This window comes from Parasteatoda tepidariorum, chromosome X1 (assembly GCF_043381705.1).
Source record: "Parasteatoda tepidariorum isolate YZ-2023 chromosome X1, CAS_Ptep_4.0, whole genome shotgun sequence".
NCBI classification, from domain to species: Eukaryota; Metazoa; Arthropoda; class Arachnida; order Araneae; family Theridiidae; genus Parasteatoda; species Parasteatoda tepidariorum.
The window spans coordinates 42809243-42865118 of record NC_092214.1 but is presented as its reverse complement, the minus strand read 5'-3'; the positions used below and the strand labels follow the sequence as shown (position 1 = coordinate 42865118).

Sequence of the window (55876 nt, the reverse complement as noted above, 5' to 3'; positions counted from 1 at the left end):
TACAATATATTATATATATATATGTATATGTATATAAAGTGATGTTCATGAGTGCAAATTTTTGAAACTTAAAAAAAAAAATTATCGTTTGCATAAATTAATTATCATATTTAAGTTTAAGAGTCATTGAGGTTGCATCTAAGTGCGTGGAAACCCAATCGTTAGATCAAAAGTTCTTTTTAATGTTCTCTTTTTTATTTTGTTTACTGTACTAAATTTACAGGAAAATAAGAAAACTCTCTTAAGCACTTAAATATTCTTATTATATCACTTTTACTTAAGAAAGCATGCGAAATGTTTGATTTAAAGTGTTTATAAGTTTTAAAATGATACATGACATGTCTATTTTATTCCGAGTTTTTGAAAATATAGAAAAAATCAATACTTAAAGAATAATATTACGCATTGGAAATACAGTTCGTTCAATAGGAGTTGGCACTTGGGTCCGCCTTCATCACGTGGTATTTGACGATACTATTTCGCTATTTTTGGGACAAGGATGTGAAAAATCCCGAACAAGGTTGCTATATGTTGATCGTATGACAAAAATATTAATTTCACAATCTTTATGTGTATTTTTTTAACATTTAATATTTCATAAATTTGATGATATTTCTCTCTTTCGAGTGAATAGTTTGTCTTTTTTTAGATATTTTGCTGCAATATATTTAATTATCTAGAGTAACGAAAGGTATAACAGCAGAGGATAAACGAAGTAGGGGACTGAAAAAGAATTCGCTGTTTGTGTTGGGCACGCATTAAGGGTTGTCTCAATTTCAAGCGCGGAAACGTTTCTCCTCTTACTCCCACGCTGAAATGAACTCATCGTCCGAGGAGGGGGAGACAAATGCTAGCTCCTGGTGAACGAACTATAGTTCATTTAGAATAAACTTTAGTTTCATAATAGTAGTGTATTTTTAACATCAAGTTTAAAAATTGTAACTTATAAGGTAGTTTAAAAATCAGCGATTTCTTCATTTGACATTAACTAAATTAGTAACAAACCGACAGTCATGATAAAAGTGAATTTTAAATTAAATATTGACAAGAAAATTGATGGTGTCTTTTATGAATTCATTCTGTGATTTAATTCTTTAAGTCATTAAATTTATTTAATATACTTGTGACTTAATGCAAAACAACCAAAATCAATATTTGGTAAAAATGTTGAATATTTATAGGCTAAAAAAAGTTTTTAACATATAAAAGCAAAGGTTACCGAAATCAAAAATTTTTTTCCAGGTAATTAAAAAAACTTATAAAGCTTTTAAAATTTGAATAAATCTAGTCACATCATTATTTAGATGTACAGTTGCCTACAACATGTTACTTTTTTATGATTCCATGGTCTAACTAAAACATTTACTATCCTAACTCATACACACAAATAAATATTTAAAACATGTCGTTTAATAATCTTAAAAAAAAAAGAAAAAAAGTGCAACACTGTAAAATTTGTGTAAGCTGCTAAGAACTGTGAAGTCAGCTATTTATTTAATTATTTTTAATACACAGAGTAATTTCGTTTAAAATTAAATTTTGGGTTATATTTCAAATTATTTTTATAGGTAAAATTAATGTTTTCTAGATAAATGACTCTAACCATTATACAAATCTCTCATTGATTTTTCTCAGATTCTCTTTCTACAGAACAAAACACCACAGAACAGGAAAAAAAAAAAAACGTGAAACAGAACAAAACGTTCCACAGAACTTCGTACAGTGGATTATTACAAAAGTTTCCTTTTATTTATGTCATTATTTTTACGTATAATTTACATAATTTTGCAAAACTGATAATTAATGGAAGCTTAGTTGAAAAGTAAGGGAATTTTGTTTCAATTTTTGAAAAAGGGGTAATAACTTCATGTCTTATACGAGTTTATTTATCTTTAGAATTTCTTAAAATTATAATCTGTGTATTCAAGTAAACATACAGTATACTTTGTGCTTTGTTAAAGTAAAGTATAACAATGTAAATAAAGCATAAATAAAGGTACAGAAATGAACATACTATAGTGTTATATATTTTGAGTTTAGATACTAAGGAAGGTTCATAGAACACTTGCTACAATATATCCATTTTTGTACCATTGTATGAGCGTTATTCACGTTGCTTTACTTTACTCAGAAACCCATTTATTCTCTATATTTGGAGGAGACTTGTATTTTAAAAATAGCTAAACAAAAGAAAACAACAAAAATACTAACTCTAATCAAACAGCACATTTTATCTTTAGAATTTCTTTTAAGTATTATTCATTTATCCCATTGAATATATAGTATGCTTTGTGCTACCTATGAGTAAAACAAAACAACACGAATAAAGCACAAATAAAGGTATAGGAATGAACATTCTATAGTGTTATACATTTTGTGTTTAAATACTGAAGAAGGTTCTTGTTTCTAGAACAGGCATTACAATAATCTATCCATTTCTGTACTATTGTTTGCGCTTTATTCGCGTTGTTTTGCTTACCCAGAAGCCCATTTCTTCTCTATATTCGAAGGAGACTTGTATTTTAAAAATAGCTAAACAAAAGAAGGCAACAAAAGTAGGAACTCTAAACGAACAGTTCATTTTATCTTCAGAATTTTTTTAAATTATTATCCATTTATCCAAGTGAAGATATAGTATGCTTTGTGCTACGTATGAGTAAAACAAAACAACGCTAATAAAGCACAAATAAAAGTACAGAACAGCACATTCCATAACGTTGTACATTTTGTATACATACTGAGGAAGGTTCTTGTTTATAGAACAGACACTACAACAATATATCTATTTCTGTACTCTAGTTTATACTTTACACAGGAACCCTTTTACTCAAAAATTGAAACTCTCAAAAATTTGAAAGAAAAATTTGAAATTTGAATTTGATTTGTTTTTCAAATAAACGTCTAAGCAAAAGTAAAAAACAAAAATATGACTAAAGCAAAAAACAACGTGAATAAAGCAAAACTGAAAGTGCATAAATGGGCATACTATAGTTTCAGTTCTATAAACAAGAACCTTCCTCAGTGTCTAAAAGTCAAATGGACATTACATTTAACTTTTAGACACCAAGGAAGGCTCTTGTTTATAGAACTGAAACTATAGTATCTCCATTTATGTACTTTCATTTGTGTTTCATTCACGTTGTATTTTGCTTTAGCACACCTATCCCTTGTTGAACAAAAATATGTTTATTCATAACAATTAAAAAATTACTTACGTAAGGTCATGAGTAAATGCTGCCTCTATTTGCGCAATAAATCCTTTTTAAAAAATGATAGTAGTAAAAGTAAAACAAAAAACAAAATTTAAAAAAAATTACTATTAGAATAAAAAATGTGAAAGATACTAAACAAAACTTTTTCAATGTTCGCCAAATGGGAATCGAAAGAGAAATTGTTTACAGAGTTTCTGTGAGTGAATGAATGAATGAAAAACGTGGTTGATGTCAGTGGCCGATGAAATCTCGACAGAGACCTATTTCTGCATTCGCCCGCGGCATCCCGCTAAGTAAGTAGGTGACGGGAAAAAAGTACTCGCTCCCGCCTCTTTTACAGGTCGGTCCCCTCTCTTCATCCCGAGCTTCCAGACGAGCTCTCCTGCGATGAGAACTTACCTAATTTAGTTTATTGGATTAGATTAACCCTGACATATTACAGAATTTCATTTAGTTGAACTTCATTTAGGCTTTTTTCCCCTGTGAAATGATAATTACTTGAGGGTTTATTTGGCGCAAATGTAATGGTGTGCTGTAATTGAAAAAAAGCTCATCGAATCTTTTTTTTAGAAGAAAATTTTTTTTTTACTATAGAGATTTGCTAGAGAAGATCCTTGTTAAAATGCAATCTGTTTGTATGTCAGATATCAGTGTTACAAATATTTTTCAATAAAAGTAATTAAAATTCCATAACTTTCTGGTCTCAAAAACAGAAGAAAATAGAAGTGAAATACTTTCAGTTTTCCCCATAAATTGGCTATTTTTATTTACATACAAGTTAGACTCAGATAGCCTAAATACAATGCGCAAAATAAAAATGATATCATCTTGAATACCTTTTGTTCTACTGACTGCATTTTCTCGAACTAATTGAAAGAAGGAGTCATAATGGTTCAAAGCTGCAACCTCAAATATGCTAATTAATTATTGCTAGCCATTAATTATGCTACAGAATCAGACACAAAAATGTATTTTCTCCGAATAAAATTTTTATTTTTATTTTTTTAATTTTTTTTTTTATTTATTTATTTATTTATTTATTTCTTCAAATAACTATATAACCAACCATTTTTCAAATACCTAGTCGCAATCTGGAAAATATGATCCTGATAGCTTAGTCAGGAAGAGTGGTCGAAAGTTTTGGTCTCTTAATATTAAATTCATTTTTTACGTATTTCGTCATATCTCGGAAATTTTTTTTATCAAATCTAAATTTTTTCCACCGAATTATAAATTTAGTTCATCCTTGTCAAAAATATTTTTTCAAGAATCTTTACTTTTTCATTTAGTAAGGGGTAAAAAAATTTCGATTTATAAGGTATAAATTTTTTTTATATCATTTTAAAAAGTAATTTCAAGTGACCAAAGGCGAAATTTAAGAGAAATTGATTGAATATTTCTGGAAAAATTCTAAAATTAGGGTTTGTTTGAAATTTTATAGCTCAGGAACTATTCTCTGAAATTAACAATTGCTTCCGCTTAAATTTTGTATTTTGTATTATAGTTTAAAATGGTGTAAAAGTTTGTATACCTTACAGTTCAATATTTTTCCGAATCTTAATAGATAAAATAATAAAAAATTATTAGAAATTATTTTTGCAAGGAATTATATCTAGAAATGCGAATTTATAATTATGGACACAAGTTTTTGATTCGTTTTAAAACCTCCCGAGATATTGCTACATACGCAGAAAGTAATATTAAAGGCCCAAACTTTCGGCAGCTCTCATACCAAAACTATTGGGACCATATTTTAGAGATTGCGGTTCCCCCTTAACGCTTATATTGAACACCAAAAATCCAGACACGATGGAAAAAAGAGTGAATTTATTCTGAGAAAGTATGTCTTTGCGCCTGTTTCTGTTATTCAGTTAATAGTTAGCACTAATTAATTAGCATATTCAAGGTCACCCTTGTGAATCATTAAAATTGATACTTACAAAAGGAAAAAAATCGAGTAAAATGACCGTCAATGCCATTTCTGGTAAAAGAAAACCATAACTCTTGTTAATAAAACCTAAATACAAGTTATTTAAACATTCATTTGGTAATTTTTCCGTTCATATGGTAACTGTTTACCTAAAATTCTGGTTTTCAAAATTATAGTTTTTATTAGAAAACTTTTAGTGAAAAATACAAAACTGATAAGTAAATTAAACGAAATAAATGGTGGTTATGCCATGCTCTAAGGTATCATAATAAAATTAAAAAAATTTACCTCATTTGCCAAATTTTATCACATGTAATAAAACCATATTTTATGGCTAATTTTACCATAAAAGCATCCCCATAACCCTTCGGTAAAAATAAAAATTATCGAGCTTTTTGGAGTTCCCATCGAGCCAGAAACACGGCAAATTTTACCGCATTCTGGTAGTTTTGACCATTTTTTTTCATTGTAGTTTGTGAAAATACTATCATTGGAACAAACGTTATTCAAGGTGATATCTTTTTTTTTCTTTTTGCAAGCTTTGTNTTTTTTTTTTTTTTTTTTTTTTTTTGCACGTTGTATACACATCACTAACAAAATTACAGTCAGCAGTAATTTAACCCTTTCGCGCCGATTGTTACTAATGCATGCCGGCATAAAACGTTATCAGTCAGAGTAAAAAGATAAAATTGGTAACCAAACAAATTTTTTAGCTGTTTGTTTGTGGGCGGGGTAATAATAATTTGATATATTTAATTCACTTCCACTTAGTTCAAAATAAAAATTATATAGCTTCACTTTCATCTGAATTTTATTAGATATGTGATTAACATTGCTTAAAGTTAAAGCAAAATAAGTCCACCAAATTAGCAATGCTTACATTTAAGCTACCGCTTTTTACTCTTTTTCGTCCAGATTCTGATTTTGTATGAATGCTTTAATGATTCACTCGAGCTGAAGAGATTATTGATTAAATAAATTAGAATAATAGTACATTACAAAATACAAATACAAAATTACCCCTACAAAATAAATTTTTTTCAAAAATAAATGATTGATTTTTATATTATTTTCGGAGCATCGATCGAAAATATAACTTTATTTTACGTTAAGAGGTTTCCAACAATTACCTTTTAAGTATTTATGTTTTTCTTAATTACAATTATGTATTAAAATAATATTTAAATAAAATTTTGTTGATTTAGTTTATTTCGTTTTTTTTCCACAGAAATTTTCTCTTTCACTTTTAATATTCTCAGTAATTTGGGCGCCATTTAAGATTTTACTAACGCTATAAAATATAGTTATTACATAAGGGTTTAAAAAAGTATATTAATAAGGTCTATGTGTAATATTTCCCCCTTACAAAAAAGTAAAGCTATATATAAAGGCAGCAGTTTCATTTATTTATATTATTTCTATTAAAGATTAATTGACATTATTTGTTTGTTATCAGTAAATATTTTGAGAATTATCATAAACAGGGGTGAACGGCACTTTCAAATGATGATCAATATTGATCCATAAAAGGCGGTGCAGTCATCAAAATATATTGACAAAAAGTCTGTAAGGAGTTTTATTGTTTACTCAAACATCCGATGTCACGAAATGATAGGTTGTATTGCTCCTCCAGAGCATATGCTTGGAACATGATGTTTAAAAGAATGAAGGAAACTTAAAAAAGGCAAAATATCTATTTTATTTCTTAAAAAAATAATGCACACACGATGGTTAGAGTTAGTAATTTATTTTCTTACAAATTATATGCATTTTTACTTAAGAGCAAATTTTACAAATAGCTCCTACGCCAAATCACGACTGACATATTGTTTTTAAAAAAATAATTACACTGGGGAACAATTTTTTTTCTTGTTTTCTATTCTATGAGATTTTTCAGCAAATCATAGATACTGTGTTACATTTGTTACTGATTTCAAAAATGCAAACGGTTTCCTTTTCTAAACTACAGTTTTTTAAACTAATATTTTTAGCCCGTTTTTATCTAAATATACAAGCTTAAAAAAGTTATATATAACAGAAGGTCGCTTAAATGTTTGGACAATTTTTTATAGGAGCTAGGGCACATCATCAGGATTAAAATTTTTTGGACCCAAAGCACGGAAATATCATTATACGCATCTAAGGGTGCTACCCCCTATTATGAACTGTTTCTTCGTTTGCTTCTGAGCAGGTAATAATGGGAATCGCCCCTAGCCCCGTATGACGACATTTCCGTGCATGGGTTCCTATGACATTTTAAACAGATGATATGCCCTAAATCTCCTAAAAGTGTGTCGCAATATTTATGCGACCCCCTGCTATATAACATTTTTAAACTTTTTCATTATGACAAAAAAAAAGTCTGTAGCTTTAGAAGGAAAACTAATTTCAAATTTGATATCCCCACTCCCGAATTAGACAAGATCAAGTATTTTTATAAATCCAACAAAAAATTTGTTCCTCACTGTTATTTGCTTTTTGTGTAAAAACTGCTTAAAAATTACTTGATAGATTTTTTAATGTGTATTACTTTAGTTTATGAATTAAGTTCATAATTTTACTGAGTGTGATTTGTTTGTTTTCCAGTTCGCGCAAAGTAAGCCATATATATATTTTTTTATGTGTAAGTATATATATATATTTTTTTTTCTTCTTTTTTTCCCTACTGCGTAACTTAAAGCAAAACAGTTTTTTTAAAAAAAAAGACTAGAACAGTACTTAATCCGTTGTACTTACACTTGGCATAGGTCTTAATAATTTCTGAATTAAATTTTGCTGATAAGTATCATGAAAATTAGTCATGAATTGAATGCTGTTTGCCCTCAACATTTCCCTATATCTGTAAATTCTTGAATTAATAATTGTAGACAGGCATATATGATGCAGTTATATACTATTAATAAATTTATAAAACATTTAAAAAAATTAAGACTAAACAAAACAAAAACATTTAAAAAAATTAAGACTAAACAAAACAAAAACATTTAAAAAAATTAAACATTTCAAGCAAACTAAACATTTCAAACGAACTAAGCATTTCAAACAAACTAAAACATTTCAAAAATTAAAAAAGTTGCAGACAGACATCTATGATATAGTTATATACTATTACATTTCTAAATACATTTCTAAAACACTTCAAGAACTTTCACACGATTAACTTAAAACTTCTCTCAGTAACCAATAAAAATATGCAACAAAGTTCTAAGGAAGTTTCAGAATAGAAATACATTGCTTATCAGAAGTTACTTTTAACCTCTTAGATACAATTCATTTTCGTTAATAAAATAAATAACAGTTTATGATAATTTTTCGTGCTTTTCATTTTCATGATATCAGCGTTTTTTTTTTCAAAACAATAATATAACATGGGCAAAAATACCGATGTTTAAATGATAAATCTAGTATCACGAAAAATAACATGCTTTTCTTGTGAATTTATTTATTTTCCGAACTATCTTCTATAATGGGTTTTATTAAATAAATAAAACTGCAAATAAATTTAAACTATTTCTTCACATTATTTTAAAAACTATATTATTTTTCATTGTGAATCGAAGAGACAAGTGCGGAAATGAAATTTCACTTTGAAAGAGGAAATATGATTTATAATTAAATATGCTCAATAAGTAATAACTAGAGCATGCAAAATGCTTGAACTTGAGTTGTTAAGCTTTGATCTTATGCTTACTTTAAGGGGATTAATTTAACTCCTGTTTTCACTTCATTTTATGAATAAACTAATTTCATCAAAATACCGTTTAATATAACAAATTGAGAGACTGTTTTCTCGGAGGCAATAAATGCTTTTTTTTCCTGATGCATTACAAATATGTCTGGAAAAAATACACTGATTATAACCTTAATCTGTTTCTTTCAAGTAAACAGTTGTTATTTAGATAATACTTTGGCAAAATTCTGTAATTATTGTTTATTTTGTTTATATAATTGTTGAATATCCGCATAAAACGAATTCCTGTTTAATAGAAAAACTTAAACAAACTTGAAGTTTTCGCTCGCGAGGAAAAAAAAAATTATAGCAGATGCATTCATAACATTTCGTCAGCTAGTTTAATTAGATTTTTCTTGTTAATTTTTTTCCTATTTAGTGGTATAATAGGTGGACCGAGGAAAAAAGCGTGGTCAAAACTATCAGAATATAGTAAAATCTACCGTTTTTCGGGTTCTATGAGAACACCAAAAAGCTTGTTAATTTTTACCGAAGTGCTTTAGTGATAATTTTAGTAAAGAGAACAATAAAATATGGTTTTATAATATGTGATAAAGTTTGGTAAATATGGGGAAATTTGGGAATTTAATCATGATACCTTAGAGCATGGCATAATACCATTTATTCAGTTTATTTACTTTTCAGTTTTTTATTTTTTGCTGAATGTGTGGTAATACGAGTTATAATTTTGGAAACCAGAATTTTCGGTAAACCTTTACCATATCAATGAAAAATTTACCAAATGAATGGTTTAAATACAGTATATTTTGGTTTTATTAACCATAATTATGTTGTTTTTTTTTAAAAAAATAAAATAAATAAAAGCAGAAATGTCATTACCATAGGGTTAGTTAAGTTTACTAGAATTTTTTCTTCGTGTTCTGCTGGAAATTTCGGAGTGCCTTGTGCATAATTTGGTACAAATTTGTGGAACCATAGTTAAGTGTTAAGTTGAATCTTATTATAGAAACATTATATCCATATAATCTTAAAAATGAGAATTTCGCGATATTATGGTGTATTAGCGAAATAGGGTTTAATTTAATTCATTACTAAGTTAGCGAATTTGCAAAATTTGCTGATATATACCAAAAAGCTCGGTAATTTTCACTGAAGCGCTTGATAATAATTTTGGTAAAATTAGCAAAAATATATGGTTTTATAATATGAAATAAATTAGGGAAATGTGGTAAAATTTGTTAATTTTATCATGCTACTTTCGAGCATGGCATAAAAACCATTTATTCGGTTAAGTTTACTTTTCAAATTTTGTATTTGCTACTAGTATGGTGGTAATAAGAACTATAATTTTGAAAACTAGATTTTCCAGTAAATAGTTACCATATGGACGAAAAAATTACTGAATAAAGGGTTTGTATTTAGGTTTTATTAAATAGAATTATGATTTTTTTAATTTTACCAGAAATGTCATTACCATACAATACGATAATTTTGCCTGAGTTTTTTTTTCTCCGTGTAAAATTAACTAAATAAAGTTGTAAACTTATCACTAAAATTAATTTACTTATTTTTTTTAATTCTTTGATTAATATTTAACTGAAAGCTTCAATTTTGAATTATTTCATCACTTTATTACATTACTTACTCATAGAAGAGTTGACAGAACAAAACTGTATCTGATGGGGCACTATGCAATAATAGTCAAAAATACAGAATAACTGCATCAGAATACATCTTAATTTTTTAATTCCGGTAAATAGTTACCTTTGAACGATAAAATTAAAAAATGTGATTACTTTAACTAACTTTTGAAATGCTTAGGATATTAGTTAGATATAGTGCAGCATGAAAGCAGTATTAAACCTCAAAATATCATTAAGTCGTACAATACACTATGATTTTAAAAACCTTTTAATTTTTCTTTTTTAATCAAAAAATTTTTAGTTATGAGTTTTTGAGTTTAAGAAATGTATAAGTGTTTTAAATGCACTTTTAATTTAGAGTACTAAAAATTTAAATATGAATTAGTCATAAAAATGTTCAAAGATGCTTCCTCTCTTCTATATTTCATAATGTCCTTCATAAACATCTAAATTAAACTATTCGAATTTCTTTTCCACGTTAAAGCGTAAATACCATTTATAGCAAAAAACATTAAAATAGTCATAATTCGATTAAAAATAGATTCCAATCGCTTGAATAGGATTGATTTCAATTGATTGAATAGATTCCAATGTCAACAAAACAATAATAACTAAATCCAGAGAAAAAGAACTGACACCTTTTCTAAGCTCGTTTTTATGTTTCATCATTATAGAACAAGAGCAAGTTTTCTTTTTTCATTAAATGTTACACCTCATCCTTTTCACAAATCATTATTAATCCGTCATAAAATCAATGTAGCGAAGAAATAAATCTCCGTTATTTCAGGAACGAGATGAAGTATTATAGAATTTTTCTAACATATTTGGTGTTACACAATAAGCTATAAGCATCAAAAGACAAAGTTTATCCATCATAACAGAAACAATAACTACATAGATATTTACGTTAAGCTTGAAGGATTTTGTACGTTCCATTTAAGACAATACACAAGCTTTCTTCTAAATGTAAGTACAAACGCAGTGAAACGATTTCATTTATAGCGCAGTAATATATTCTATTTCAAACCTAACTATAAAATAGGAAATCAATTGATGTTATAAGAACAATGAAACAACTCTTTCCATACAACAAGTAGATTTGGTTATTTTGTCAATCCAAATAGAACTAATTAAGTAAAAGCAATTATGTTCGATTAAAGAAATAAGACTCCTTAGTTTTCATTTTTTTGTTGATTTTCGTCATTTTTGTATCACGGTTTTTGATAAATTTTTTGTTCCACCGCAACTCAAAATCGTATTTTTTTTATTTTGATTTATTTTATAAGAAGCAATAATAAAAATTACTAAAAGATATCCATTACTTATTTATTTATTTGTTTTTTATTTCTCAAAACAATTTCGATTATTTTTTGTTACAAATATATTTAAAAACTTTAATAAGTATTGATGCTAAAAATAGAGTTGTATGGTTTAAAACTTTTAAGTGCAAAAGCATTGATAGTAATAAAATTTGAAGTCACTCTAACAATACTAACATAGTTGAAATTGCTAGTAACTATAGCTCGTATGATTGTAAAAGTAAACTTGTCAATTGAACTAAATTTAAAAAAAATAAAGTATTGAATGCTAGGAAAAAACCTTTTAGAAAAGGAATCAAGTTGTTAATTTAATTAAAAGTTTAAATTAAATATAGACGTTCTTATTTCACAAACATTTTTACTATATTCGCGGCAAAGCTAACCTTTAAAAATTAGCAAGGCTATGAACAGCCTTTTGTATAAATTTCTTATGGTTTAGCCAAATAACATTTTGTAAGGCTAAATTTGGCTACTTTTTAAAATTAAAAATAACTCATGTTGAATATATTTAATTAGAGTCACAGATTATTAATAAATAATAGTCAAGTCAAGTTTCATGCATATTCTGGGGGTAAAGTTTATATGAAATTTGACAACATAAGCTATAATTACTAACTTTAGCTTAACCGTTCATTAAAGACTAGAATAAAAGTGTAATAATATGTTTCAGTAGTTCTCAGTATTGAAAAGTAGTATAATTTTATTTTATAACCGTTGTTGAACAGTCGACTCAATTCAGAGTTTACAACTATCAATGTTCAATTCCTCAACTCCGTAGCCTTGTAATTTTCAACCCGACCCAGGAGACAAGGAAACTCCTGGATCCAACATTAGAACAAACTAGTCTACGTGAAGGACGTTTTGATGGAATTAACCCGCATTTGAGTTGCATGGGATGAAAACCACGAAATCCTCCCAAGTTTTAAACTCCAAGATTAAACATCTCTCAAGAACTTACTCAAGCATTTAAAAACTGCACCAAGATTTGCGATGCATAAAACAATAACAATGAAGATCATTATTATTTTATCGCTTGCTGCAAAACATTTGTAGAAGAAAAAAAAGTTGAGGATATTTCAAGTTATAAAAATAAAAATCGAACAATTATGACTGAGATATTCAACTGAGATGCTAGTAAGGTTGAAGCATGAAAGTTTACTACATTTAAAATCTTTTGATTATGTCAAATAAAAACTATTAAAAGAAAAGATATATATATATTTTCAAATATAAAGACTGAACAAAATTCATTTGTTTTACTAAGTTCAGTTTTATACAGTTTATAATTTTGTCTCTAAGGCTCGTCCCTCGGATTATTGTTTGGTCACGTGGTGTTGGAGAAGGAGAAAAATTCTTTCTTCCCACATAATTAATGCCGAAGAATTTCACCTTGTTTTATATTTTTCTTTTTTTGTGAGAATAATTTGATTTATTTATTCCTTTACTATTTTATTAATTTTTATTTTGTAGTACATAAAATATTTATTCTCACTATTAAGGAAAAATTGACAAAATTTGAAGAAAAATTTTTTTTTCTTCCTATTTATACACTGTAAAAAATTCCGGATCAAATTCCGGTAAAAAGTACCGGCACACAGAATGCCGGTACCTTTTCCCGTAAAATCTCCTTCGTACTAGAGCATGCAATGAAACAAAAAATCTGATAAACCGCAATTTTTCAGTAATAATTACCGTAAAATCACTGAATCACTCAAATTAAAAAAATATTACTGCGAAAAATACTAATTTATGTAAAATCACTGTAATTAAATAATTGTTAGTGCAAAAATTACGGTATAAAATTTTACGCTTAAAATTGCTTTCACGATATAAAAAAGATTTTACGGTATAAAATAGAATTTACGAATATTACACACGGAGTATCAGTGCTTTTTCTTTNAAAAATATTACTGCAAAAATTAAAGTATATTTTACAATAAAAATGAATTTTACGGATGATGTGCTGGTACTTTGTACCGTAATTTGACTTGAAATTTTTTACAGTGTACTGTTACTATAAGCTATCATACTTAAGCTTCTACAGCACTGACAAGTTAAATTGATTGGACACAAAAGTAACCTCAAATACTACAAGGACGTTGACATCATCGATTATCAATTATGATTATTTCAAAAATTGTCTTTATGGTAAAATCAATTTCAGATAATGAGACTGGAAATAGATTTACAATATCGTAATAATTTTTTCTTTAAAAGCGTGCAGTTTTAGAGCTTTTTAATTTATATTTTAGAACATTTCACAATCCTTTTTTCCAAAATTATCTTATAAGCACGAAACAAGAAAGAAAAAAAAAAAAACTGAGTTAGTACATCTTGCCACCCTTTCTGTCGATAACGTCAATGCCGTAAGCAGTTGTCAAGGCGATTAAGTGAACTGCGCGAAAATTCTTTTTAACTTTGTGTTTAAAATGATCGCGTGTTTACATTTCATAGATTCAATACATTCGTGATTAAGAAATGAAAATAGAGTAAGTGGCGGAAATCAATGGGAAAAAAATGCTATGGCACCAACCAGTTATTTCCATAGTTTACAAAGTGAACATATTGTGACAGTTGAAACTGCATTAAAATAACTTTTCTAGTTTTCCTTATAATTATCGTTCGTTCCCTTCCCAGAGCATTCGGATTAAAAAAAGAATTTTCAAAAATGCCAAATGTTCAGTTGGTTTTATTTTTGTTACAAAGTCAAAATAGCAACTAGATATAATAAAATACTAAATTTATTTTTTATGCGTAATATGTTTTTATGAGAAAAGCGGACTATAAAAATTTTTTACCGTTATATACATAATTTAAAACTATTTAATCGCACTGAAAAGTCAATTAACTTTGTGAAATTTAGCAAAAGTTATAATCGTATTGATTTTTAAGGTTCACACTGTAAAAAATTACTGATCAAATTACAGTAAAAAGGACAGGCACTATGGGATCTTTTCACCGTAAAATTCATCTTTACCGGGACAAAAAAATCTGATATACCGTAATTTTTATAGTATGAATTACCATAAAATCACTGAATCACTTTAATTAAATAAATATTACCGTGGAAATTACGATATGATAATTTGCGGCAAAAATGAAATTTACGGATGATGCAAAGTCAAGTGTCGGTGTACTTTATACTGCAATTAGATCCACATTTTTTTTTACAGTGCACTAAGTTCTTAATGACTAACTGGAAGAAGATTGCATTTAATAATTATATGCTCACAGAATTTATTATTTTGATTTCATTCCTAAATTTTTTATCATTTATATGGATTAAGATCTACCAAGTTTGTAATAATTAGCGTTGAGAACGCTATTTTTATACAACCTGTCTGAAAAAAAGGAAGGAAACGACATCAAAAATCATTGTCTCAAATAGATATTTGATATTTAATTCGCGATATTTATTTCTCGAATGTTTCTAGAAATTCATATCTGAATCGAAAATCAAAAATTACACGTGTTTTTAAAATCAATCACCTAATCAATGATGCCAAACTTGACCCTCGCTCATAAATAAAATAAAATAAAAAAACAAGGGTTACTACTTAATATTTAAAAATTTCCTTCTCTCTGCAAAAGTTTTGTATTAGTGGTAAAGTTTCGAAAAATATAGAACACGTAATTTTTTTTTATCTCGAGCATATGTCTCGTTTTTGTTCATTTACGTCGCACTAGAGCTGCACAATGGGCTAATGGCGACGGTCTGGGAAACATCCCTGAGGATATCAGAAGATATGCCATCACAATTTTGATCCTCTGCAGAGGGGATGGCACCCACGCGTCGGTAGCCCGACGACCCGCACGCGAAGTCGAGCACTTTACGGTAGAACAATTTTACGAGAACCAATACCGCGCATCCTCGGTCCCTACGCAGTCTGCTCCTAGTAGTCACCCACTCGCACACTGATTACAGTCAGTGATGCTTGCGTATATCTCGAGATACTCGGGTTTTAAATTATTTGTACCCCATTTTGTTTACTTGTCAATTACAGTGCTACTTGCAAATCAAAATATATCATCCTAAAAATGAAATTAGGTTACTTTCTGGAGAACCAAAATATACAGTGAAAAATAAGAAATCATACTCAAGATTTTGAAGTTGTTTCTGCCTTTCACACAGGAGGTGAGGGTATAAGTCCAGTTTAATATCACTGAGAAGATCTTTTGAAAATACTTCAGGATTAGATTCTTTATCCATTGCTTATTTCGAGAAAAAAGTTATCTCTTCCGTACTTTTTGAACCCCCAGTATATTGTTTAATTTAAATTTCACAACCATGCACTATATGTACTTCTTGAAAAGAATTTCTGATCATCTTCATTAAATAGAAAATATGAGAGAGGAAAAATAAAAGAAATTGATGAAACTAATTCATTTGCTTATATCATATTACCTTGAAGGATATATGTTAAGTGGTTTCAGAGAAGATTTCATCTAATCCAATGCTTAATTGAGCAACAGATATTTATTACATTTTTGCATAAGAAAAAGTTCTTTCAAAAATCCATCAAAAAATTCAAATTTATAGGCTCATTTCATTTCACTGGAAATATTCTTTAAGAAAGCCTGTATTTTTACTTCGAGCATCAAATTTTTATAGGGCCTTAAAAAGTCGAGACTGGCAGTTAAGCAGCAAGTCATGAATGAGTAAACCTGGAAAAAACATAGAAGCGTTCCGCAAGCGATTCTCAACTTTTTCACGACATTCATACAAAAGGGATGCTCCTATAACTTTCGTATTCGCCTTAGCTACTTGAAAATCAACTTTTTCCATATCTATACTTTCACTGAGTATATTTTTCTTCTTTTAAATCAGTCTTATTTACATTTAATCTTCTTAATTATATACCAAAATAGAAAAGACAAAATTTTTCTATTGACTTCTACATTTTTTTATTCTTTTATTACATTTATAAGTTCACAAGGCCAAGAAAACCTGGTTGGCAGGGCGCTGAATTCACGTTCGTAAGAACGGGAGTTCGAATCCAGCCGGCTGAAGACTCCCAGTGAAGTAAATGGTGACTGGTGCATGGTAAATCTGTAGGGTCACAAGGTCCTCCATGTTGCCATAGCAAATTATACCTCTGGGGTACCGAATTTGAGATTGATCGGTCTCTGATTCAGGTCAAAATTTCAATCTGTGGATGAATGAATGTATGAATGGGACCCCCCTATGAACTGGTGTGACGTATGGGTGAGTCAGAAGTCGAATTCTTGGCCAAAGATGGCGCCACTGGAAAACAAGAATAATCGTGCCCCTTGCCTTAGTATCATAAGTTGACAAAATTTGCCATTATATAAATCAAGTATCGCAATACACAGAATGATAATTAGATTTTGCCTGGTATTTTATACTAAATTATTTGTGAGTTTTAATTAAATAATTATTTAAATTCATAGGTTTTATCAGCGAAATAGAGATAAATAAATACCTATATTTTAGGTAATAAAATTCTCAAGAAACTTGTTGTGAATTTAGCTGCTTTGGTATATGAATGTGATCAAAGCATATTATATTGAAAATTTGTAAATACTAAATCAAAACTCAATTTTAGAATGTAATAAACTAAAAAATGCAAAAAAAAAAAATTATGAAATAATGAAAATAATATTTTTTAGAAAATAATAAACAAATTTCAATTAAAAAAAATTTAAAAAAATGAAAAATAAATAAATAAAGCAAATGCATTTATTACGGTAAAGTAACACAAAACTATTTAATGGCAGTTCATACGAACTACCAAATAGTAAAATGTTATATTTTACAGTCAATAAAGCAAGTAGCAACATAAAAATAAAATATCGCGAGAAATTTAAATTTTTATTGGAAAAACTTTTGTTGGAATTGTTAAGAATTACAACAATGTATTCTTTGCTTGCATTTCATAAATTACAATCAGACGAGGAAGCGTAGCATTTTTTCGTTTCGAGATTCATCAGATTTTTAAAATACCCTCATTTTTCATTGTAAACGAAAAAGTGAAAGCTCCGGAGTGGACAGCAATAAGCAATGCTCAACAGGAAAATTTTGTATTTTACTATCAACTATGCAACATCAAAAAATTAAAATTTCGCGTGAAATAAAACATTGTTTGGAATCGTTGTAAATTGTAACATGATTTTATTTTTTGTTTGCACAATCTCATAAATTACAATCAAACGAAAAAAGGAAGACATTTTCATCTTGAGAATCACGAGATTTGCAAAATACCATCAGTTTCCATAGCAAATAATAAAGTTAACTAAACTCGCTCCTGCGGGGACAACTAAAGAATGGGAGCTTCTTCTTATAATTATTTTCCTTTACAATATTTATTTTATTGTTCTAGGATCAAATGATTGTAGTAACATTGTCGAAAAGTATACTGAGTGTTTTAATGCCAAGATGACAATCTTTAAGGGTAATTGAAGATCATAATACAATCAATTTTTATTGTAGAACAAGGAATTGTGAAATAAAAAAAAGGCAACTGCTATAGAGGATCATTTGTGACCTAATCAAATTGGAGAAAATGATAAAAAATGAAGTGTACAAATAATAAATTTTTTTCGAAGTTGTTAGGGAAACATGGAAAGTTCAACCTGCTAATACAAAAATATTTTCTATATTTTTTTTACTAAATGAAATGTCTGAGTTGGCATTATTTGATAGCTTATAATTTTTGTAAGTTAAGGTGAATATAGTTTAACTTAAATTATTTACTGTCTTATACTAACTATCTATATTTTTTATCTATGATTTTTCAAGAATGTACAAACTGGGTTATCCGTCATTACTTGAGAGTGGTTTTATTCACTATAAGGAAGATGTAATCCTAGGGAAATTAAGAGGCTATTAATCAATGCATTAATAATTACATGTCTAAAGAAATATCAAATGTTTATTTAATGATAGCAAATGACAAATCAGAGCTTAAACTGTTTAATGAATTTACTTTTAATCAGTAAGCTGAACTATGTGAAAACAGTTCTATTCAAATAAGGGTCATACTTGGTCTTTCTTTATATTTTATTTATACATGGCTGGTAGACATAAAAAACACGTGATTCAGTTGGATACCGTACAGCAATTTGGTTCAAATCGGCTAAAAAAAATGCTTAAATATAAAAATTATAGTCTTGGTCAAACCTCTCCCACACTGCAAAAAATTGCAGATCAATATACGGTAAAAAGTACCGGCATTCAGGGCACTTTTTACAGTTTCATCGTAGCAAAAATATCTGATATACCGCAATTTTTACAGTAATAATTACCGTAAGATCACCGAATCNAGTGGTTTTACCACTATAAGGAAGGTTTAACTTTAGGGAAATAAAGAGGTTATTAATCAATACATTAATAATTTCATGTCTAATGAAATATCAAATGTTTGTTTATTGATCGCAAAAGACAAATCAGAACTTTAACTGTTAAATAAATTTAGTTTAAATCAGTAATCTGAACTTTGTGAAAACAATTCAACTCAAATAAAGGTCATACTTGGTCTTTCTTTATATTTCATTTATAAATGGTTGATAGACAGGAAAAACACGTGATTCTGTTTGATACCGTACTGCAATTTGGTACTAATCAGCTAAATAAATGTTTAAATATAAAAATTATAGTCTTGGTCAAACCTCTCCCACACTGCAAAAAATTGCAGATCAATATACTGTAAAAAGTAACGTCATTCAGGGCACTTTTTACGGTTTCATCGTAGCAAAAAAATCTGATATACCACAATTTTTACAGTAATATTTACCGTAAGATCACTGAATCAGTTTAATTAAATATTATTGTAAAATTTACGGTATAATATTTAATGGTAAAATTGGATTTTACGAATTATGCACCCAAAGTACCGGTACTTTATACCGTAATTTGATCCGGAACGTCTTACAGTGTATGGTCAAACCTCTCGTGTTATTCTTACATCAAATTGATTTTTATTCAGAATTATAAAAGCTGAAGCAAATTGGTTGATCTACTTCCGAGGGATAACGTATTAAAGAAATATTAAAGGAAAGTGGTGATTATATAAAAATAGCAGAATTTTAACTTTCTCTATGTCGAAAACGTTTCAGTGAATTCATTCAAAATCTGTATTTTAGCATAAAAATCACACCGATATACATATTTAAAAAAAAATTCTTTTTTGTGTTTGCGTACGCTTAATTTTTTACCATTTTCTTTTATTTGGCTTACTTCCCTGTTGCAGTTGCCTTTTGCTCTTGTGATGATAGCTGTGGATTTTCTGATAGCTTGACTCCCACTTCAACTTATAATCTTTTAAAAATTTTCATAGCAAATCTTAATTTTGTTGCTAATTAAATGATAATTTCTAATTCGAAATTTCTATTTTTATCGAAGATTAGAATATTAGAGTTTCCTACAAAGAATAGAGCATACATTGCACAATGTAGACTACAGCAAAAAACAGCTGGAACAAAGCACAAAAAAGTACATAATTGAACATACTATAGTTTCAGTTCTATAAACAAGAACCTTCCTCAGTTTCTAAAAGTCAAATGATAGTAGAGAAGTAAAGAGACAAGCACGTGTAAAGGGTTTAAACAATAAGAACAGAGGAGCAAGTTTGAGCAAGGAAATAAAAAAATGGGGGGGGGGGAAAGAAACAGGCATGAGGGGATTTGGTGGGAGCTCCAAGGTGCAACAGGCAAAATTAAAATAGACTTCCAAATATTTGGAAATGGTATGATACAAGAAAGATCATTAAACAAATTATTAAAATTTCTCAAAATATAGAATGACTCCCGAAAATCAAGTTCGGAAGGTGAAGAGTAATGCTCAAAGATTTTTGTGGAAGGAAACTCAAACCTGTAATTTAAATTCCATCTGCGTAGAGCGAAAGAAGATCGATCAATGTCCTACTTTTGGACAAATTCGTGCTTTATTCACGTTTTTTATATTTTTTTATATTACATTTTACATTATAACGTAAAAATTGAAGAAACAAACTACAAAAAATGGACCTGTTCAAAATTAGTTCAAATTCATTATAAGAAAAGAGCTAGTTATCGATATCTCACACGCACACTCACAGCTAAAACATCTTGTAACATGAAGAGTCTTTAGTGAATAATCAGTAGTGAATAAACTATTACAAATAATACATCAAATTCATTTGCATATTTTTCTAATTAACTTTCCAAACAAATTTGTTTTCGGAACTCATGAATCAAAAAATGACGTCTTCATAATTAGTTTATTAATATTAATTTTTAAGTAGTTTCAATAATTTTTTACTCCCAATTTTCCACAGTTAATTTATAGTTAAAAACCTTCAATTGTCTTATAATAAGTTTGTAATTAGTTATAATTTAATTAATTATCATCATATTAAGTTTTGTCCATAAAATTATAAATATTTGTCGAAATAATTTGTATGTTGTAAAACTTTCAGTATCAAATTACAATATAAAGTACCGGCACTTTGGGTAACTCATCCGTAAAATCCATTTTACCGTTAAATTCTTTCTTATATTAAAATACTATACCGTAATTTTTACAGTATTATTTATTTAATGTGAGTGATTCAGTAATTTTATGGTAGTTTTATTTATGAGTGACAGTGACATTGCGATGTTTCTGTAAAAATTACGGTATGTCAAATTTTTTCTTCTATGATTTGATCTGAAATTTTTTACAGTGTATTAACTTTTAACTGAATGAATTTAAAGTCGACCAAATTTTTACGTCTTCCACAACTGCAAAATTTTCTTAGATATCGACTCCCATGCATTACTAAGAACATCATGTTCTAAAACAAAATGTATTTGTTCCCACATGTTCGAAAAGGGTTCGTCTTATTTCCTACCCTTTAAAGTGTGAGGACCTTATTCTGAAGCACTATTAAATTATGAAAAAGTTAAAAGTTAATTTACATTATTTTAGCGGAACCATTCCATTTTATTCTTTTCTTATGATATAATTGCTTTCTAAATTGTTTAATGGTATAATTAGACATAATATATTCATATAATTTTGATTAAAAATTAAAATAAAACAGCTATGTTGTTAATATATTGTGTTTTGCTAACTTAGTTCTAAATTTAATAAAAAATGTTTTAAAAAAATTTTTATGTTAGAGGTCACAAAGATTTAGAGAGTTTTGTTAGTTTCAGTTATTTAGAATTTATTTACGCAAGACATTATAAAATAAAATTTAGATACCTAATTTTATGATGTAACAGCAAAAGAAATTTTATCTAAATATGTAATTTCTTCCCAAGCCCTTTCTGAAGTTTTACTTTTCTGTATCGCAGAGTTGAACTGATTTTAACGTGTTCTGAAATCATATTGCTTAGATGTTACATTCATTGTAATAAATCGATAAATATTATTAATCACCAGTTATTAATAATAGTAAACATGTAAGTCGGTTAAAGTTTGTTTGAATGTTTGTACGAAGGTCATTTCTAAAGTAAGAGCCGATTGGCATCTTGTCTGCGCATCCTGTCAAATGACGTCAGTTCAAGGTTCGTAACTCTTGTCAAGTCACCCAATTCGCTAACATTTCGTTTCTCGTCTCTGCTGGTATTAGTTGTAAAATTGTCACCATGACAATCAGTAATACCACCGATTGTGAATGATCTGGATGGCCTATTGTCACGAACGAGGCGTACTGGATCATGCACCATACTGCCCTGACTTAGCACCAATAGACTTTCATCTGTCTTAAAAAATTAAGGAATTTCTTGGTGGAAAAGCGCTGGGGCATGTTGAAAGAAACTATTTTTAACTGGTTTAACAGTCTGGTGGCAGAGCTCTTTGATGATGGGATCAAAAAGCTGGTGCCACGACTTAACAAATGTTTAAATGTTAATTGTGACTATGTTGAAAAACGAATAAATGTACATAATTTAGCTTGTGATAGATACCATTTATACGTTCAAGTATAAAGTTTCACTAACTCCATTACAAAACGGTTCTTACTTAAAGAATTACCCTCGTATGTATATATGACTTTTACCCAGTTATTTATGCAACATTATTTATTTAAAGTTTAAAATAATTAAATTTCAAAGCTCGCTTTCTCGCTCTTCCAGTAAATGTCTGGCAGACTGATATTTTCTATCTTGACAGTTATGTAATATTGCGTGTATCTAATATTATCCGTTGAGTTCAACCTTTGGAGCTTTAAATTTTTTGCTCTCAGTCAACTTTACGTGACAACTCAGTTAAGTGAAAATCAATTTTGAACTCAGGTTTGTTACTAAAACTGAAATAGAATAAATAAATTTGTTTGTTTCAGCTATTACTATGGAAATCAAATCCATTTTATGACAAAAAAGTTAAAGCTCTTCCTGGAATTATTGATGCATAGAATTCTGCAAAATTTCAAATCATTAAGAAAATAATAATCTAATATTGATAAACTGATATGACTGATTGAATTATATTTTGCAATATAAATTTATGGAATTTCGATAATTAAGTTTTCAAAGACTCTACTTTTCAATTACTTTCAAAAAGGTACTGAACTTAAACTTTAGAGCTATATAATTGAAATTGCACTAAGCATTCTTATTTTAATATTATGGATGAAAAAGTATAAAAAAATTATACTTATTCGGTACATAATTTATACTTACTTAACTTAAGAACATGACAACTTTCTATTCCAAATAAAAACATATGAAGACAATTAAAATTAAAATATCCTTCGCTAATGCACTGTTAAACATTTCGCGGTAAAAATGGTTAAATAGCAATTTATTTCATTGTTGTTTTACCATATTCAACCCAATCAATCAAATAGCAGTCAACAACCATAAAGTTAGTGAGAAAAAACGTCCATTGATTGTTTTTACTTAATACGGTTTATCAACCAGAATTCTATCCGCACCAACTAGGGCCACTTTATGAAGACATTTTGTTCAGTGCATGTTTTGGTATATCTGAGAAGGCTAATCGGTCAATCTGATGACCCTAGTTTGAATCCCAGCGCTGACACCACAATATTTCTTCCATTCCTTCAATACATGAAGAGTTTCTAGTACCCTGCACTCTTCAATCGGTGACCCTAGACTATTGGAATACGATATTCTTATTCACGCATAGATGGCAGCACCATAAAGTTTGCTTGACACAAATAATTATAGTATTTCCCATATATTACGATAGGTGAAACAACCAGATAAACTACTTAAACCACATTCTATGGGTCATTTGATAAAACACAACTCAACCACAACCTAACTCCAATGCCTATTACCTGACAAAAAGCTTAGCTCCAGTATCCAGTTACATTTATTTACGGTTTTAAAACTATGCTAGTTGTAATTGGTTAAAAAACCGTATAGTTTTGTATTCATGGTTTTTTAACCCTACTAGTTGTAAACGGTTTGGAATTAATTATAATTTTAACAATTAATGAAAATAAATAATTAACACCAATTAACATTTAAAAGAAATTATTTAATATTGACATAATCGATATATAAAATTACATTTAGTTACGAAATGGGGAAAGAAATTCGATGCATCGCCACGTGGTGCAAAATATCAAGTGCATCTGTAGTGCACTGCTGAGTACAGAATGTTTATGTCCCCTACGTCAAGGCAAATAAAAGCTGAAGTTCATTTCGAATAATGGGAGCTAAAGCTTGACTGCCGCTAAAGTTTTAAAGTTTAAAGTTTTACCTTAAACTTAACGGTTCATTGGATGGACAAGCTGCTGCAGGTTTTTTTACCGTAATTTTAGAATAAAAACTCTAACAGTGTATAGTAGTAAAGTAGACAGTTGGAATAACTCTGTTATTTATTAATCAATTCTGTATCTCTAATATTTCGGCAAATTCACAAAGATCTTTAACCTTTTCATATGCAATTGTATGAAAACGCACTCAGTTGTTACGTAGTAAATTATAAGGCAAGGTTTTTATAGAGGAAAAGAAATTTCTTAATTTGCTTGAGATAGAAATTATACTTTAGACTATTTTTATTCACTGTTTTAATTAATAGGAAGTATTACATTCTTCAAGACTAAAGGATTCAAAATTAAAATGGACGTTCAAAACTAAAACTTACGTCAGATATTTGATAAATTTATCAAAATTATTCACACTAGCCCCTTCCTCTTTTCATATTCCGATGTTTTTTAGTTAGATTAAATGACTCAAAGATAATCAAAAACATATCTTTGTCATAAAAGATAATAATCAGAAAGCTATTTTAATGCGTTATAGATAGCAATAAGAAGAGGAGCTCGAAAAATCTAAATCCGGGGTTCTCCCAGTGAACTGCCAAAATAATTAAAATGATAGCGAATTTCGTATAAAAAATGTGTTAATTACTTTTAAAAATTTATTAGGGAAAGTTTCTGATCACAACAATAATTTAGAAACTGAATTCCAACTCTGAAATCTAGGCGATAATTATTTAAATTTAAGGAGTTGGTAAATCAAAAAAATTACACTTGCTTTGACAATTATTTTACTGCCAATTGAATGTCTTTTGTTTACCACAAGAAACAAAGTAAGTAGTTCGGGAAATGAGATTTAAAGAAATCAATTTATTTTTAAAATATAATATGAAGTTTCGTATTTTTAAATAATCATGATATTTTAAGTTTATTTTGCTAAGTCTGTAGTAGGTTAATTGCCCCATTTATAAATAGAACCTTTTGTTATTCGCATTATTTATAACCAAGTTTATATACACGATGAGATAGTTATCCTTTTAAATTTACAAAATACAGTCATAGTCACATAGTTAGGAAAACTATCGGAAGTTGACCTCTCTACGTTATAATCACGGAGGAAAAAAGTCTGGTTAAAATTACCGTACTGTATGGTAATGACATTTTTGGTAAAAAAAAAACAACAAAATATAATTCTGGTTATTAAAATTAAAATATATGGTATTTAAACCATTCATTTGGTAATTTTACCGTTCATATGCTAATGATTTACCGGAAATTCTTGCTTTCAAAGTTACAGTGTTTGCTACCACTTATTTAGTAAAAAATACAAAACTGAAATTAAATGTAACCGAAAAAATGGTTTTTATGCCATGCTCTAAGAAATTATGATAAACTTACCATATTTTGCCACATTTATTAAATTTTATTTTATTACATTATATTTTGTGGGAAATTTATCCAAAACAATTACAAAGCGGTTAGATAAAAATTACAGAGTCATTTGGTGTTCCCATAGAGTCAGTAGCACGGTAAATTTTACCATATGCTGGTAGTTTTGACCCGACATTTTTTCTTAGTGTTTGTATTTATTGCAAGTGTTATAAATAATTTTTTTTATTCTGTGATTGCGCATGTTTTGTAAACAACTATTGATCAGGTAACTATATTTCAGATTAAGATCATTTGGTGTCCCCAAAGAGCCAGTAGCACCGTAAATTTTACCACATGCTGTTAGTTTTGAACCAACTTTTTTTCTTAGTGTTTGTATATTTTGCAAGAGTTACAAATATTTCTTTTATTCTGGGATTACGTATGTTTTGTAAGTAACAATTTTGTAAGCAATTATTTTGTAAGCAATTATTAGCTTCTGTTTGCTGTTGTCATTTTCCTATAAGGAATCAATGTAACTAAATTCTTAATACGACTAAAAAAAAATTGTTAATAAGGATTTTGTTCTTTTGAACTTCTTTATTTTAACTTGTGCCATTTTACAAATTGATTAACAACAGGCCATTACCATCAAAGCTAATTTTAATTTCCAATTATCTATTTTCTCCTTTGCCACTTTTCCATTATTTGAAAAGATCTGCAATCTCTTTTTGTTATAGTTTTTAACACGAAAATATTCAGAAATGGTTTAGTTAGCTATTAAATATTCTTGCAGTCTACTAACATTTTTTAATCGTAATACCCATTGGAACACACAGGAGAACTTTAAAGCTAATATAAAGGATAACTTTATTTATTCCCTATTTAAAAATAACAGCTTTCCAATTAATCCTTTTTATCTCACCTCGCTACAACGATCTAAGCATATTCGTGCGCCGTTCTCTATTTAATAGAGCTATAAATCTGAAATGAAAGTACTCTTTACAAAGTGGAACTTCATTTATCTTGTTGTTGTGAATCCCAAAAGCGGGAAAATTTGGCGTAAGTTTTGGCGACAAGAGTTCCGGAGAGAGTGACAACAACGATGAAAATCAAGTAATAGAGAAATTGATCGTCACAAAATATTTTTTTGCTCTTCTCTGTGGCGCGAAACTGAGAGACTCTTGAATTTTCACTGAAGCAAAGCGCGTTGATGTATTGAAAGGTAATGAATTGGTGATAGAATATGGGATGTTCGTGTTTAATGGAAAATAAAAGTGAATTACTTAATCTGTTTGATAAAGTTGGATTATAATGTTTTACTGACCATTATTACCGGTAAGTAAATGAAATGATGTTTTATTTTATTTTTCTTTACTATACCGTGATAGTTTTTATCAATATAAATTAATGAGTTTTAAAAAATTATTTATTTAAAAAACATTGGAACATAAAATTAATTATGTTATGAAATGTAGTATCATTAATTTTTTATTTTAAATAGTTAATTATTTAATTATTTTTAGAATCATCTCAGAGCAAATTTTTGTGTTTTTATAATTTGATATATCCATTGAAATTTCCCTCATTTTTAAAAAAATATAATATTTTCGGCAATTTGAAAAGCGTAATATATTTTTTATGAACTTTTTTTTAGCTTCAATATTCTTTATATTATATATATCGCCTAAAAAAATTCATTACAAAAAAGTACAAGACTTGAACGGATTTTTTTTTCATGTTCATTAGGTAAAAATAATCACTTATCATCAAAAAGATTAATCACAACTGTTTATTTACATAACCTATTAAACGCAAGTTCTTTTTTACACATTGTAAAAATTCCGGATCAAATTACGGTAAAAAGTACCGGCTCTTAGGTGCCCAGTATTTTTTACCGTAAAATCCATTTTTACCAGAAAATGTTACACAATAAAAAATTCTGATATATCGTAATTTTTACAGCAATAATTACGGTAAAATCATTCTAAAAAATAATAGTATAAAAATTAAGGCATAATATTTTACAGTAAAAATGGATTTTACGGTAAAATGTTTTTCACAGATGATGCACTCGAAGTGCCGGTACTTAATGCAGTAATTAGATCCGGAAATTTTTACAGTGCAGGGTTATGTAATTTTATTTTATTCAGAGGTTTCCGAACTAGTTATGCCCTGGGGGTCACGACTTCCTCATAAAAGCTCCATAAAGCTTTAATTCTTATTGCATATTCAACACTTTAAGGAAACGGATGATATTTATAGAGAGTAGCACTGATTGGAAAAGTTCAGAAACCACTGCTTTAACTGAATACAGAACACTGATACCGAAATTATTCCTGAAGAATATTCATTTTAAGTACACAATACACTCTTCCATGTCGAAAAAATTAAATTCAGATCTACCTTTTTAACTTTGTGTTTTTTTTTCTTGGAAAACACGGTGGAAACTTTAAAGTTTATTTATCTAAAAAAATTTTGTGGAAATCAACTTCTTTAAAATCCTTTTAAAAATTTCAAAAGTCATACAAAAGTCATTTTCAAAAATACGAAAAATCTTTTAAAAAGTATGGATTTTGTTTTTATATGTTTTCCAAGAAAACTCACATTTAAGGTCCTCTGATCATATTTTATTAAAATTTAATTTCTGTAGATTTCACCAAAATGTTTAAAAAGATATATAAATGAATGTTTTTTGCAGCTAAACTGAGAAAAAAAGAACGGTCAAAACTACCAGAATACGGTAGTATTAACCGTGTTTCTGGCTCTATGAGAACGCCAAAAAGGCTGATAATTTTTACCGAAGTGCTTTAGTGATGATTTCGTTAAAACAAAATATGGTTTTATAATATGCGATAAAGTTTGGCAAATATGGTGAAATTTGGGAATTTAATCATGATACCTTAGAGCAAGGCATAATACCATTTGTGCATTTTATTTACTTTTCAGTTTTTTATTTTTTACTGAATGTGTGGTGGTAATGCGAGTTATAATTTCGGAAACCAGAATTTTTGGAAAACCTTTGCCATATGAATAGAAAATATACCAAATGAATGGTTTAAATACCGTATATTATGGTTTTATTAACCAAAATTAAGTTCTTGTTTTTTTTAAAAATAAATGAAAAACAGAAATGCCATTACCACAGAGTAGGGTAATTTTACCAGATTTTTTTCTTCGTGTTCTATTCAAAATTTCGGAGTGCCTTGTGTATAATTTGGTACAAATTTGTAGAACCTCAGTAAAGTGTTTAGTTGAATCTTTATTATAGATATATTATATCCATATCATCTTAAAAATGAGAATTGCCCGATATTATGGCGTGCTAAAGAGAAGTAGGGTTTAATTTAACTCATTATTAAGTTAACGAATTTGCACGATATCATGGAACTTATTTATTTGTGAGAATGTTTTTAAAGTTTAAGTTAACGATAAAGTTAAATAAAGTTAAATAAAGTTAAAGTTAAGTTACTATAAAGTTAAGTCACGATAAAGTTAAGATAAGACTTTCCTTAAATATGAGGTTTATTAGACCAGTTCCTTCAAACACTAATACTAAGAATTCGATTTCTTAATATTTTTCATGGAAATTTTCTTCGTCAAGAATGTCATGTCTTGCTTTATGTAGATTTATAACGACTTCATTTGATGACTCATTCCTTTGCGGGTCGTAAATTATTATTTAATCGAGAAAAAAACAAAAACGAAGTCTCAGTCGGACAAATTACAGTTAAGGCTACATGGAGAAAAAATTTCTGGTAAAATTATAGTACTGTATGATAATTACATATCTGGTAAAAGAAAACTCCTAATTTTGGTTAATAAAACCAAAATGTACGATATTGAAACCATTCATTTAATTCATTCTGATAATTTTTCTGTTCACGTGGAAACAGCTTACAGGAAGGAATTATAAATCTTATAACCCCACGTTTAGTAACAAATACAAAACTGAAAAGTAAATTTAACCGAAACGATGTTTTTCTGCCATGCTCTTAGGTATCATGATAAAGTAACCACATTTACCAAATTTTATCACAAATTATAAAATCATATTTCATTGTTAATTTTACCAAAATCATTATCCAAGTGCCTCGGTAAAATATACCGTGCTTTCTGGTCTTCCCATAGAGCCACAACACGATAAATTTGACCATATTCTGGCATTTTTTGGCAAATGCTTTTTTTTCCCCCAGGGCCGAAAAGTTCTAAAATTTGATCAACATTATATTTCCCTTCTGTATTCAAACTGTTCTGTTTCAGTACATAAAACACAAAAGAATCTTTCACGGATTACTAAGCACGAGTATATGCTTTTAAGGGAAATGTTTCACCTTTTTCACTGCTCATGCATATTAGAATAAATTAATTGTTTAAATAATATATCGACTATTTCGATATTATTTTTCATTTGTTTTGAAAAATATTGTCAGTAAACAGTAATCATCAGTTTTTTACTGAAAATTAAACGAAGAAAAGTACAATTAGTAACTATTATATTCGCTAAGAGATAAATGGAAAGAATAAGAAAGTACTAATATTTGCTACAACTTAATTTCGGAATCTGTTCATATTTACTACTAAAATTTATATAAAACTTAATAATAATTCATTTTTGATTGATGAAAAAGTTTCTTCCGAATCAAAAATGTGCTTATAGAGGCGTAAATTACGCAAAATTAAAAACCTAGTTTACATATTGAGAGGAAGGGAGCCTTCACTAGCGGAAAAACATATTTGATATAATTTAGAAAGTCAATTGCAAATTTAATTTGGTAGGAGCCAAAACGAAATAATTTGCCAAGGTTCATCTCCTTTAGAAGTAAATAAGGAAAAAAAAGTTAACCTTATATTTTAAGCAAAAGAGCTTGCAATAAGTTTAATTGTTTAGTTTTTTAATCTTAATATTTTTAAAATTTTAATCAGTTTTTAATTTTATACACAGTTTGTATAATTTAAAAATCTCTCTTTGACCCTTTCATGTATACGAACATTTTCATTAGCAACTGTGACCTGAAACAGAGCATTTCTAAGTTAAAAGATGTGCAGTAAGAGTTCGCTAAAAGGACAATACACAATAATCAATGAAATTGCCTTTATAGATAGCTTGTCTTTATAAGCAAATACACATATTTAATTTTAAAATAGTAGAATAAATAACTAAAAAAACAGTAAGTACAATAGCTTATGACGCTATTGGAAGCGCTAAATGTTGAATTCAATAGTAAACTGTCAAGTGGTCAAAAAGCGGAAAAAAGAGGGTATGGTAGATATTTGATCAATAAAAATGCGTAATGTTGTGAAGCGCGCGGAATGTTTTTCAAAAACATTTCAAAAGTTTCCTTTTGGGAGGAGGAAGATAATTTAACTCATGATCACCCACCAGGAATTAAGTTAAATGATATATGTTTTGCACTTTTCTACATTAATACCAGAAAAAAAATAAAAATGCCTATCATTTAACCCTTTTCCGCATAGTATTTCTAACTTATACGGCATAAATATATCATATATAATATATTTATATAATAAATATGTTATATATAATATATAACGAGTTATTTTTAATTCGCTATAAACATACAAACTTTGTATTTTTAATGCTAGCATTTTGATGGGGACTTGAAAAATTGTCAATTTTTCTTCCTCTGTAGCTCTATAGACTGTTGCACGTCAACCCAAACCAAAATTTTTGATGGTTTTCCATTGATGGACCAACATAATCTTGATGGCAGCCATCAATAATTCCATCATGAAGCATTATATTTTTGATTGTGACCAACACAAGTAACCATAACCTCAATGTAGGAATTCGGGCTGATTTATGATGGTCCATCATAGGAATAGCAACTTGTTTTGATGGTTTGTTCCTGTTGAACCATCGGAAATTTCCTCATAGTTTCTTAGAAATCAAATGTCGGAACGATTATGAGCCACCATTACTCCATTGTAGGAATTCTGACTGATTTGCGATAGGCCAACATAAAAAAAAGCTAAATTGTTTTGATGGTATATTCCTGCAGAACCAACAATAATTATTATTAAGCCATCGTGGAAATGCATTGTTGCACCATTATGAGCCATCATGAATTTCCCTCATAGTATATTAGAAATCAAATGTTAGAATGATCATGAGACCCCATCTCTACAATGTAGAAATTCGGACTGAAATATGATGATCCAACATAAAAATTAAAAAAAATTGTTTTGATGGTTTATTCCTGAGAATCAACAATTCCCCTTGAACCATCATGGAAATGTATAGTTGGAACCATCATGGATTGTTGGTCCATAAGAGTCAAACTTCTCTTGATGGTTAACCATCATAGTATTTTCCATCGTGGAATGAGGGAAGTTTGGTGGCATATCAAAACCCATGAACACATAATGGAAAATGCTGGATGATGGTGATCATAAAATGATGTTGGACCATCATGAATCACACTGAAACCAACATAAACCATCAAAGTTTTTTGATGGGATCATCAAGAATTTTGACTTTGGGAAGACTGTCTCCAAAAGTTTCTTCCATCGGGAATTATCCACTACCATAGTTCTCCGTAGTTTTTAAAAACGCAGGACGTTTCGAAACAAATAGTTTAACAAGCTAAAGGCACTTATGAGAAATCTTTTAAAAAACGTGCCTTATATGAAATACTTAACTAATAAGATAACGGGAGATACCCAGCTGAGCAGGAAGATATAACAGTTAACAATCCTTATTTACCAAAAAATAAACATGTCAATTTCAAAGTTGTAGTTATACATTGATAAAAAAAAAGTATGCTCAGAACTACCAGAATGTGGTAAAATTTACAATAGTTCTGGTTCTATGGGAACGCCAAAAAGTTCAGTACATTTTATCAATGCGCTTTAGTAATGATTTTGGTAAAATTAACAATAAAAAATTGATAAAAATGCTTAAGTAACAAATTGGTAAAAAAAATTATAATTTGCGATAAAATTTGGTAAATGTGGTAAAATATGGTAATTTTTATCATGATACGTTACAGCATGGCATAAAAACCATTTATATTATTAAATTTACTTTTCAATTTTGTATTTTTTAAGACTTGCATGGAAATAGGAACTATAATTTTGTAAACCAGAATTTCTGGTAAAATTGTTACAACAGAAACGGAAAAATTACCAAATGAATGATTTAAATACTGTATATTTTGGTTTGTTTAACCAGAATTATGGCTTTTTCCCCCCAGAAATGTCAATATACTACAGTAATTTTACCAGAATTATTTTCTCAGCGTAGAATAGCATATTTATTTATTATTTAACTCTGAAAAGTTTTCATAAAATCTGCTTCTCTTACATTGATAGCAAAAAATTGATGTTATTGTATAATGACGACATTATTGAGTATCGATAATAATTATGTTTAAATATTTTCTTCAGAATATTTGATTTATTTTAAGTTATTTACGGAAAGTATTTCAATTCTTTTCTGAGGAATATTTTTCACGACAACACGTGTTCGAAATCACTGTTTATGTTTCTAAAAATAAGTAAATTTCATTCACTTTCATAAAACAACATCTATCAATTCTGACAATATTAATCGATCGTTCGAAAGCAACAAGAAGCGTGAAACATATGTCATCCCTTTTCTTTCTCACCTAAAATTCATATGATATATTATGTTTTAATGAAGTTCAAAAAATATTTTTTCCAAAATAAATAACTTAGATGTAATTTGCTGTTATACATAATGAAAATCGATGAATATTATTCAATTTATTTAAAGTTAACTCTACAGTAATTAAAGAATTCGGCTGATTAATTAGAAAATTTATGATTTTAAGAAATAATTGTTAAACAACAATGCATTTTTTAGAGCAAGCTAATCTTACTTTGAGTTTATAAAGCTATACATAAGTTTAATTCTTTTATTTTACATGCAAGTTACACTGGAGAATAAAATATTTTTTGTTTCCCATTGCATGAGATTTTTTAACAGATTTTAAACACTTTCGTATAGCTGCTTATATTCAATCGCTCCAAGCTACAGTTTTATTAAATGACATTTTCAGTTTATGTTTTGTCGAAATGTACAAGTTTAACTCTTTCATCGCGATGGACGAGATAACTCGTCTTCCAGAAATATTCGCTGTGCTCGATTGTTGTATTAGTGAATACGGTTATTGATTGCTATTGATTTGTATTTTTTAAAAATAAAATTAGTAAGTTTTAAAGGAATTTGCGTTTTGTTTCAATTTTAGTGCTGCGGGGAAACTCTAAGCCCAGATGGTGGAACAAAGACGTGTCATTGCCGCAATGAAAGTGTTAAAAACAATATATAAAACAGAAAGCTGCATAAATGTTGCTACAAACTTCTAAGGAAGTTAGGAAACATCATCAGGAATAAAATTGCATAGGAACCCATGCCCGGAAATGTCGTAACACGCCACTCTGGGTGCTTCCGTATTATAAACAGTTTCTTCATGTGCTTCTGAATAGGTAATAATAGGTAAGTGCCCCTAGCCGCGCACGGCGACATTACTGGCCTTTATTTCTTATGCAATATTCATTCTGAAGATGTGCTTTAACTCCCATAGAAGTTTATCGCAACATTTATGAGCGCACCGGTTGCAAAACTTGATTTTTTGACAAACGTCATTAAAAAATCTGTAGCTTCATGAGCAAAACTAATTTCGGATTTGAACTCTCCACACCCAAACCAGATCAAGTATTTGTATGAATGCAGCAAAAGATTTGTTCCCCTGTGATAAATTTCTCTCTAAGAGGAGATGAGTATGAGTTAACTTTTAAATTCTATATGACTTAACAAAATACGGTCTTCTATTCTAGATTAAAATTTAAAAAAAAAAGAAAAAGAATAAATTCAAAAAAGTTTTACTTATTTTTTTAGTAGAGCTTTTTTTCGTTTTTGACTGAGTTAATTTTAATTGCAATATTTAATTCAATTTTTAAATTAAACTCTATTTAGGGAATAAACTTTGTTTACTTGAATTACTTGCATGCTGTGTGATAAACGTAAAAATACTTATTTATATAAAGGTGTATATTTCACGATAGGGAATAATGCTTAAATGTGGTTTCAAGCTATTACATTTCTACTTGTTTTCCTTTGCTTAAATATGGTGCAAATTTAGTTAAATGTAGTGGTAAGTTAACATAAATTGATATTGAAGTCATATCACTATTGAAAATCAAACTTAAATGGTTATGAAATTCCCGTAAGCACTATTACCACTTTACCATATATTAGTTAAATTGCTATAATATATTGTTCATATAGCATGAACATAAGCTAGCAATTAAAAAAAAGTCTTGCATGCCTAGATCAATGAATAAAACTACCCTCATAGTCATAACCATAATAAAGAAAAACTGATTCACTAAAATCTAGGAGATGTATTACAATATCAAACTGTAGAAACGAAAAGAAAAACTACTTTTTTTTTCTTACTGAAAAATTAACATTAGGACAATTTTGTATTAGTTTATCTGACTTACCAAATTGTATCTCATATTAAGAAACCATATTTTATTGCTAAATTTGCCCAAATCATAACCAAAATGATTTGGTAAGAAATACCGAACTTTTTGGTGCTCCAATAGAGCTATAAACATGGTAAATTTTACCATATTCTGGTAATTTTGACCATACTTTTTCTCAGTGATATTCTAGATAACCGTTTTTAGAGAAACTTAAGTTGAAGTCTAAAAGTATGATTCGTTGTGTCAAGTTTTTACACATATTTTACGCTGATATAAGTAAAAAAATATCGTTAATTTTAAAGGCATTTTCTCAAAGCAATGTTAATGCAGTACATGTTTAATTAGCATTTGTTTAATTTCGTTTGAAATTCTTAAGGAATTAAATTGAAATTTTTTTTTAAAGTTTGTATTTATCAATTAGAAAAACTATAAAGCAATTATAAGAATCCTGCTTGTAATGGCAAGCAAATTAAAGAAACTATTGTTTCTGCAAGTAAGAGAAAACACCATTTAATTTTTACACGGAGGAAAAAATTCTGGTAAAATTACCGTACTGTATAGTAAAGACAATTCCGGTAAAAAAAAACACACCCACAATTCTTATAATAAACGGTAATTAGAAAAATCATTTGGTAATTTTTCTAGTTCTATGGTAACAGTTTACCGGAAATTCTAATTTTCAAAATTAAAGTTCTTATTAACTCAAATTTAACAACGAATAGAAAACTGAAAAGTATATTTAACCGAATAAATGGTTTTATGCTATGATCTAATATATCATGATAAAATTACCTAATTTTACCACATTTACCAAATTTTAACACAAATTTTAAAATAATATTTTATTGTTAATCATACAAAAATCATTACCAAAGCACCTCGGTAAAAATGACTGGGCTTTCTGGAGATGACATAGAACTAGAAACATGGTAAATTTTACCATATTCTAGCATTTTTGACCATACTTTTTTTTTCAGAATACAAAACTTTCTTGCATACTCGTGTCAATGCAAAAAGCTCTGCATCTTTCTTATTTTAATAAGTTTCAATTCATACTTTCAGAAAAATGGCCATCGTGTTAAATTATGCTTAAATATGAGACCAGTTTTTAAAATTTCACTGTGGTTTTCCCAATTATAAAATAAGTATAGGACTGTTAAAAAATAGAAAAAAAATTCAAAAGAAAGGGTCGAACTGGCTTTAAAACCAAATGTCTCACTCTACTCTCATAATAAATTGATAACATTTACATGAATTAAAGCGAGCATATTTGAGCATGTATTAATATAACGAAGATAGATAATTACGTACAAGTCCACAAACAAAACACAAATAATATGTACTAATTTAATTTTATGTTGGTCACGATTAACTAACGATCATAGGGGCAATGAAAACTGCATTTTACATTTCTCGTGCTAAATATATTTATAAATTGTGAATAAAAGTAAATTATTTAAAAAAAATCGCTATAGCGAAAAACTAAGGCAACAAATGCAACAGTAAAATACTAGCAAAAGTGAATTATTCGTAAAATATAAAACCAATCACATTAAAAATATTTAATGACATACAGATCATCTCCAAGTTAATAAATTAATTTGGAAATTAGAGCTTTCTTAACATAACATACAAGGCAGTCAAAAGCTTGTATTTCATTTTTATGTATACTTTATTAATAGAAATTGAATCAACAGATGGATCAATATGTGAAACTCGTGCGATGTTGCTATCGTTTAATGACCACACTTTGGTAACAAAATATATCGTGCAAGCAATAAAAAGGTAAATTGAAAATCATATTTAGGTACCCATGGTAACTTTGATTTTTATTGAAAATATTAATAATTGTCTCTGTGAGTGAGTTTCGACTCGAATTACTAGATTCGTAAACTCATACTTATTTCAATGAGAAATTTAAAAGTTTGGCAGCATTTATCGATTACGCATTTCTTGCAAAAATAACATCCGTTACAACCATTAGCAGTAGGCTAGACACTTTATTGGTTCAAAAACTATGGAAACTAAAGAAAAAAAACGAAATTTTAGATGACTTTTTTGACTAACTAAATGACTGAATAAGGTTTGCTAGAAGGCTCAAATACTTAGTTTTGTTTTAAGATATTTTTTATAAAGACCTTTTATTTTTTTCTATCAAATATTTTTAGAATCAATAACCATTGTTTAAATCTATTAATTTTACTATAGAACTTTTATACTTTATTTCTGTATCCTGTATTTGATAATTTCCTTCCAGAAAATTTTTTTGTACTGTTAATATATTTTATTTTAAACAATTACCCACATTAAATTCCATTTTATATTTATAAAATATATGCTATCATCTTTTTTTTTAAACTTAACATACCTAAATGTAAACTGATGTTCATCTCTTACTTAACCCAACCCATACTTTTTTTATAATTATTTTTAAAAATATTTCCCCATATTTAACCATTTTTATCATGGTATATTAAAAAAGCATTTTGTACAACAATAGCATTTCAATAGAGTCCGTACAAGCTTTGTAATTCGGAATTTTTACAAAAATTTACTTTTAATAAAAAAGCAATGTAATTTCTGTATTTTGATTCAAATTTTCCAATTGTTTATTCATCTATATTTACATTGTTTCTAAATAATTTATGCAAAAGAGTTTCACAGCAGTTTCAGACATCGTAGCTTTCAGAAAGAAAGAAAATATTTCTTGTTTTCTCTCATAGATGTGATAAAATGATTTATAAAGTTATTGTAACTAATGAATTCGTGAACTGAATATTAAAAGATAAAACATGAATTCAACAATTTTTATTCAGTAATTATTAATTTTAATAGAGTTTATTCATCTATCTCGATATTGTTTCTGAATAATTTATGCTGAAGAGTTTCACAATGACATCCGACATCATAGCTTTAATAAAGAAAAAAAAAATATTTCTTGCTTGCTCTTATAGTTGTGGTAAAATAATTTATAAAGTTATAAGCAATGAACTCGTAAATCCAGTGCTAAAAGATAAAACTTGTATTCAACAATTTTAATTTAGTAATTGTTAATTTTAACGGAGTTTGTTCATCTATCTCTATATTGTTTCTGAATAATTTATTCTGGAGAGTTTCACAATAATATTCAGTATCATAGCTTTCATAAAGAAAAATTATTTATAGTTTGCTTCTATAGTTGTGGTCAAATAATTTATGAAGTTATCGTAAGCGATGAACTCATGAAGCGAGTACTAAGAAATAAAACATGAATCCAACATTTTTAAATCATAAAAAAAATTTAAAATTCCATTGTAGAACAAACTATAATAAATCCTTTTATGAAAGTGTTTTTCATTAACTATTTCATTAAAGTCATACCAAAAAAAATTCCTTTCTGCTCTTCATATTACTACAAAATTAAGTTAGATCCTATTATAAATTGATAGTATATATGATTAAAACTAAAGTTATAGGCAAGAAAGTGAGATTTCTTCAAAGATAATAGGCTTAATGATAAAAACCGTAGTCTATGTATTTCATACTTTTAAGATAAGGTAATTGGAACATAAGCAATGCTCAAATAAGAGCAAAACGGATCAAAATTATGGTTTATGAGGCTGTTGATCAGCATTTTGAAGCAACAACTCTCACTCCCCTAAAGACATAGGCCTTAATGCTAAAAGATTGCCGATATGCAATTGCTCTTCACACAACATCCTACATCCCATAGATATTTGACAGAGTTCCTGTGACCCTGCCAACAAACAGACTGAACATCGATACCTCTTCAAAAATACCACTTATGGGATTTAAGAATATCGTATCTCAATAGAACTATATGGTCCGGTGTGTAGAAAAAGAAGATATTGAACAACTGATATGCCATTTAAAAGAAAAACACCTTTTGAGGAGAAAAATTTTATAAATTCGCATTAATAAATTTTAAATTACCATAGTTTTTTACTTTCAAGGCATTTTATATGATCAATTTGTGTGAATTGTAAAACCACTTTTATTAAACTCAAATTTTTTGGTTCCTATTTTAATTATTTAAATAAGGTTTAATTTGTTTAAGCAAGTGTTAGCAATATTTGGCTAATACTTGTTTAAACGTTTCTCCTATTGACCCATTATTGCCCAAATTCCTTTATTTGATACAAACATAATACATATGACATGCATACAAGCTATCAGGGATTATTTTTGGGATATTAAATTTTATTTGGCAAAAATATTTTTTTAATATTCTTTCTTTTAATATTTATCAATAGTAGTACGTATAAAATGTTTGATCACCAAAGTGCAGCTTTTTTAAATTTCGAACAATTTTTCTCTGCATAGAGAAGAAAAAATTATAATTTATTTAAATATTAATTAATCTACATTCAACTTTTATTTTTTCAGCTTTCAATGGTAGAGTGAGTTATAATGAAATAGCAACATAACAAAAACAAACAATTGAACAACGAAGAACCAAAAACAAAACATGTAAAACACATAAGAGAAGCATTCTACTTATGTTAATTAAAGTATTTGTGCGAATACTTTTCTTCTAAGAATCTAAAAAAATTTTTTTTTACTTCTTTTATTTTTTTATTTCTGCAGCTTGCATTGCTTTTGAAAATTTTACAAATTCTCCAGCTTGATGAATTGAAAAAGCGATAAAAGGGGGAATTAAGTAAGAAAAATTCTTAATGAATATTTTCTATTGGTTTTTAATTTTTTTACAGACCAGTACTCCTTGTTTTATAATAGTATTCAACGGTACACCATAGCTATTCTGCGTATTTTTGCTCTTATTATTACGATTCGTGAAATCAAATATTACTTGATGCGAAATGCATTGCAAAAAAAGAAGCATACATCAAAAGCAACAAAAATCTAAAGCAGTAAAAATCTAAAGCAGTAAAAATCTAAAAGTAGCAAAAATCTAAAGCTAACTCTACGAACTCCTCGTCAAGGTTATTTACCTATTTTTCATTATCATTTTCAATGAGTTTGAATGACTCCGTTTACCGTAAGAAATATTGAAAAAAAAAAAAACGAATGAAAAGAAAGGGTATAAGTAATAGTATTCAACCGTACACCATAGCTATTCTACATATTTTTGCTCTTATTACGATTCGTGAAATCAAATATTACTTGATGCGAAATGCATCGCAAAAAAGAGGCATACATCCAAAGCAACAAAAATCTAAAGCAGTAAAAATCTAAAAGTAGCAGAAATCTAAAGCTAACTCTGCGAACTCCTCGTCAAGGTTATTTTCCAGTTTTTTATTATCATTTTCAATGAGTTTGAATGACTCCGTTTACCTTAAGAAATATTAAAAAAAAAAAATTAAAAGAAAGGGTATAAGTAATAGTACCTATTCAACCGTACACCATAGCTATTCTACATATTTTTGCTCTTATTATTACGATTCGTAATATCAAATATTATTTGATGCGAAATGCATCGCAAAAAAGAAGCATACATCCAAAGCAACAAAAATCTGAAGCGGTAAAAATCTAAAAGTAGCAAAAATCTAAAGCTAACTCTAAGAACTCTTCGTCAAGGTTATTTCCCTATTTTTCATTATCATTTTCAATGAGTTTGAATGACTCCGTTAACAGTAAGAAATATTGAAAAAAAAAACGAATAAAAAGAAAGGGTCGATAAAATCGGTTTTGGGACCTGCGTGTACTTCTATGTTTTTATTCCTTTTTTGTTGTTGATATTATTGTAAGAAACTTGCTCCATCGTTCAACTAAAGCGATGTATCTACAAGTTGCATCGAAAAATGTCAGCATCGCGTGCTCTATTCTTTTTTATAGGGTTGCCAGAAATAAATACAGTATCACACAGATTGTTGGTCCTTAGTTTGTAAGCATATCAGTCAAAAGAAACGAAGTACTTTTTTGTTAGTTGTCAACTCCATTTTCAGTCACTGAATGAAATAAGCGGTTTTGATCGATCATATTATTTGCTAATCTGCGAACTTTTCTCTTGGCTCTGAAGAGAAAATAAAATTATTTTGTAAGTGATTTTATCACGGTTAAACATTTATTTTTTCTAGTATTGATTTGCACTGGTTGTTGCTGAGATAATGCTGACCACAAAGACTGCTCTGTAATATCTCTAATTGATGAAAAGGGTAATTTAGAATGGATCGGAAAAATAACGAAAATTGCATAATTGAAAAACATTAACGCTTAAAAGTTGTGCACGTGCTTCATATTTAATAGACGTCTTGAGAGTTTTCAATTTTGTAAAAAAAGAAGAAAAACATTACGACGTTTAAAAAAACCACTAAATTTTTAAAATTTGTCAGATGAACATAAATTACCGCTAAAGTAAGAATTTTCTCTAAAAATTCGAATTTATTACTCTTCTAAAATTTCAGGCTTCGATTCGTCATTTTGAATTATTGTTATTTTTAAATTGCATTAGATTTAAACATTAGTTAGAAATCTTTTGAATTTGTTCTCTAGCTAACAAATGGCAAAACTCTTGAATATGTGTATAGTCTGAGGTTCCATCGTATATGAGTTCAAATTAAGATTCCTCAATTGTTTCATCATTCAAAAAATTCCAAAGATAGTTTCTATTATACTTAACGTTGAAGGAGATGATGCCGAAAACGTGGCAAGCGCACTTATTACTCGGTTATAGAGTAATCAAACTATGTTCTTCCGCTTAAAAAAAGTTGATTTATCGTAATTTTGAATTGCAGTTATTTTTGAACTGCATGAGATGTAAACATTTATCAAAGATCTTTTGAATTTGTTCTTTAGTTAAAACCAGTAAAAATTCTTGAATGAATGTACAGACTGAAGTTTCGTCCCGATATGAGATTCCTCAAATGTTTCATCATACAAAAATTATTAAGATAGTTTCCAATATACTTGACGTTGAAGGAGATGATGCGAAAAACGTGGCAAAGGTACTTATTGCTTGGCTACAGAGTAATCGAAATTTGTTTGTCGATTTAAAAAAAGTTGACTTATCATATTTTTTAATTGCAGTTATTTTTAACCTGCATGAGATTTAAACGTTAGTCAAAAATCTTTTGACTTTGTTCTCAAGCTAAAAAAATGTCAAATCTCTTGAATGTATATATAAACTGAAGTTTCCTCAATATGAGGTCAATATGAGATCATACAAAAAATTCTAAAGACAGTTTCCATCATATCTGACATTGAAGGAGATGATGTGATAAACGTGGCAAAGATACTTATTGCTTGGATATAGAATAATCGAAATATATTGTTCCGTTAAAAAAAGTAGACTTATCATAAAAAAAGCGAAAAAATTATTATCCTATTAGTTATATTTTGTTAGTTTAGTGGTCTTATAAAAACCAGAGCAGTATCGCTGGAGAAATTCGATTAAAAAATGCACTTACGTGTCATAAAGCAGGCATTAATAAATATGAAACACATTAAGGTCAATCTTACTAAAAAAAGCTTTTTCTTTTAAATACCCCTTTTATACACTCATTCCTTCAATTGCGTTTAGGTTAGTGTGAGAGCCAATATGTCAGGGAATTTTTAAAATGCTATCAAATAATTTCACTTATTTCATTAAATATTATTCTATAAAAAAATAAATTGTATTCTCAACGAAAAATTGTAATTTAAAATGCATGAACAAAATTACCAGAATATGGTTAACTTATGAACCATGGACATGGAAAAACATGGCTGTGAAAACAGAACCATGCTTTTGGCTCCAAAGGAACACCAGAAAGCTCGTAATTTTTACTGAAGTGCTATGGTTGTGATTTTGGTAAAATTAACAATAAAATATGGTTTTATAATATGTGATAAAATTTTGTGAATGTAGTAAAATTTGATAATTTTATCATGATATCTTAGACCATAGTATAAAAACCATCTATTTGTAAAAATATGCTTTTCATATATTTAATTTTACTAAATGCGTAGTAATATGAACGATTATTTTAAAAACCAGAATTTTCGGTTCACAGTTACCCTATGAACAGAAAAATTACTAAATGAATTATTTAAATACCGCATATTTTGGCTTTATTTACCAGAATTTTTTTTGAAGTCAAAAATATCATAGCCATACAGTATGGTAATTTTTCCAAGCATTTTTTCTCCTTGTAGATCAGTCTTAAAACATTATTTCAATAAATGATAATTATATCAAATATCACAACTTATGGAAAATTAACCCTTTTCATGCCGTGCTTAAAATTTTTTTCAAAAAAATGTATACACTTATCAACCTCCAATTTTCTAAAATAAACGATTCATTAGTAATGTATTAATAAACACTTATGTAAATATATTAATATCAATTTATGGTTTCTTTCGTGGGTTATAAATTAATAAAAAGTAGCATTTAAATATTTTTCTACGATGGAGTTTTTTTTAAAAACAAATGAAAAACATACCAATTTAAAAATCGAAAGACTAAAAATATTCTGTGAATTATGTCTAAAATTAGTGATTAGGGGGTTTTATTACAAAACAAAGTTGGGAAATAATTGTCTCTTTAAAACTTGCATAAAGTTTAGTGTTCTTTTACTTGCAGCATACAGAAAATGATGATTCCCAATATTGAAAAAATTAAATTACCTTTCAAGTTCCTCAATTCAACGTTTCTTCATATTTCACTTACATTGTTAGAAATTTCTCGGAAAAAATGGTTAAATAACAATTTATTTAATTATTATCTTACCATATTCAAACAAAACAGTCAAATAATCATAAATAAGATGATAATCAAGCTGCTAACTGTGAGAAAGACCGTTTATTAACTGCTTTCACCAAATACGGTTTAACAACTAGAATTTTATCTGACTAAGTAAGCTCACCTAATGAAGCCACTTAATTCCTTGAAACTGCGAACGTATTATAGCCGAGAGGGTTAATCTGTCAGTTTCATGATCGACAGAACTGGAGATCATGTTCCTGAGTTGAGACCGCAATCTTTCCTCCATTCCCTTTAACACATGAAGAGTTTCCAGTGTCTTGCACTCCCCAATTTGTCTCTTCCATTTTCCCATCCCATTACCCAACGAAAAGCCTAGTTCTCAAGTCCAGTTAAATTTCTTTTTTATAGTTTTGAAACTATGCTAGTTCTAAATGGGCAAAAAAGAAAAAAAGAAAGAAAAACGCATAGTTTATATTTATGGTTTTATATCTATACTAGTTGTAAACGGTTTCTAAACCGTAAAGGTCAAAAATGTTCTTTACCTTAAACTTTAAGGTCAGCAAAAGTTATACGGTAGATGGACAAACTGCTGCTGGTTATTATACTGTAAATTTAGAATGGAAATTCCAACAGTGTATTTTTATTTTCACATGGAGTTTCAGTTTTCTAATGAGATATTAAACTAAGAGCAAATAGTAAAAAGCCATTTTCTAACATTATCATTTTCGCTAAAATCTTGTTATACCTAAGTCGTTCTTCTGCAAAAGCAATTACAACTATTATATGACACTAGAACAATTCGAAATATTTTATTTTTTTTTGCAGCAAAAAAAAGTATTCCGTCCTGTATAAAAGACGTTACCAACACAACCAAGGATAAACTAAGAAAAGAAAAAGACATTTTTAGACTCTAAGTCAAGTAAAAAGAATTCCAGAAACTCGGTCAAGAATATGTGCACTGTTTTGGTATTCTGCGTGTGAAAACCAGCTGTTTTTTTCTTTTTCTTTCTTTAAATTCTTTTAGAGTACTTGTCCTTGAATACTACTAGGAAAAGTATTATTGATCTTAGACCGAAGATTATTCTTTTGTTATTTTTGATTAGATTAATGTGACAACAATCATTGAGAAAAATAAATTCTTTTTTAATAATTGTTGCAAGCCTATCCACTGCTATGATATTTTAAAAAGACATTAAACAATTTTGAAACAGATCAAAAATAAATAATGGTGGTAATAACCCTTATTTTATGCTAAACTTTTACGCCTTTTAATTCGATTTAAAACTTCTTTTGTAAAAAAAAATTTTTTTTTTTTTAAAATCTATCGAATAAAACTTTTTTGTTTAAAAATGATACAACCAACCTATTAGAATTTATTTCGCCCACTTTTTAAAATTTTTAGCAAAAATTGTTCTTTTTTCTGCTTAAAACGTGACATAGGGTGGAATTTATCATATAGAAATTTATTTCACTCAATTTATAACTTTTTGTGCAAAACTGTCTGGCAAATCAAACTTTTTTTTGTTAAAAAAGTGGTTTATGGTGCAAATGATCTTACAGAATTCCTTTCATGCCTTTTTCACAGTTCAAGCTAAAAACGCCAATTTTTTTGCTTAGAACATGATAACGGATGCGATTGATCCTATAGAAATTCATTTTACACATTTTCACTCTATTTAACTTATTCCAAAAATGCCAATCAAATAAAACTTTTTTGCTTAAAATTAGACTTTGCTTAACAATTGGCCATAAAGGAAATTATTAAAGGCAAAATAAGTGCTCTGATCATAAGTTTGAATTCAGTAATTAGTTTTCTTTGTAATTTAAAAAAAAATTTAAACTTTAATTTGCCTTAAAACTAAGATAACCTGGTTGTTAATGACGAAAGATTAATTATGATATGGGATATGTGAATACATTTAATGAAAAAGTTTCTATTTAAAGATATTAAATCCAATTACATAAAATCATATCCACTTACATAAAATCAGGTACGCGGGAAGAAAATAATATAGGTTTTATAAAACAGAAAGTTTAGCCACCTACATATACTTTGTCACAGATAACACTGACTGCAGCCTAGGCCACTATATTGCTAAGCTATAGTTAAGCTGTAAAAGGAAAAATCTCAAATGGCCACTTTACCTGCCCTTTATCTTTTCTTTAATTTATTTTTATTGTTACACATACACATGCAGGCTTGTATGTTCATTTTCATAGACGGCTTATATACCCTTGTCAAGCTGAAAATCAGACAGCGACACTTAGAAAAGGAAATCACAAAGTTGCGCGTCCAGGGTATATATATATATATATATATATATATATATATAGAATAAAAAAATATAAAAGAATTAATTGTAANTATATGACAGCACGCATTAAACAAACGAATAATATCTAAACTTTTAAATTTTCAAGTTCTTTTTTTTATGTCCAGTAAAAAAGAGTTATGTTTATTAGTTTAATTAATTAAATTCTAAAAATAATTAGTAATCAATATATATTTTAGATAATGCAGTTATGTAACACACAAATTTAAATTTTGGTATTTAGACATTTAGACATTTTTGCATTGAGTTTTAAATTATTATAAACTTTTTGATATTTAAAATTGAATAAACAGTTTAAGTTAGTTTTTTTTAAATAATTTTTCATTTGATTTTATGACATCTCATTTTGAAATACAAAATATTATTGATGAATTGCGAGTTCACTTATATTTTTATTAACTCATTGTACTTCGTCACAGTCTAGTAAGTATAGCTTGAACTCATATCAGGAAAATAAGTGAATGGTTAATATTCATTTAATTATTTATTTATTCATTTCTTAAACATAGTTTTTCCTTCATTTAGAAACTATCTTCTTAGAAGATTACCATAACTACTATTTACGTGACTTGCAGTTAATAGTTATAATCAGCTTACCAGAAAATTAAAGTACAATTTTAGTTTCGTTGGAGTTAAAAATAGTGTTTTGGGAAGTACGTCATTTCAAAAGCTCATTTTATTTTATGGCTTGTCATAAATCGGAGTTGAACGAAGTTTACGTAATGCTGGTTTCATTAATATGCAATTCTTAAATGCAATAATTTTTTATCTAATCATTTTATAAATTTGTTATCATAATATTTTCATCAGTAACAGTCGAACAGTTAGCAATGAAGAGTCAAAAATTTTGGAACATTTAAAGCAATGATAATATTCAAATTTTCTTCGACCATATTATGGAGCTAAGTTAAGTCATAATTTAGAACTTCTTAAACTTAGTTGCACGATACTATGACTCAATTTAAACGGATACATAGTTCAATTTCACACTTTTTCATGGTTATAGCAAATTTGTCCGCTACCCTATTCTAATTTAAAGTATCGATATTATGGTTAAACATTTCTAGGAGTGTAACATAAGGTTTTGTAAATGTACACTGAGAAAAAAAAACATGGTCAAAACTGCCAGAATATGGTAAAATTTTTATGTTTCTGGCTATATGGGAACACCAAAAATCTCGGTAATTTTCACCGAAGAGCTTTGATAATGGTTTTAGCAAATAAAATAGGGTTTCATAATATGTGATAAAATTTGTTAATTTGAGTAAAATTTGGTAATTTTGTCATGATACTTAAGAGCATAGCATAAAAACCATTTATTCGGTTAAATTTACTTTTCCTAGATGTGTGGTAATAAAAATAATAATTTTGAAAATCAGAATTTTCGGTAAACCTGTTACCGTAAGAACGAAAAAATTATGAAATGAAGGGTTTAAATACCGTATATTTTGATTTTATTAACAGATTTAAATTTTTCTTCTTCTTTTTTTACCAGAAAGGGCATTACAATACAGTACGGTAATTTTACCAGAATTTTTTTCTCCTTTATAAAGCAATAAAAATGATTATTATCATAAAGTCGAATGAATTTAATAATCAGGAATAAGGAATAAGGGAATACTGTCGTAGTATAACTTTACTAAGCTTGTAAAATAAATCATTTAGAAAAATTCCGCGAGGTCATATTTGTGGACTCTCATATTCTAGTTATTAGCGTTTATCAACATGAAATTGACTTACATATCCCCATGTTACATCTTTTCATGTTTTCATCTGCCTGAATTTCAGTTCTTATATGTTTGTTTAAATTGATTCCATATAATGGTGGTCGAAATCATTATAAATCAGATTTATTAAATCAAAAATAAAATTGCAAAAGATACAATTTTTTTACCATTTTACTCTTACCGTTGTGAGCATAAAGATGTGTTTTTGGAACTCTATGTTAGAATTTTCGTGGATTCTAATTGCATTACAATGGACAACAGCACTCGGCTATCATGTCAATGATTTAATGAAATGTGAAATTATTCATGGAATGGGTTGGCCAGCCAGATCGCCAGACCTAAGCAATCTAGAATAGTAGTTCCCAATGAGAGGTTACAGGGGAAATGAGGTCATCTGTTTACACTTAATATGTACTGTAGACCCCTTTGTATCATCAGAAAATAATGAATTAAGGTTATTCTTTCCTGATTGGTTTAGGTTATACTCCCTGATGAGAAGTTAAATTTAGTCCGAAACCCATTTAGTTTGTCTGTTGAAAAAGGTTTCGATGATATGCAAGAGAATATATTTCATATTTAATTGAATTCATATTATATTCATATTCCTATTGTATTCATATTCCTATTATATTCATTTCATATATGAATATATTTCATAGATTGAAATTAATTCCTGGGGGGGGGGAGAAAGAAAAAAGATATTTGAAGAAAAAGCAGTCACAGTACTTTGGTCTTTAAGGTGCACGGCTTATTCATAGAAGTTTCGTTGTCACAGTCGTTTAAGGCATCGCTCACACCGAACTGTAGGTATAGAGTTCGATCCTGGTGGCCGACAAAGCAACCGGCAAGTATGCGTAGCAGGGAGCACGTTACATCTGTCGTGACTCTGAAAGTCCTCTCTTTGGCTGTGGCGTGAAATTTTGGAGAGAGGGTTACCATCTCAGGCGCTGTCCACGTCTTCTGAACAGAGTCAAAATTACATGTTATTCCTACAATGGCCATTAAAAGATAGAGTCCTAGAATTAGGTCTAAAGTGCTGGGCCATAACCTCTCATTGGTTGGGTGATGATGATGAAGTCACCCAACCAACCATACGTTGCTGAAAGAATTATTAGCACATTGTTTTCATTTGAGTCGATTAATCTTTGTAAATCAGGATTCTCAATAACGCTACAAATAAAAATAACAAAATAGACAAAAAAGTTGAAAGTGAGTGCGTATTTTTTTTTTTTTCATGCGCTACTTTGTGTACCTAAGAATTATCGAAGAAAAAACAATCTTAGATCTATTATTAAACATACAGTGAAAAATAATACACTGACTTTCTAGGGTAAGACAATTTTTATTCCAATAATTGAAAACTGAAACATTACTAATTTATTTTGCTTAAATAATTATTTTGAAAACGAAACAAAAAAAAACTATGAAAACATTGGTATATTAAAAATTTCTAAGCTTTCGTAGTTTAATTTTTAAAACATGATAAGAAATCATCACAATCTCATTAAATTCAGTATATATGTTACTGTGAAACACCGAAATCGGTAACTGTCGTCATTCACCAGTGAATGTCAACAATCATATAGTCACCTTGGTAAATGTCAGAAATATATGCTAGTTCTTATCTGATATTTATTCGATATTTTAATATCCGATTAAGATATATTAGGAAATACTTCAGCGTTAAGAATACCATCCAGGTATGGGGATAATTACCGGTATTCTCTACCCTAATGTTCTTTTAAGATTAAAAATCTTTGCTCGGTATTCTCTACACTGATATTCAAAAAAAAAAATTAAGTGCCACTGCCCGGTATACATTTACAAAGCATTCCCCAAACTAATGTTTTTCCGAATATATCCTAATCAGATATTAAAATATCGAATAAATATTTATTAAAATATCAATGAATAAATTAATATCAAATCGGACATAACAACTTTTTCGGGCTTTCACTAAAGTGACTATATGGTTATTGATTTTCTCCAGATTTCCGTCTTTCATGTTGATGTAGAAATGTTTTCGGTTTTTGAAGGGGGGTAACGAGCGTCTAGAAATAATGCAAGAGGGTTAAATGGGTCATAATAGATTAAGAATCACTGATTTAAGTACGATTTTTAAATTGAATTCAAATGAATTATCTAAACACTTAAATAAATCATTTGTCATTTTAACTTTAATTTTGTGTAGTGGTGTAAACAATATTTTTTTACGTCATTGAGGCAGAAACGCGTGCTACATTTTCGACGCGAAATGCTACAATTTCATGAGTGCCAGACCTTGTTTTTTTACGTGTACATCAACAAACTACAGGAGTGTAATGAAAAACGATCACTGGTTATTAAATTATTCGATATTTCCTAAATAAAAATACTCATTTTTATATTCAATAATAGTGCCCCTTTTGTTCTATTCGCTCGAATTTACGATTGGTAACGATGAGTATTATTTTACGTAACACCCTCTTACACATAATGGGTCAGTGGCCTTATCTTTCCAACGTTTCCGTGATTAAGATCACGCAATTTTCGCGTAAAAACAGCCCGCGAATTCCCTTTTACTACCCCTTGAAACACTGCTCACTTCGTTCACACCAAAGTATAACGAATGCTTTGGATGCTTGAAAACCAACGAGTATCAATTTAAATTCTGATAACGACGCACAAAGAAAATCGATATCTTAGGTATATTTGCTAACTTATAAAGGTTAGCGAACTCTAAGAAATTCTTCAAGTGTTTTATTTGTTTTTACCAAATATTGTTTAGTAACATAAATTGATTGTAAATTGTTTTGAACTAATATAATTATTTTAATACTGTAGTAATAAATTACTTAAAAATATCACCATGGGAGAAAAATTAAAATTTTGAGTCTTAAGAAAATCTTTTTCAAAGATCTTATCTCCATTTTGTTTTGTTGTTTCAAGCCAAAATTTTCTCATTGGCATGTGTTTTTTCCAACATAACAGCTTACGTCTTATTTAAATCCGTAATTTTTTCGGGACTCTAATGTTTTCATGCATTTTTACTCACGCTATTTGTTTATAGTCTCCAATAGCAAACATTCAATTTAAGAAAGAATTAATCTTAAATTAATATTTTAATTCGCTTTAGAAATGAAGACAATTCATAAAAAACAAGAAAAATAAACCTCCAAAAATGCAATAATATACGGAAAATATGCAATAACAATTGAAAGAATTACTTACTGTTTTTCTTTACCACAGAAAATTATGCTTCAAACTTTATATTCTTAAACTTTTCTTTCGAATTTATTCTATTGATAACCGCTTCCCGCACCTAACAATATGATTTTCAGACAAAGTTAGGCCATCAATTTTTAGATCTATTAACTCATGATAATATCACGCGAATCACAAACACATTTGATATGTTGCGAAGAAATCTTCACTTGATGTAATGAATCGGGGATGTGATGTCACAGGATTACTCGATTGTAAAGAAAGATTTTTTTTTTTTTTTAATGCTCCTCAATTCTAACGTACTTAATGTCTTCGACACCCTTAAACCTTGATCGTTTAGCAAATTTATCAGTTTAAAAAACAAAGAGTCTGTAAGAGATGGATAAATAATTGATCTTCGCAACTCCGAAACCCAATAATAAAAGGTTTGAAGACGATGAAGTCATTAACCTTTTGATGCAGATGGAACACATGTGTTCCTTTTATATATTATTTCTGAAGCTCTAATTACAAGTAAAAATACATTTTGATATTTTAAATTATGAAAAAACAGTCTAATTACTAAACTAAATTGTTAGATTATCGGAATTAAATTTGTGCTAAAATATAAAATACGAAATAAGTAGTTTGAATTGTTTTTTTTTTCATTCACATTCAAAGATTTATCAATTTCGTATATTAAAGAAAATTTCAATGATAAATAAATGTTTTTGTTAGATATAAATAACTGCAAATGAATGTACATTTGAAAAATTATTGTTTGGAAGTGAGCAGTGTTTGAAAGATTTTGCCTTTAACGCAGAAAAAGGACAACAGCCTTTCATTTTATAACCATAAATTATTAAAATGCTAAATATAATGTTTTTCACGTATCTTGAATTAATTTAATATGAAATAATGAAAAAAGTATGAAAATTGTGTATAAAATTCTTAGTCAAAAGGTTAAATAAAAAAAACCTAATATCAAAGTTAAAGAACATTCCAAACGAGGGCTTTAAAAATTGTTTCTAAAACTTCCAAGTACAGAATAGTACATTGTGGCAGATGAAGACTACTTCTAAGCATATTAAATTGGTTGGAAATTAAAGATAGATAGGAAAATCGAAGTAATTATATCGGTCTTAGAAATTAATAGTCGCACCTAGTACATTTGCTGCGTTTTACCTTTTTGATATTGCATTCTTCTTAAACCTTAGTTAGATACGTGAAGAATTCTTTCTTCCCCAGCGCCATTCAATTACAAAAATTTCATGGACATTAACTTCAACATTTAATTAAGTGTTGGGTCTCGATATAATTGTTTGATAGAAAAAATATTTAATGCATTAAACATAATTTCTACCAAAGTAATAGCAGAACAACTTTCAATCAAAAAATTCGATTTTTTACAACTAATATTTTTGATCTTCATGCTTCCAAATGCCTTCATAAGCAATGGTAAATAGTAAAGAGCAAACATTTACCATACCTAAAATATAATCATTTGGTGAAAATTTTTTGTAAGTTTTTTTATGGTCAAAAGCGAGCATGGATTTTTTAAAATGCGTGTATCTTATTTCAGGAAAATAATTCATTAATAGTTCGCCGAAAAAGAAATCTTACGATGAACTTAAGCGAAATTTTAAGTAGAATAATCAGATTTAAATAATTTTAACCCAATTTATATTAGCAAAGAAGTCATTAGAACTGATTACAAGATATTGTTCAGAAAATAATGCTTTTAAAATTTCTGGTCCAGACACATGAGAACGTCAATGGAATAAGCGCTGCATATAATGCCACTTTTATACATTTCAAGCTATATTTTTAGGAGGGAATAAGTTTTAGATGTTGATCGTAGTCGTCGATCGATGTAAAAACCTTCAATATTTCGAACTTGTCGCAGATTTCTTTTAACACTATTTCAACTAGGTGGTGTCAAGAAATACTTTTCAAATTTTAATAAATTATTTCATCTCAACTATTTTTTGACTTTTCGTACAATAGTTACTAAATTAAACCAGTAATTACATTCTCCATCAGCTCATACAGAATGTAAAAATGTGCATATCTTATAGCAACCTATTTCAATCATGTGGTCTTTTAACACCATAAAGAATTTCTTAACTGGTGTCCAGATATTTTTTTGTCGAAATAGGTATACAAAAAAACTCAGTATTACGTTATGATAGAAGATGCACACGAAGTTACATATATAGTAAGGGAAGATTAAAATAACATCCGCTGCAGACAAAAGTGATATCTCCCGAGTATTCTATGATTAGTTCAAGATTAAAGTTTTGTCTGTGTAGGGACCGAGGGTGTGCGGTATTGGTCCTCGTTAAACTGTTCTACAGTAAAGTGCTCGACTTCGCGTGCAAGTCGTCGGACTACTGAAGCGGGTGTGCCATCCCCTCAGCAGAGGATCGAATTGTGATGGCATGTCTTCGGATCATCCTCCGGGAAGTTTCCCAGGCAGTCGCCAATAGCACAATGCGCAGCTCCAGTGCGACGTAAATGAACTACAACAACGTTCCCAAACTTTTTTCCCTTCAAAATTAGTACAAATACGTTTGTATGTTATAGAGCTATATTAACTAATAACATTTGTAAATTTTAGGTAAGATCTGATGAGCGAACAGAGAGAACAATGGGCCTGGTATGCATCGTCCACTATTTGCCTCATTGGTGGTATGCTTCTGGGTACTGTAGGTGTCACAATGATAGTTATTGGTTTGCACACAACAGACAAACTAGAAGACAGAGTTTGGGAAGTCTCCTTGCTCATAGTTGGGTCAGCTTTCTTCATCATTCTACTTGGAGCTGTGGGATGCGCTTATTCGAGGAGCCGCGACATCATACGAAACAGAGAACAAAGTATTATTAAATGCATAGCATTTCACACCAGCATGGCCGAACTTCCGGAAGGCACAAGTGTGCCACCTTGTTGTTCTAACTCAGAAGCTGTGAAAATATGGACCACGATCAATCCTCATTCAAGAATGGCCTGGAATTCAGATATACCAGGCTCTTTGGAAGATGAAAAAGATAGCGACAAACCAACAAGTGCTTGAGGCTCAAAACAAGCGATTCATACTATGTTGTATTGCATTGTACAAATTGTAATTTATATTAACTGATTAAATGGGAAAGACGCTTTCATTTGCAAAGAAAAGTGACAATCAGAAACATGCCTTTCTCTATAAAAGTTTTGAATTTTAAATGTTTTCATACTTTCAAAATCGCTTTTACTACCTTCATGGAATGTTCTTAAGCGTATTGCTCCAAACATCATATTTTATTATTCAATCATTATTTGCAAAGGTTTGTTTCATACAAATTATGTGCTACGAAGCATTTTAATTTTCTTCTGAATAAAGAATTAAACTACTAGCAAACTGCATTTTTATTTTAAACTTTATGTAAATAAGATATTTATTTAAGTTTTAACCTTTAAAAATAATCTTATTTTACTCACTCTGTGTTTGTGTGAACTTGTGCATTTTAAATTTTTCCGTGCATCATACAAGATTGTATTTCATTTAGTAATTTAAAAGTAGGTTTGATTTGTGACATGATCAAAAAATTTAATGATGAGTTTAATAGCAAAAATGCTGAAAGGACTAAATTGAAACTAAACTTAATTCATAATCAAGGTAAAAAAAATGATGTACAGTTCGAGGTGGAAAGTTAAGAGCTTTCTAGAAAGTCAATAACTTACAGAAGATATTAGTTTTAAATATTAAAATTAACAATAAATTATATTAATTGACTTTTAAATTAATAATAATTTTTGTTTTACACTTAAAAATTTTCCTATTAAATTTTTCAAGCAGCACCATAAATTACATCACTTAAACAGAAAATGCATTAAACTAACTGAAATGCACAATCAAAATGTTATGTGTGTGGCAAATGCATTCTATCTCATAGAACGTGTATTAATCACAAATAGTATCGTTTAAAATTTTTTGTTCTTATGAGTTTTGTTAACAATTTGTTACTCACAGCAGATCTCATTCCACTTTTATAGGGCATAAAATCATCAGAAACAAAGTATGGTGCATCCAAGTTATGAACGCTGTGATGACATTAGAATTGAATATTTATTACACTATTGATTTTGGGCAAAATGGTGAAACAGAAATTTTTTTGCTACACATATTCAAACTTTTGATTTGATTAGCAGATAGCCTTTTAAATATTTTAAGAACCATATAAGTTATAGAAAAATGAAGTATTTAAAGTTATGGGGATTTTTTTCCTTAACTGTTTAATATTCCATTTTTACTATTAAAATTATTGCAAAAATACACACATTTTGTAAAATATAACTATGTAGTAAAAAAAAATTCATTATATCGATTCTGAATTTCTTGCTTGTTTTTACTTTTATTCATTCATTTGAAAATCTTTGAAGAAATTTGTATGTAAATATTTTTTTTCCAATTTAACCTAATTTGCAAAATATTTTTAGAGAGAAGCCTATATTTTATATGAAATGGCTTTCAAATAGCTCTGAAATTTTACTTTTCCTTCATGAAGGGTGTAATAATGTAACTGGAAATGCTGTTACACTAGATTCTAATTATCTTTATTAAAATAATTATAAGCTGTGATTCAATGTCTTATATATATGAAGTAAATACAATAAAGTTTTATGAAGATGAATCAAAAGACGAAAATT

At 28.5% G+C, this 55876-nt stretch overlaps 1 protein-coding gene and 1 long non-coding RNA gene across 2 annotated transcripts in view; one reads left to right on the top strand and one right to left on the bottom strand.

The window, feature by feature from the left end:
- The window catches only part of LOC107445712 (uncharacterized), a 20588-nt gene extending 17105 nt beyond the window's left edge, over positions 1-3483 (bottom strand). Inside the window, exon 1 of the mRNA XM_016060179.3 lies at positions 3216-3483. The gene's annotated coding sequence lies outside the window, so the exon portion shown is untranslated. The remainder of the gene's footprint in view (positions 1-3215) is intronic.
- Positions 3484-26956: 23473 nt separating this feature from the next.
- Positions 26957-54587, top strand: LOC107445713 (uncharacterized). Its single transcript, XR_011638205.1, has 2 exons — positions 26957-27160; positions 53810-54587. It is a non-coding gene; the product is annotated as an uncharacterized lncRNA (long non-coding RNA).
- The last annotated feature ends 1289 nt before the right edge of the window (positions 54588-55876 follow it).